The 70549-nt window shown below is 45.9% G+C and overlaps 3 protein-coding genes and 2 long non-coding RNA genes across 8 annotated transcripts in view; 2 read left to right on the top strand and 3 right to left on the bottom strand.

The window, feature by feature from the left end:
• Positions 1 to 7844, top strand: part of zfand4 (zinc finger, AN1-type domain 4) — a 21887-nt gene extending 14043 nt beyond the window's left edge. For both annotated transcript variants that reach the window (XM_042337080.1, XM_007899328.2), the window contains 4 exons: positions 1 to 518; positions 3793 to 3847; positions 5136 to 5253; positions 6652 to 7844. The exon at positions 1 to 518 is cut by the window's left edge and continues 670 nt beyond it. In XM_042337080.1, coding sequence (XP_042193014.1) covers positions 1 to 518; positions 3793 to 3847; positions 5136 to 5253; positions 6652 to 6787 — 827 coding nt within the window. In that variant the 3' untranslated portion in view covers positions 6788 to 7844. The remainder of the gene's footprint in view (positions 519 to 3792; positions 3848 to 5135; positions 5254 to 6651) is intronic.
• Positions 7845 to 15806: 7962 nt separating this feature from the next.
• On the top strand, positions 15807 to 54813 carry march8 (membrane-associated ring finger (C3HC4) 8). Of its 3 annotated transcripts, none has more exons than XM_042336986.1 (7): positions 15807 to 16156; positions 22640 to 22793; positions 44911 to 44961; positions 49250 to 49329; positions 53210 to 53390; positions 53700 to 53847; positions 54206 to 54813. In XM_042336986.1, the coding sequence occupies exons 2-7, from the start codon at positions 22725 to 22727 to the stop codon at positions 54508 to 54510; spliced, it is 834 nt and encodes a 277-aa protein (XP_042192920.1). In that variant the 5' UTR covers positions 15807 to 16156; positions 22640 to 22724; the 3' UTR covers positions 54511 to 54813. The 3 variants fall into 3 exon arrangements, with proteins under 3 accessions (XP_042192920.1, XP_007897547.1, XP_007897555.1); XM_007899356.2 differs by lacking the exon at positions 15807 to 16156 and adding an exon at positions 18755 to 18861; XM_007899364.2 differs by lacking the exons at positions 15807 to 16156; positions 22640 to 22793 and adding an exon at positions 38325 to 38467.
• LOC103182351 lies at positions 48535 to 52176 on the bottom strand. Its single transcript, XR_006085239.1, has 2 exons — positions 51889 to 52176; positions 48535 to 49467 (listed from the first exon to the last, which is right to left on the bottom strand). It is a non-coding gene; the product is annotated as an uncharacterized LOC103182351 (long non-coding RNA).
• A 3749-nt stretch (positions 54814 to 58562) lies between the features above and the next one.
• Positions 58563 to 66828, bottom strand: LOC103182372. The gene is made up of 10 exons (XM_007899375.2): positions 66804 to 66828; positions 66026 to 66099; positions 64419 to 64437; positions 63528 to 63595; positions 62984 to 63112; positions 61878 to 62066; positions 61389 to 61501; positions 60104 to 60197; positions 59485 to 59624; positions 58563 to 59073 (listed from the first exon to the last, which is right to left on the bottom strand). The coding sequence occupies exons 1-10, from the start codon at positions 66826 to 66828 to the stop codon at positions 58656 to 58658; spliced, it is 1269 nt and encodes a 422-aa protein (XP_007897566.2). The 3' UTR covers positions 58563 to 58655.
• A 3022-nt stretch (positions 66829 to 69850) lies between these two features.
• LOC103182383 overlaps positions 69851 to 70549 on the bottom strand; it is a 1020-nt gene continuing 321 nt past the window's right edge. The window contains exons 2-3 of the long non-coding RNA XR_488315.1: positions 70365 to 70503; positions 69851 to 69908 (exon numbers count right to left, since the gene is read on the bottom strand). This is a non-coding gene — a long non-coding RNA (uncharacterized LOC103182383). The remainder of the gene's footprint in view (positions 69909 to 70364; positions 70504 to 70549) is intronic.

Here is a 70549-nt window from a genome sequence, read left to right as displayed (position 1 = left end):
AATCTAACATCGCTCAGCTAACTCCTAAAGAGAATGTGGTGTCCCCCACATGGTATCCTGCGCAGAACTCTCCAAATTCTTTAATCAGCCTTGCCCCATCACAAAGACCCTCAAAGACCTTTGATATGAATAGCCTCAGACCTCACGCTTCACAGCATTTGCTGCACACAGCACTGGATATCAATGGCTTCCCTGACAACACGATGTCCAAGACCTCTCGGTTTCGAGGGGTCAAGGTCGAATCTCCTGGGAAGAAACCAGACATTATTTCCAAGATGGAGGCGCGGGAAGTGACCGAGATGGCAAACAAATCAACCAAAGAGCCTTTGGGCTCTTCAAAAGACATTGGAATGTTTGCTTCGCTGGCACGAAGCACGTCTCGGGACGGAATGCAGAACGGCTGCGGAGGTGGGAGGCGGAGGACAGGGGGCGTGGCTCTGGCAGCCGGTGTTCAGAATTTTCACGATGAAATCTTCAGAACCATCCCCTCGCCAGACCGAGTTCCCAATACATTTGTTGTAAGTAGCCTTCAAGTTCATCGTTTTCTTTATTCGTTTTTTGAGGCACAAATGCGCGGCAAATGTGGACTTGAACTTTACCCTTTGACAGGTGCCTGTCTCAAAACCCTGTCCAAAGTCACTCCCACAGGCTGGCAGGTCACAGAGTGATCCTGGTGTACGTAGGACATGAACACCTGGAGTTTCTGTGGTCTCCTTTGAACAGAGCACCAAGGAACTCGTGTTTGGAATGCATAGGGCTTTTTGAGAGCCACCTGGATGGTCCAGTTAGAGAAACAAAAATAAATTTTAAATAAAAATAATTCTAATTGCTTGTATCTCTCTCATACCCTTACATGTACTTTTTCTATTTAATTCCCTCTGCCTTCACGACCACCACCTCAGGGTAGTCTGTTCCACTTATTTGTTGCTCTTTGTGCAAAGGTAAATTGTATCCCAACTATGCAGCTAACCTCATTTTAACATTTCCACGATAAATGATGAATGACATTTTCTTCTGCGGACAGAGTAAAATTCAAATGAAATTCAGGGGGGACGTTTTTTCCTGTTAGGATGAAATTGGAATGGATAATGGCCAATACAACGTGATGCTGTGTAGGTCTAAATGTTGGATGTTACAGGGTCCCATTCACAAGCTTCCAGTTCATAGAGTCGCAATCTTTAATAATAATAACAATAACCCTTGCATTTGATATAGCGCTTTTCACGTCTTCTAGACGTCTCAAAGCACTTCACAGAATATATTGTAAAGTGAATTGACTGCATATTTGTGGGCAAAATTAAAGTTTGATGGGCGGTTTAATGTTTGATTGGCAGATCACTTTTCTGGAGATAATAATCCCTTTTTAAAAAAAATAATAAATCTCAACAACGTGATAAGGCAAGGATATTATTATTTTGTAACCTGCTTGTCAGTAAACGTTACAGCAAAATGTTACAAGGCATTTGGACCATCCAACTGTATTGGTGTTTTTTCAGTCAAAATCCCCTAGTCAAAACCCACTCTCCCATTCAATCCTTCAACATCTATTTCAAGCATCTAAAATAATCCTGTTGCAAAATATATGGACTCTGCTTCACAATGGTTTGTGGTGAAGAATTCCTCTTTCTAACCAAACTCTTTGAAGTTTTTTTTAATCTCCCCTTAAATTTCTTTTGCGATTCTCCAGGTTAAGTTGCATTGTTTGCAACTTAATAATAACAACAGTAATGCTTGCATTCGATATAGCGCCTTATCGTGGCATTGAGACATCTCAAAGAGCTTCACAGAATATGTTGTAAAGGCGAAATACAAAAACTTTTTTGAAGAAAGAATAAGAAAAACAAAGACTTGGTTGCTAGTAGGTTGGAGTAGCCTGGAAATGATCCTGTGCAGCATTGGTGTATCAAATGCTGGCACTGTATAGAGATTCAGTTTTCACAGCTACTGCTTACCCAGCTAATTATCAATAATAATAATCCTTACAGTTGATGTGGTGCCTTTCCCCCGTGGGGGGAGCGAGGGTTGGTCAGGACACCAGGAGAGAGAAACTTCTCTTTTTGAATAGTGCCATGTATTTGAATACACATATTAAATACAGTTAAATATATCTGAACCCATCTCTTTCCATTGTGAGTTCTTAACCGTTGTTCAATACCCGTATCACACACCTGCAACGGCTGGCTGAATAGCCAAATTAAATGACCTATTTCTCATGCTTTAATGGATAATTTAAACGGTCTGCAGGCAGCAGGCTGACCTAACTTGTGGTCTCCTGAGCTCTGGGTAACTGGAAACGTGCTGTGTGTGAAGTCTACGTGACTGTATTCTGAATTAGCTTTTCATTCCCCAGCCCCATAATACACATCATTCATTGGTGAACCCTGCGATTTACTATCATTGCGCTTGTAGACCAAGGCTTCACTTTACTCTGCCTATTACTTTGATAAATGTTTCACTGATGCTAGCTAGCCTGCCACTATCCACAAAATCCAGTTAATCCAGAACTCCGCTGCCCACATACTCACCCACACTAAACGCCATACCCCGCAACACACCAGTTCTAGCCTGGCTCCTTATCACCGAACAGATTGATTTCAAGATGCTCACACTCAGATTCAAATCCCTTCATGCCCTGGCACCTCCCTGCCTCCCCAATCACTAGATATCCCTGGATTCATTTAAGAAATGGCTTGATGCTGTAATGGGTTTGATATACAGGAATGATGAGATCAATTGGGCTGAAGAGCCTTCTTCATCTGAACCCTCTTGTGATCTTTTGACCAGGCTCCTGGAAGATCTTTTTCACAATAATCTAGTGGGATCTTTAACATCCCACCTGAACCACTGGAACAGGCAGATGGGACCTGCACCAGAGTCTCAGCCTAGATTATGAGCTCAAGTCCTGGCGTGTGGGGCTTGAGCCCAAAACCTTCTGATTCAATTGAGCCAAGCTAACACTGAGCCAAGCTAACACTATCCATAGTAAAACATCTGCAGGGATGGATTTACATGTCATAAAATGCCATGAAAAACAATTTCTCTGCAGCCTAAACAAGTGGACATATTATTTGATTCTAAGCACAAATGGGAATTGCTCCTTTCTGAGTTTAGAAACTTGTTTCATTGATCTCACTGCTAATCATCTTAGCTCTAATTTTAAGGCTTGCTTTGAATCCCTGTACCAGAAGGAAGGTTTGCCTCCTGTTTAAGCTTGTTAATTCTTTATTTTAAACACTGATTTCCCCAATGGCAACTGAATGAAAGAAAGGGAATCAGAGAAAAAATCAACGTTGAATGATTCTGTGTGTGTGATGGGCAGAAAGAGGAGCAAATTGTTTCAAACATAAAGTCGTGAAAAATATTAAGAGTAATCTTGGGTCACTGATTGACCCATCACCAGTTAATTCACTTAGTTTGCCCTTTGCTCTTTTGTTGAATATCTCGTTGAATTTTTCATTGTTTTTTTTGAGTGCCCTATCACAACAAAATGTGATATTGTTTCTCAGGAATTTGCTCTAGAGAGAACTTAGCGACTTTTTTTGTAAACATATACGGCAGCTATTTATGCTAGCAAGTTACCACACAGAGCCATAATAATATAATAATCCTTGCATTTGATATAGCGACTCATCACGTTATTGAGACGCCTCAAAGCGTCTCACAGGACATGCTGTAATGTGGAGTGACTGGGTATTTTGTGGACGAAACACAGCGGCCAATTGCGCACAGCAGTGTCCCACAAACTGCTACAGAATGAGTGACCAATGTTCCTCTTCTTTACCCCACTTCTAGTCTTCCCACGCACTTTGTACAACTGGCAGATCGACTACTATGGGCAGAAGAATAGGTAAGCTGTCAACCGTGCGAAACGTGGGACCTTTATAGAGTGTTTTTTCCTTATTTTGTACTTTCTTCCCTCCGTTCTCACCTTTTTCCCCTCTATCCCTGGGATAACTAACTCCATTATTCTTCAGTGGAGCATCCCTGGCCCTTCCTTCCTCAAGTATACATACTGCTAGTGCCTTCTTTATGTCAGACATATCAAGAGGTATGCTTTAATACGCCTGCCATTTAATACAGCACTTTATCACGTCGTTGAGATGTCTCAAAGTACTTCACATGGTTTGCATATTAGTTTGAAGGAGATTTGCTCAAGGTGCTCATGTTCAGCTGGCAAAGTCATTGTCTAAGGGGAGTGAGAGTGGTGGGAACCTCCATTTAGCCCGACTGGACTATTACCCTTCCTGGTCCTGAAGCCAAGCCTGGCACATTAACACAACAAAACACAAGCTTCAAGTGTCTAGGTTGGCATCAATTGCAGTCCCTGTTGAACTCAACAGTTGCTGTCCGCTCCCTCTGCCCTGCTATAAGTCCCACGCCCTATCCACCCCACTATCGGCGATCGGGCTGTCAGCCTCTCTACCCGCACCCTTTGGAACTCCATCCCACAGTCCCTTCGCTTAACTCACTCACTTGCCTCCCTCAAGTCCCATCTCAAGACCCTCCTCTTCAACTGGTCTTCCTTTGGTAACCCTCCTACCCCTACTCTCCCTGCCCTCTACCCCTCCTGATCCCAACCCCAGCTCAGGTCCAAATCCTTTATTGTCCAGCGCCTTGGGATGTCCTCCCGACGTGAAAGGTGCTATACAAATGTATTGTTGTTGTAAAGTACATTCTTTAAGTGCATCAGCCAATTGGACACTAAAGTGGCTGCTTTTTGACTGGAGCAAATGGGGATGTCTTATTGGGGGAGGAGTTGTGTTAAACTTTCTTCAAGCACTCTCTTTCTCACTGGAAGAAAACTTTACATCATACTGCATTCTGCTTCAAGATTATAAATGGGGCTTAATAGGAATCACTTCTTACGGGTTCTCACACTCAATGGTTTCTGACCAAAGCTGGATCTAGAAGTTGATCAATCTTCCACAGAAGGAGACCAAATGGCCTGCTCCTGTGCTGTAAGATTCTATAGTCGGATTCCTCTCTCTTCCCCTCCCCCTGCAATATCAGTAGTATTGCATCTGCTCACCCTCCCCATGATATCTGCTCTTGTTCTCTAAGTTATAAAGTTATTAAAAAGTCTAATATTTTGTTATTCAAAATGTCATTTGATGTCTGCTCATTGTGTGTCCCAGGCACCCCTTCACATCATTTTCCACCAGTCAAGGCTTCAACCCAAACTAAAAAGAAAAATGCCAAACACTGCTTTCTTTGTGGGAAGAAAACTGGATTGGCTACCAGCTATGAATGCAGGCAAGTAATGGGGTCCGTCACTCACCCAGTCAGCCCTTAAGCCCAGAGGAGGAACCTTCCTCGTACACTTTTCTTACTGCAGTGCCAAATGCATCTCGGAGTGCCGAGAGTTACCACCTGTGTGTGTGCCCACTGCCTCCGCATTACCACCGGGAGTGGAGTGCTTCTGTGTGGAAACACGTTCACTCCATTCAGCTGCTGGCTGGCAAAATAAACTTTTCAAAGGTGCTTTTTTAAAAATTATATCACCATAGTTACAGGTGAAACTTGTGTACTTATGCTGGAGGGAGGGGGGGATGATCATGCCTCGTGGACGTGAAGGTTCCTTGCCTGGTTATTAGAACGTAGAAGAGTGAACAGGCAGCAACCGGGGCAACTATCGTTGTTTGCAAAAGGATCTAAACATACCTTCAGAGCAGACAGCCTTAGTATTTTATTCGGGTGTCTTGACACATGCGGAAACTCATCGCTATGCTTAAGAGTATCCAAACCAAGCTAAGAATTCCATGCATCCCACCTACACATGGAAATCCCCAAAATAGATTGTTGGAATGGAATAAGCACTCTCTCCCTGGAGGGATGCATCTTGGTTACCTAATTCTGGAAAGTATTAGGTGCAGGTTTGGAAGAGCCAAGGCTTGGGGACCCCAGAGTTGGGGTGACTACTGGAGTCCAACCAACTAAAACTGCACAACTTGCCATTGATCGCACTGTCTGGCAAACTTTCCCACTACTTGTCCAGCTAGGACCACCTTACCCGACAGGGCTTTGGCTCGTAGCCTTGGGGCACAGGGAGAATTGATTCCACAGCGGCATCTGCAGATCACGCAGTCTCTGCCAGTATCTGTGCCCTGTGCTCAGCGTTCCCTGGGCAGTGAACCAACTGTGTCTGTAATGCTCCGCATTTTCAGTCTTTGACACGCTTACGTCGGTCTCCCGAAACGGGAATCATTTTCAATTATCAACACTAGAATCCCTTAAATAAAAATCACAGCAAAATAAGATGAAGCAGTTGGACTGAGGCCAGTTGCTTGTGGTTCCTGTTGGTCTTTAGCGGTTTTGTAACTTTCTGAATGGGATAACGGAGTCGTACCCCCACCCCTTCCTCCCCACTTCCCCTAGGTACTTAGTTGTAGCTCAGTTTGATTTGTAATTTGCTCGCGTCTCAGAACTCGCTTTAATCACAATCCAATTTGAGATCAGTGTCCAAGCAGAGTTCTGGCAGGTGAACAATGATGTGCAGGATTCCATAGACCCAGATTATTTTCCTTATCTAAATTCCACTTTCCCACATCCCCCCGAACCCTCTCCTATTGCCGTTTCACAGTGAGAATGCATCGAACACTAAATAATTATAAGACATCCCAAGGCGCTGAAATATTCTGTCTCAAATTCCAGGTGTGGAAACAACTTCTGTGCGACCCATCGCTACGCGGAGACTCACGAGTGCACTTACGACTACAAGAGCGCCGGCAGGCGGTACTTACAGGAAACCAACCCGGTTGTCAGCGCACCCAAGCTTCCGAAGATCTGACTTGTTCAGTGCTACCCGTCGCTTTTCTTTATCAGCCTGTGCTAAAAGAACAATAATGAGTATTTTAACCAGTTTGCTTAATTGGACCGTGGTCTGGAAAAAGGAAATTGCCAATCAGAAGCACACAACTGTTGCTCCGTATTTATGTAAACACTATCGTGGGTTTTTAAGTTTGCCTCTTAATTCTTTTAGTAAATTGTCAGTGTGTAAAAATGAATGAATTTCTGGAAGAGGATTTATACTGTTAGCAATTTAATTTCTGATGAACACAGATGTGTTTTTGTTATTTTGTATGTAATGCAGACAGTGCTTCACTTGGCAAATCATTCTCAAGAAATGCACTTTAAGACTTGTCATTGCTGTTTGACTAAAACTGAGTGTGTGTGTGTCTGTATGTGTCTGTGTGTGTGCAGGGAGTGGGGAGTTTTTTTTTAAAAGGAGGGCATGTGTATTAATTAGATTTTTGTGATAACATTTTAAGTGCTGTCTGTCCTAACATTGCAGGTTTTTCTTAAGCATATTTATTTCATGGTGAAACGTTTGCCTCTGCTGCTGTTACAGAATTAACATCACTGATTGATGAGTCAGTGTTAACTCTTAGCTCCCACACTGGTTGGTTGTGCAATATATCTGTAGTATTTTGTTTTCTTTTTCTTTTCAGTTTTATGCACTGTATAAAGTTCATTAAACACTCCCTCACTGGAAACACTCGTGAGACGTTCCAAAACTGTTCCTCCATCTACGACGAACCATCAGGAATTATTGATTAAACGAATCTCACAATTTTTGATTTCCATTGCCATATCAAACCGATTTTGGCAAAGTGAATCCTGTTTTTTATTCCCACAGTTTTTTAAACTTCAGATTCTACACAGTGTTGATTTTTTTTGCTATATATATATATATAAAAAAAACTTGGAGTGCTGTTAATACGATTCCAATAAAAATTGAATTTAGTACTTTGCTGGTACAAGTTTTTGTATACAACACACTGGTGATCCTAAATGTGCAGGTAACATCTATTAAAAAGAAACGTTTGATTGTTTAAATTATTGTATGTCAGAGTCTGTGCTTCACTTATTCGTTATTTATTTTTGAACGGATTATTACCCCCGGGAAAGCAAAAGCAATCAACTGACAACCAGGTTTCTACTTACTGCTAGATGGTTTACAAAAATTTGCCTAAGGTTTACCTAATGCAAGTTGTTTTGTTAAATACATTATACTATATAAATACACTATATAATTCTCAGGTGGCCTGGTTTGCATACTGTGCACTTTTCCATTATTCTTGTATCCACTGCTGTCTACTTTGCAAGTAGCCGAAATCTAGCTCTACCGGTTTCTGCTAGTGCTCAGCACATCTGCACCACTTAATAATTCCACTGATTAAATAGATGTACAGGCTTTATAGAAATCCTACAAATTGCAGCACAGAAGGATGCCATGCTGTCCATCAAACATATGTTAGTGCTAGCAAACCTCTTTAATCCCAATTTCCTCTTTCCCTGCACTTTTTCTTCACATTCTTCCTCATCGGATGTTTATCTGATACCCTTTCACACATGACGTTCAATAATTTCAGATACGTTTTTCGTTTGACTTCTGTCGGTCCCTGCAGTGTAGTTTTCTCCTCGGTGCTGCCATAGGGTCTGCTGGCTTGTACCCAGCAGCCTCTCCTTATGTATTGCTGCATTCACCCTGCAAATCTGGATTGCATCTAGATGTGGAGTCCTGTAGTTTAGTGGTTAGAGCACTTGCCTCGCAAACGAGAGGACTCTGGATCAATTTCCAGGCAGAGTGAAACCTTAGGCAACTTTCCTTACTCCACACGCCTGTTTACCTAGCAGTAAGTATAAACCCAGTAGTTAGCTGATTGGCAGATTGCATATTGTGGGTAATAATCCCTTCAAACATAATGAAATAAAATAATAATTTGGTCACTCAATCCACAACGGTTTGTGGTACACTGTTGTGCGCAATTGACTGCCGTGTTTCGCCCACAAAATCTACAGACAATTCACTTTACAGTATATTCTGTGAAGTGCCTTGAGATGTCTCAACGACATGATAAGGCGCTGTATCAAATGTAATTTGTTGATGCCAGATGAGGAGAGAATTTGGGGTCGGCTGTCAAAGACACTATTGATGACTAGAATGCCTCAAGTTTATTGTTTAGGCTCACTCTCGGGCAATAGAGCACTTCAGACCAGGCAGAGAAAATTGCTAAAAGGACCAGAGAGCAATTGTAAGACACGGTTAACACCAAGCATAACATAAAACTCTGAAAGGCTTTGAAGTGAATAAAATAGACTGTTCCTGATACTCAGTGAATCAACAACAAGGAAGACATCTGATCGGGTTAAGAGTTGAACAGAAGGTTGTTAAGCATCCCTTTCACCCAGAAGGTGATTATACCATGGGAACGCTTTGCTACAGATGGCTTTTTAAGGTAAGGCCAAAATATTTAAAAGAGATATTTGAAGAGAAACCATATGGTTAGGATGAGAGTAGTTAGTTCCAGTGGATGGATGGGCAATCACCAATATAGCCTTGATGGATCAAAGGCCCTCCGTATAAGGGTGTATAAAATTTTACAGGGATTGAAAAAGTAAACCCAGAACTATACTTTCAGATGCATCAAGAGCAGTAGAACAAGAGGACCTAGGTTTAGAATTATTCAGGACTGGCATCAGGAAGGTTTTCTTTACCCAGGGGGTAATTAACAACTGGTACAGGGTTGCTAGGAAGGGTGGTTGTGACCAGGGCACTCAACCTCATTTAAAAAACAGCTTCATGCTGTGCTGGTGGTGGTGGGTAGGTAGACAATGAGCCAAAGGACCTTCTTCCTCCAATCCATAATCTAAGGTTCCCAAAGCTTTCCACTCTGTTGTAAACTAATCCACATAGAATTAATTGCTATTGACATCCCCATTATTGTAACATGTGACTATCATGATGGTAGAAGGCAAACTAGATCTTGGTCTTTTTCTGTCTAGCAATTCCTATATTCCTTCCGCTATTTTTCACCCTCTTTCCCCCACCTTTCCCCTCCCCCCCCACCTATACTGTCATCAGCTGTTTCGTTTCACCAGCTGCGTGAAATTCTGTTTGTCTTTATAGATCTCTGGTGAGAGCGCAGCTTATTTGGTTCCATCAGCTATCAGACTGAACAGGTCCATTCACTGTAATCTCTGATGTGCAGGGAAAGAGGAGGAAATTGGGATGAGAGAAGTTAGCTGCCAGGAGCTCGCACTACTAGATGTTTGATGGGCTGCGTGACTTCGCAAGTTCACCACCATTGCTCGATACTCAGTCAACTAACTATATTGGGTTGACTTGGCCCTGGAGTGCTCAAAAGCTTTGTTAATTGCTTTGTGTGAACATTGCCCTGTTTTCCAAATCTCCGAGATGCTACCCTGCATGAAGGGCGCTATATAAATGTCGGTTGCTGTTGTTGTTTCTCTCGGAAATTAGGTTTGAATCTAGCTTTGACCGATTGGAAGAGAGTCCTTCTTTCTGACAGCTGCGAAAGTCCTACATACTAATAATAATCCTTGCATTTGATATATTACCTTATCACATCATTGAGATGTCTCAAAGCGCTTCACAGAATATATCTTAAAGTGAATTCGCTTTATATTTTGTGGGTGAAATGGGGCAGCCAATTGCTCACAGCAGTGTCCACAAACAGTCGTGGATTGAGTGAACACATTTTTTTTACGGATTATTACGATCTAATTATAACCTTTTAAGGGGGATTTGAAAGACAGATGGACAGAGCTAGTGGAAGGGAGTTCCAAAGGCTTTGTAGATCAAAGCTCAGGTACCGATGGTGACACGAAGAGAGGGGGTGAGGGATGCACAGCAAGCCTGAGTTAGTTGAGAGGGGAGCGGGCGAGCAGAGGAGTGGAGAGGTGGTAGGAAGTGAAGGGATTTATTAGTGAGAGGAGGCCTTTGAAGTCAGGCATTTGGGAGACTGCAGTTTGGTGTGAGTGTAGAGTCAAGCGCTCTGGGACGCTATACTGTGTAAGGGGCGCTTAGTTCCAAGTTGTTGGCGGGTGGCAGAGTCTCTGCCAAGGTGGATCCCCAGTGTGTGAAGGATGAGGAACCACTGTACAGGGTGACTCAAAAGTGCTCACTCTTAGGTCTATATGAGATATTCAAACTGCCCATGCTGTGTAGACGTTTACACATATCAGATCGGTGACAAAAACTTTCACGAATGCGTTGAAAGGCTCTCCTGGAATAATAGTAATAATCCTTGCATTTGATATAACGCCTCATCAAGTCTTCGAATCATCTCAAAGTGTTGCACAGCATATACTGTAAAGTGAATTGACTTTATATTTTGTGGGAGAAATGCTGCAGCCAATTGTGCACAGCAGTGCCCCACAAACAGTCGTGGATTGAATTGACCAATTTATTATGATTATTATTTTTTTTGAAGAAATTATTACCCACAGAAAAGCAATCCACCAATCGACCAACAACCAGATTCCTACTTACTGCTAGGTAAACAGAGGCATGTGGAGTAAGGAAATTTGCCCAATATTTCACCTTGTTGGGATTCAAACCCAGGTCTCTTGCTTGCGAGGCGAGCGCTCTAACCACTGAGCTACATGACTGCACACTAAGAATTCAAAAAAATAATAATTAAAAACCCTATGAGTAAGGACTTTGCCTGGATAAATAACTCGGACATTTATACTCGGGGGAGCTGAGATTGAAGTGTTGAGGAAGAGCACAGAAGGGCCTTATGATACAATCTTATCACAGCACAGAAGGAGGCCATTCAGCCCATCGTGCCTGAGCCAAAATAAAACTTTGCGAAACACTACTGTGTCGTAGGTAATTGTGAGCATTTTTTTAAAACACGTCTAGAATTGTGCTTATATTCATTGATGTCTTTGTTTTGTGATGATAGATGGTGTCCAGATGTTAGCAGACATTCTCTACTGTATTTCGGAGCAACAAAGTAACAGTTGTCAAAGTGAGGGTTTGTATCCTTGGAAAGCATGTTGCTGTCACGCGCACAGAAGAAATTGGCACCGAGGTAATCGAGCAAAAGGAACCGAATATTGTTCCCTTATGTTGGAGGCCCGTAGTGTAGTGGTTAGCGCGCTCGCCTCGCAAGCGAGAGGATCCAGGTTCGATTCCCAGGGGTGGGGCAAAACCTTAGACAAGCTTCCTTACTCAACACGCCACTGTTGACTTAGCAGTAAGTAGGAACCCGGTTGTTGGTCGATCGCCGGATCGCTTTGCGGGGGTAATAATCCCTTCAAAAATAAATAACAATAATAATAATTTGGTCACTCAATCCACGACTGTTTGTGGGACACTGCTATGTGCAATTGGCTGCCGCATTTCGCCCACAAAATACACAGTCAATTCACTTCACAGAATGCAGTGCATCAGCATGTTTCTAGACAATACTGAGATAGGCGGCTATTTGGCCCATCGTGTCTGTGCCGCTAAATACAGTGCTGTTTGTCGGGATTGTGCCATAGCCCAGAGGTATCTGCCCTTTCTGCTGAAACTGCGAGTAACAAAAAATGTGGTTACTCACTCCATGGCTATTTGTGGGACACTGCTGTGTGCCATTGGCTTCCACATTTCTTTCACAAAATACAATCAATCCACTTTACAGTATATTCTGTGAAGCGCTTTCAGATGCCTCACCGATGTGATAAGGCGCTATATCAAACCAAGGATTATTATTATTATTAGCTCTGCGGCTCTCTGCGAAGATATCTGCCTTTTCTGTTGTAGCTGCCTTGCTCAGCTTGCTGAGGTTTCTAGAGCATGAATGAAACTGGAGACCAGCCGTAAGCACCTAAGCATAATGTCTCCTGAGTTTCCTCCGAGCACTGTGAGCTCTTGGGACTGTCAGCCATTCTCTTCTCCAGGAGACCTCTGCCCACTTGCACCCAGTGACCACGAATGATAAGACTTTGAAGCACCGCAAAAAGCCTTGAAAAGCTTACTTTTTCTTCCCCAACCAAAATGTTGTCGAGCCCCGTAGTGTAATGGTTAGTGCGTTCGTTTTGCACGTGAGAGGTCCGCATTCAATACCTGGGGGTAGGGGAACCTTAGGCAGGTTTCCATACTCCATACTCCATAATCCACACTCCTCTGTTTACCTAGCAGTACACAGGAACCCGATAGTTAGTCAATTGGCAGATCGCTTTCTGGGGTTAGTAATCCCTCAAAAAAATGTGGTCGCTTAATCCATGACTGTTTGTGAACATTGCTGTGGGAAATTTGCTGCTGTATTTCACCCACAAAATACACAGTCAATCCACAATATATTCTGTGAAGTGCTTTGAGATGTCTCAATGACATGATAAGGCGCTATATCAAATGCAAGGTTATGTTTGCGAGTAAGGTTGTTTTTTTATTGAGAAAAAAAACAGTGCTGATTTGTGGCATCTCCCAAACGGCTATGTAATTCAAAGTGACATGTGCTAATATAGTTCCAGAGAAAACCATCTGCTTTATAAAATCGCAGCCAGCTAACTGGGAAGGTAATCTCTCTTTGTTAGGAAAATCCATTGAGGAGTGTATTAATCGTGCAGTATTTATTAATTCCCAATCGAGTAATAATAATAATCCTTGCATTTGATATAGTGCCTTATCAGATCATTGAGATGCTTTGAAAGCATTTCACATAATATATATACAACAGAATATATTGTAAAGTGAATTGACTGTATATTGTGGGAGAAATAGGTAGTCAATTGCACACAGCAATGTCTCACAAACAGTTGTGGATTGAGTGACCAAAATATTGTTATTATTATTTATTTTTGAAGGGATTATCACCCCTAAAGCAATCTGCCAATCGACCAACAACCGGGCTCTTACTTACTGCTGGGTAAACAGAGGCATGTGGAGTAAGGAAATTTGCCTAAGCTTTCGCCCCGCCTGGGAATTGAACCCGGGTCCTCTCGCTTGTGAGGCGAGCGTGCTAACCACTACATAACAGGAATCCACAATTTCATATGAAGTCAGACCTTCTATGAAATCTGCTGTGGCTCCTGTGCTGCTGAGCCCAAAGGAAAGTTGGCAACGTTTAATAGTTTGGACCTTGATATAATGTTGGTATAATCGTCACTAGAGGTTTTGAGTAATTGTGCTTTGGAGTTAGGGAGAAGTTTCACAAAGGGAGAGAGAATAATTACATTCCTATAGTGCCTTACCTCATCAAAGCATCTCAAAGAGGTTTATTGTCCCACAAGCAGTCAATCCACGACTGTTTGTGGGACATTGCTGTGTGCAATTGGCTGCCGCATTTCGCCCACAAAATATACAGTCAATTCACTTTACAGTATATTCTGTGAAACGCTTTGAGATGTCTAGAAGACATGAAAAGAGCTATATTAAATGCAAGGATTATTATTATGTTATTATTATTGTTGTTATTCAGTGTAATGCAATGTGGTAGCCTTTTTCACCAGTAAGGTAAGGTTCCAGAAATAGCCATGGGGTAAGTGACCAGTTTACATGGAGGATTATTTCCAATCCTGGCCATATGATCATCTGAACAGACACCTCAGTCGAAACCTGAAGGACAGCACCTCCGACAATGCAACACTCCCCCCGGTATTGCACTGCAGTGACAGCCTAGACTGTGACCTTAGCTCCTCATGTGGGACTCGAAACCCCAACCTTCTGATCCAAAGGCCAGAGTGCTACCGACTGAGCTAAACTTCAGCTTTGGTTATGTTAGTTTGTGGAAGGAGTGAGTGAATATTTTTTTGTGTTTCTTATACTCTTCAGAGCTTGGGGGTGGGTTTTTTCGCAAGTCGAGTGAAGCTAACAGGTAATGGTAAGTGGGTAGGAGAGGTAGGGAGGTCCAGTGTCATTATCAACGGTGCTTGACACATCACCTTGGAGCTAACTTAGGGTGGAGGTACGTGGGTTCTCCTTGGAGCTGAACTGGCTCCAAGGTGACGTGTATGGCAACAGAATGTCGGAATCGAGCCAGCTCTCTGTTGCCATTTGCATTTCCCACCTCAGCCTCCCCGACACAGAGTGAGATTTTCTATCCAGTGATAATTTCGGAGCAGTATTTTGCTATTATCAACACACTGAGACCATTTGGATACTGATTGTTTGTGACGTCTCTAGTCCAGTTCTTGAGCCAGACAGGTCCACAGCACTCTAGGGCACTGCTGATGACAGCACAGCCAGCCTGGCGCATCGGCTGGACTTGAAAGTGCAGACCAGTCACTGGGGGCAGGGAATCTTCCCACTCAGCTCATGTTAATCCTGCAAGCCAAAGCCCTAACGGGTAGGGTGGCCCCTCGCTGGGCAAGCAGCCGGAAAGCTTGCCAGACATAGATCCCACTCAACCCTAGGAACTATGCTTAGCTCCCCATTCCTTCCCCTTTCTCAGCCCTCAGTAAGATAGTCACCGGCTGGTCTTTAGAAATCCAGCAAACTGCATGTTACCTCTCCCTTCTCCTGTGCTCAGCTACTACTGTGAAGCGTTCAGAAATTTCTCTATGTGAAGAGCGCTGTGTAAATGAAAGTTGTTTAAGCTCTCGCTAGGTGGATAGCAGGAATTCCTCAAGAGCAGCACAATTATAATAATAATTCTTGCATGTGATACAGCACCTTATCACATCATTGAGATGTCTCAAAGCGTTTCACAGAATATAGTGTACAGTATAGTGCCTGTGTATTTTGTGGGCGAAACACATGGCAGCAGTGTTCGTGGATTGAGTTGCCAATTTATTATTTCTTTGGAGGGATTATTATCCCCGAAAAGCAATCCGCCAATCGACTAAGAACTGGGTTCCTATTTATTGCTGGGTAAACAGAGGCGTGCAGTAAGGAAACTTGCCTAACATTTCGTCCTGCCTGAAAATCGAACCCGCTTGCAACTCAATGTAATGTGGAAGCTCAGAAGCCGTGTGAGAGCAGGCTGTATTGGGCAAGGCGGGGTTAACACTGAGGCTTCAGTACCAAGGGAAATGCTTTAATCCATTTGTCACATGATTGCTCTGGGACCAGAAAGCGAAGGAGCAAAAGGCTGGTGAGAGCTGAGGTTCAGTGCAGGTCGGAGAGGCTCGGGGAAGCGGATCACGGGGAGGAAGAGGTACATAGAGAATCCTGACCAGCACGAGACGTCTGGACACAAGGAATGAACGCCATCAGTCAGGTATCACTTTAAGGCCAATCTTCTCTATACCGGAGCCGGGAATCGAATGCACACTACTACGCTGGGCTTGTTGCTCACTGTCCCTGAATCAACATTTGATGTGGTTTCAGCTTGGCGGGCTTCAAGCCACCGGCATTTCAAAGGTAGCGGCACAGCCTTTGTCTGACGACTGAGACACCAGAGCCTTTGTTCTCATTCAGGTGAGCTCGCACACACACACACACACACACACACACACATAGCGAGTGCACAGCCCATGCACAGCACCTGCTTCACATGGACTGAACCCAGCCCAGCCCCACAGACGTCAGAGGGCACAGTTAGATGGCAATTGCATCCTGTGTGCTCATCTCTTTCTCGTGCAGTCCTGTCCCTTGGTTAGAGCACTTGCCTCGCAAACGAGAGGTCCGGGGTTCAATACCTGGGCGGTGTGAAATCTTAGGCAAGTTCCCTTACTCCACACGCCTCTATTTGCCTACCAGTAAGTCGGAACCCGGTTGTTAGTCGATTGGCAGATCACTTTCTTGAGAGAAATAAACCTTTCAAAAAAATAAATTAATGAAAATGTGGTCACTCAACCCATGACTGTTTGTGGGACACTGCTGTATGCAATTAGTATGTTTGGCCCACAAAATACAGTCAATTCCCTTTCTCAATAAGTGATAAGGCGCCATGTGAAATGCAAGGATTATTATTATTGTGAGTTTATACAGGTTAAAGGGGAATGGAGGAGAGGTGAAAGGGCGAGCATTGTAGGATATTTGTTTCCAGCCTGTCCTTGGTATTCTGTGCCTAAAATGCTCTTCTTGTGTTTTTTTTGGTCAGCCTGGGTGTCCCATAGAAATGGAAGACCGTCACAGTGCTTAAGACAGAGTTTCACACGCACGGAAACTTTCCCTGTATCTGGAATGCGCAGGTTGGCAAGAGCCGAGGCTTGGGGACCACAGTGTGCATTGGGGTAACTGCTGGAGTCTAACCAGCAAAAACGTCCTTTGGATGAGACGTTAACAACAACTACAACAAGATTACATTTGTATTGCGCCTTTCAGGTCGGGAGGACGTCCCAAGGCGCTGGACAGAGTACAGCATTTCAGACCCGAGCTGGGGTCGGGGGGAGGGGGTGGGGGGGAGGGGAGGGGAAGGGGGGTAGCCGATGGCATGGTCGAAGAGGAGGGTCTTGAGGTAGGACTTGAAGGAGGCTAAGGAGGTGGTGAGGCGGAGTAACTGGGAGAGGGAATTCCAAAGGTTGGGGCAGAGTGGCTGTTGGGGGCAGAGTTGCCAATGATGGGTCGGGTGGGTTGGGGGATGTGGAGCAGGCCAGAGGGAACGAGCACATTGGTAGGGGGTTAGGAGGTCGCAGAGGTAGGGTGGGGCGAAGCAATGGAGGGCTTTGTATGTGAGGACCAGGATCTTGAACTGGATCCTCTGAAGGATGGGAAACCAATGGAGTCGAGCGTGAGTGGGGGAGATGGGGTCACGGAGTTTGGTGCGGGAAAGGACACGGGCTGCAGAGTTCTGGATTATCTGCAGCCTGTGAAGGGAGGAATTGGGAAGGTCAACAAGCAGGGCGTTTGTGTAGTCGAGCCTGGAGGTGATGAAGGCATGAACAAGAGTTTCAGCGGCCTGAGGGGTGAGGTAGTGACGGAGTCGGGCGACGATACAGAGGTGAGGGAAGCAGAGCAGGTCATGGCTTGAATGTGGGGGAGAAAAGACAGTTGAGGATCAAACGAGACACCTCGGTTCCTGAGTGGCTTGGTGAATTGTATTGTGCAACCATGGAGGTTGATGCTGCCAGAGCCTGAGGTGCTGAGGCGTTGGCGTGAGCCAATCAGAAGGGCCTCAATCTTGTTCACATTCAACTGTAGGAAATTTGCCCTCAACCAGGACTTGATGTCCGACAGCAGTCTGTCAGGACAGCAGTGGTCCTGACAGTATCAGAAAGATAGAGTTGGGTGTCACCCGCATACATGTGGAAGTTGACCCCATGTCTGCGGATGATGTCACCAAGGGGGAGCATGTAGATATTAAAGAGGAGAGGGCCAAGGACAGAGCCCTGGGGGACGCCAGATAAACTGAGGTCCTACCTGCGTGTTCAGGTGGACTTTAAAGTTCCCATGGTGCTATTCAAAAATAGGAGAGAGTTTCTCTCTCCTGGTTTCCTGGCCAACAAACCCCCCCCAAATAAAATTGGTTACTCATTTCATGGCTGTTTGTGAGACACTACTCTGTGCAATTGGCTGCTGCTCTTTGCCCACAAAATACACATATCAATTCACTTTACAACATATCCTGTGAAGCACTTTGAGACCCTCGACAACATGATAAGGCGCTCTATTAAATACAAGTATTATTATCATTGTTGTTATTAAAATCGCATAGCTCATCATTGAGAGCCCTGTCTGGCAAGCTTTTTCGAAGCTTGTCCAGCAAGGACCACTAGGGCTTTGACTTGCAGGGGTAACAGGATCTGAGTGGGAGGATTCCCTGCCCCCAGTGACTGTTCTGCCCTTCCAAGTCCTGCCAATGAGCCAATGCCCTAGAGTACATGTTGAGTTCCTGCAGTGGACCTGCCTGGTTCAACTTAATTGGGATCTTATAATAATCAGACATTAAACTGAAATTCCGTTTAAGTGGATATTTTGAAGAGAAACGATTAATAATCCTTACGTTTTCATTTGATGTTGTGCCTTTCAGGACAGGGATACTTCCCAATAATCTGTGTCTGGATTTTCCATGTATAGGTGGACTGCACGGAATTCTTAGTTTGCCATCTTGCCAGACTGCACTCTCAATGGCAAGCTATGCGGGTTTAGCTGGCTGAATTCCCGCAGTTACCACAATGCATACTCTGGTGTCACCAATCCTAGCCTCATGTCAACCTGCTCCTAGTACTCTCCGGAATTAGGTAAGCAGCATGCAACACTCAAGAGAGATTGCACGTTCCATTCTATACATGAAACTTTCCATGTGTATGTGGGATGCATGGAACTCTCAGCTTGGTTTGAATACTCTTACGCACGGTGATGGGTTGCCGCATGTGTCAGACACCCGCTGACCAGAAAAAACACTGCCGCAGGTCTCAAAATCGCTTTATGTAGGTGAAAGTCTGAATCACAGCTATTACACCACAGTAAAATCTTGCAAGGCACTATGAGAACATTTTAATGGCGTAATAAGGCATTGTATCCAATGCAAGGATTATCATCATTTTATTATTATTGTTATTATATCATCATGAGCGAGTACTTTCCAGCAGGGGGCATCTGTATAGCTTTCAGGAGCATGCAATCCTGTCTGCTCTTTTTATTAAACTCCTTCCTTCTCTGAGCTGTGTGTGTGGGTGGGTGGGTGGGGGGTTTATAAACAATGTGCTCACACTATCTAAGAAAACTTTCTGATTGCAGCTGGGATGGAGGCAAGCAAATTCTTACACAAATTCTCTCTGATACTGCACCACATGATGAGCATTTAGCTAGTTCTATCAATAAATAATAATAATCCTTGCTTTTAATAGAGCATTTTATCATGTCTTTGAGAAGTCTCAAAGTGCTTTACAGAATATACTGTAAAGTAATTTGACTGTATATTTTGTGGGAGAAATGCAGCAGTCAGTAGATTGAGTGACCAAAATTATTAATTTTTTTAAAAATGTATTACCGCCAGGAAAATGATCCACCAACAACCTATTTACTGCTGGGTAAACAAAGGTGTGTGGAGTAAGGAAACTTGCCTAAGGTTTCACCCCGCCCAGGATCGAACCTGGGTCCTCTAGCTTGCAAGGCGAGAGCTCTAACCACTACACTACAGCCCTCCATTTGGGTGTTTATTAGACATACGCAACCCACCACTCCGGCTAGCTCATCACTGAGCCCTTTTCCCCTTAGAGTGACGAATTATCAGGATTCGTTTACTGTATTACTCAGTCACTTTGCTCGGCAAGAAGGGTTACACCCATCCGATTGAATTTGGTTCTTCTTTTTATTCTCTCTCTTTTTCCCAAATGAATCCCAGATAGTTCATGAAGATCTGCTCCCCCTTTTCCCCACACTAGAGCAAGCAACTCCCAACAGGTTCTGATAAAGAATCTCCCTGCTTTACTTAGGGAGAGATCTGGGAGGAAAGTGGGTACGATTAAAAACACAGAACCAAAGCCTCGACCTGGCTTGGCTCCCTTGAGTACAGGAAATTGTGTGTGTGTGTGTATGAGACAGCACATGTGGTTTACATTATCTGAGCATCATCTCTGGGCGTGGATGAAGAGAGAGAGAGAGAGACGGGGAGAGGGAATGGAGAGAGAAGCAGGGACTGACTGAGAATGTGAGGGGAATGGCGACAGCAAACTCTGTGGAGAGAAAGAGAACGACTGTGCTTCCAGTCTAGCCATATATTTTGGTCAGCCGGGTGTCTGACACATGCAGAAACCCAACACCGTGTTTAAGAATATCCAAACTAAACTGCACATCCCACCTACACATGGAAATTCCAGAAATAGATTATTGGAATGGAATGTGCACTCTCTCCCCGGAGGGATGCATCGTGCTTACCTAATTCCGGAGAGTATTAGGCGCAGGTTGGCAAGAACCAAGGCTTGGGGAACCCAGAGTGTGCGTTGGGGTAAGTGTTAGATTCTAACCAGCTAAAACTGCATAGCTTGCTATTGATAGCAAGCTTTCCCGCTGCTTGTCCAGCTAGGATCACCCTACCCATTAGAGCTTTGGCTTGCAAGGTTAAGAAGAGCGGAGTGGAAGGATTCCCTGCCCCTAGTGACTCGTCTGGTGTTCCAGGTCCTGCTGATGAGCTGTGCTGTCATTAATCATCAGCAGTGCCCTGGAGCACTGCAGTCCCACCTGGCGAAGCATTTAGCAAACCTTTTGCCCCTCCCCCCAGGAGCCACTGTCTGGCTAGACTGGGCGGACAAACCTTCTTCCTCTCTGTCCAGTCTAGCCAGAGACTGTAGCTGTGGCGGAGGCTGGGGGGAGGGGAGATGGATTGCTAAATGCTTCCTCTGTGGGAAGGGAATACAGCTTTAACAGATGTGGCTTCGAGTTTTAAATCCATTTCTCTTGCTGTTGTAGCTAAGATACACCCAGCTTACTGAACTCCCAGTAAACAGATTCCTGCTGTACATTCCTCGTATTGAGAACGCCTCAGTGTTAGAGGAACGAGCTATGTGCTACCGTTAGACAGGCTGGGGCTCTTCAGGCTTAAGAGAAGATGGCTCAGAGAGGACCTTATAGAGGTGTGTAAAATATTAAATGGGAATGAAAAAGTAAACTCAGATCAATACTGCACCAAGGAAGTATATGTACTCAACGCTCCGAGAAACCAAGTTGTTGTGGTATAATAAAAATCATCCTTCATATACCGCTTTATCACATTGTTAAGGCGTCTCAAAGTGCTTCACAAAATATATGGTAAAGTGAATTGACTATATTTTGTGAGCACAGCAGTGTCCCACAAACAGTTGTGGATTGAGTAACCGTAACTGTTTTTTGAAGGGATTATTACCCCCAGAAAGTGATTCGCCAATGAACTAACAACTGGGTTCCTTCTTACTGCTGGGTAAAAAGAGGCATGTAGAGTAAGGAAACCTGCCTAAGGTTTTGCCCTGCCCAGGAATCGAACCCAAGTCCTCTCGCTTGTGAGGCGATCGCGCTAACCATACTATGCTACGGGACTTTTGTATAACAAGAGGTCACAGGTTTAGAGTTGTAAAAGGCACTAGTAAGTTTTTCTTTACCAAGAGGATAATTAACAAATAGAACAGGATTGCTGGGAAGGATGGTTGAGGCCAGGATACGAGGATCACATTTTCAACACACGTCTGGTGTCAACCTGGCTCAGTTGGTAGCGCTCTCGCCTCTGAGTCAGACTGTTCAAGACCCACGTGTGGACTGTGAATTCGCAACATCTAGGCTGATGTTCCAGTGCAGCGCTACTCAGTTCAGGAGGGCAAGTCAAAGAGCTTCACAGGATTTCCTGTAAAGTGTAAAGACTATTGCAGGCAAATCTGTAACCAATTTGCACAAAGCAATGTCCCATGAGAGCCATGAAGTGAGCATTCGGTTTTATTTGGAGGAGTTGTTGGCCAGGCCAGAAACTCCCCTCTCTTTTGGAATAGTGCTGCGAGGTCTTTAACCAACGACTGAACAGGCAGACGGGACCTCCAGCTCAGAATCCCAGTCAGCTCTCGGAAATGATTTGAGACAAAACTGTATAATGTGAGACTGTAGTTAGTGTATCATCTAAAGGAATAGCATCTCTGACGATCCAGAACCCCATTTAATGATAAAAATCCTTACATTTGAAATAGCGCTTTACCATGTTGTTGAGATGTCTCAAAGCGCTTCACAGGGTATATTTTAAAGTGTAGTGACTGTATATTTGTGGGCGAAATGGGATGCCAGCTGCACACAGCAGTGTCCTGCAAGCAACCAAGGAGTGAGAGACCAATTTTATTTAGAGAACGAGTGAGAGAGACACTCCGCTTTTAAATAGTACCATGAGATCTTCTAACATCCACCTGATCAGGCAGGTGGGACCTTGGTTTAACGCCCCATCTGAAGGACGGCACCTCCAGCAATGTAACACTGCCCCAGCGCTGCATTGGAGTGTCACCTTAGACTCTAATTGAAAAGCAATTGCTTACACTGATCACTGAATAGTACCTGTCTGCTCCGCAGGTTGTTAAAAAGGATGATATTTTCTGGAAGGCGGTGGCCCTGAGAGAGACCTCAGCTGGCGAACACTTACTTGGAAGATTGCGAGATGCCCATACATCATATCTCTGTTACCCCAGCTCAGGACTCGCACTGTGCCAAGGCTAAAGAGAAGCAGGTAGCAATTGTTGTCTTCTGTCCAATCTGATTTGCAAACTCCTTTCTCCACTGTGGACACTAACAAGAAAATGCTGATATTTAAAGTCCAGGTAAAACAATCCATCCCCAGCCCTGGTTACTGAGTGCATGAGTACCATAATGTTCAGTTATGGTGCGCAATTGACTGTCCTTCTTGGGGTTGGGGGGTGGGTGGGTCTGGGCCTTTGTGATAATCTCTAGTCTGGTTCCTGAGCCAGGCGAGTCTGCAGTATTTCAGGGCTCTGCTGATGACAGCACAGCACAGCCAGCTTGGCTCATTGGCAGGACCTGGAAGGGCAGACCTGTCACTGGGGAAGGCAGGGAATCCTCCCACTCAGCTTCTGTTAACCCTGCAAGGAATTTCCATGTATAGGTGGGAAGCATGGAAGCATTCTCAGTTTGGTTTAGTTCAAGTCCCACATTGAGACTCAGAATCACATATTTTAAGCTGACACTCCAATGCAGAGCTGGGGTTTGTTGCATTGTTGGAGGTGCCGCCCTTCGGATGAGGTGTCAAACCAAGGTCCCATCTGCCTGTTCAGGTGGATGTTAAAGATCTGCTATTCAAAAATAGAAGGGTGTTTCTCTCTCCCAGTGTCCTGGCCAACAATTCCCCAAGTAAAATTGGCCACTCACTGCATGGCTGTTTATGGACATTGCAGTGCGTAACTGGCTGCTGCGTTTTGCCCACAAAATACAGCGTCACTATATTTCACAGTATATCCTGCGAAGCTCTTTGAGACATCTCAATGACGTGATAATTCACTCTATCAAATGCAAGGATTATTATTATTATTAAGTGGGGAACAGGAGATCGATGGAGTCAAAGACACACGGATTCCCGTGAGGGGAGAGAGTGAACACTACCCATACAGCTAGTATTAGCTAGTACAGCTAATAATCCTTGCCTTTGATAACCGCCTCTCTTCATATCTTCAAGACTGCTCTTCACAGGATTTGACTATAAATGCAGTGTATTCTGTAGGCGAATGTGGCAGCCAGTTTGCTCATAGCAACGGAATGAGTGACTGATCTTGGAGAATCTCTTTTCCAGTAGTGCCATGAGATCTTTAATGTCCACCCGGAGACAACCTCTCGATATAACGAGGATCTTGAACCCTAATGGTGGATGGGGAATCAATGGAGAAAGGCGAGAATGGGGATGATAGGCTCGCAGAGCCTCGTGTGGGAGAGGACAAGAGCTGCAGAGTTCTGGATAGTTACTTGTTAATCCTTGCATTTGATATAGCGCCTTATCACATCATCCAGAAGCCTCACAGTGCTTCATAGGATATGCTGTGAGGTGAAGTGACTGTGTGACATTGCTGAGATATAATTCAACATGAGATTAACTTCAATGCTGCAGTTTCTTTGACTGTGCGTAGGATCGCCTTTTCCCTCCCACCCACCGGGCTCAGCATCAGGCTCCACCACTGTTAAGCTCTCCAAGATAAGCACTGTATAAATCCAAGTTGTTGTTGTTTATGGCTTAATACAGCTGAATCCTTTTCCTAATGAACAGCACTATAATGTACCACACATGCTCCCTGTTACTTGTTGCAATGTGCATTACCTTGCATTTATCTGCATTAAAACACAATCTGTCACTGCTTGACCCATCTGCTGAAGTAGTCCAAACCTTCTCAAATGCCGTTTCTCCTATAATCTTATAAATTATAGCATCAACGAGACTTTTCAGCCTTTGCTGGTGCTCTGCTAACTCCTCCAGTTTTCCATAGCATATTGGTTAGCTTGCTTGCTTCGTTAGCGAGAGGACCCGGGTTTGATTCCTGGGTGGGATGAAACCATAGGCAAGTTTTCTTATTCTACACACTTCTGTTTACCTAACAGTAAGTGGCACTTGGTTTTTAATTGATTGGTGGATCGCTTTCCGGGGTTAATAATCCCTTCAAAAGAATTTGGTCTCTCAATCCACGACTGTTTGTGGGCTACTGCTGTGCGCAATTGCTTGCCTAGTTTCGCCCACGAAACACAGGCAATCCACTTTACAATATATTCTGCGATGAAGCTTTTTGAGATGTCTCAACAATGTGATAAAGTTCTATTATTATTATAATTCTAATGAAAAAATATAAACCAGAAAGGATTCTTACAGATCTCTGCACTCTGTACGTTGTGATGACGCAGAGGAACTGGGCTGTGCACCTCTCTGTGTTAGAGTGGTTTGAATTATGAATGAAGCACTGGGTTTTGTCTTTAGCCGGTGCTGCTTCCCCTGACTGTGGTTCACGCTCCACGTGCGGTCAGGGAGGTTGAGTGCTCCCTGGTTTCCGGGTCTGCGATGCGCTCCCATTCCAGGAAACCCAGAAAACCCATTCCCCTCACTTAACAGGCTCTTAAACCTGACGCCTGATGTGCAACCAGGGTGTGGAAATTTCCCGTTGTCTGGCGTGGAGTGAGCACTCTCTCTCTCCCCCGGAGACAAGCATGTTGTTGTTGTTGTTAATGTGCAGGTAGCAAGGCTCTGGGGCTTGGGGCTCCCCCAGACTGTGTTTTGGGATACAGCTGAATTTTAACATTGTGGAGATTGTCGCTTGTCACTGCTTGTTCAGCCACTCAATCCAATAGTTCATCTCCCTTGCATGGATAAATGCAATATGGCTAATATCAGGCTGAATAGAGGTTACTGCTTAATATTGGACTATAAAGTGGTGTCACTGTTAATAGACTATATAGAGATGTCACTGTTAATATCAGACTATAGAGGCGCTCACTGCTGATATCAAACTATATAAGGATGTCACTGGTAATATTGCACTGTACTAATAGACTATATAGAGATGTTACTGTCAATACAAGGGAACTAAGATTGCTGTAATGTACTACACAGTGTATCACAGTGCTATACTCTGTTACAGAGTGCATCATTGTGCTGCGCTCCAGAATGCGTCATAGTGCTGTAGATGTTTAGGGAGAGAGCTGAGATTGTGTTAGCAGGCTGACCAGGGGAGGATTGATTGGGAAGGTTAAGCCAGCGAGTGTATCTGATTATGCATGGTTTGGCTGTGAGTTATGTTTGACAGATGGAGCTTAAAAACACGACTTGCATGAAAATAGCTGGAAAGGGATCATCTTATGACCAGATGGAGCGGGGGAGGGGGTGGGGTGGTGGGGGGTTGGTGGGAGAACATCTATCAGTGCTCCTAATACCTCACTATGCCATCTCTGGCGGCTGACTCGCCAATCCGTCCTCTCAACCGGATAATCATTTGCCGAATAAGGAACAAGCCTACTTTTTTATAGCTCCTCAAAACATTCCACAGCGTTCTCAGTATATCCAAGACCCGGGGAGAAACTCCCTTCTCTTTAGATGGTGTCGTGGGATCTTTAACGTCCACCCGAGGAATAGCGACCAGTAAATGTAACTCCGGCACACTCAACCTCTGCCTGTACCCTTTCATCACTGTGTCTCCTGTGTGTCAGTCTGGCTCAGTCAGTAACACTCTAGCCTTTGAGTCAGAAGGTTGTGGGTTCAAGACCTACGTCGGGACTTGGAATCACATTGTCTAAACTGACCCCCCATTGCAGTGCTGGGGGTGGGGGGAGTGAGGGTTGCATTGTCAGAGGTGTCGACCATCCAATGAGCTGTTAAACTGAGGTCTTGTCTGCCTATTCACGTGGCTGTCAAAGAACCATGGCATTATTTGAAAAGAGAAGGGAGTTTCTCTCCCGCGGTGTCCTGGCCAACAATCCCCCAGAGAGAATTGGTCATTCACTCCATGGCTGCTTGTTGGACACTGCTGGTGCACAAACTGGCTGCTGCGATTTGCCCTGAGCTGTGTCTCTAACACAATGCTGTGCTCTGTCTCTAATGCTAAACACTGCACTGAGCTGCCAGTGTAATAGTAATAATAATCCTTGCATTTGATATAGCACCTAAATGCTTTGTTGAGGTGCCCCAAAGTGCTGCACAGAATATATATTGATAAGTGGATTAATTGTATACATTGTGGCTGAAATGCTGCAGCCAATTGCGCACAGCAGTGTCCCACAAACAGTCATGGATTGAGTCATTTTTTTTATCTTGGAGGGATTATTATCCCAGAAAAGCAATCCGCCAATCGACTAACAACCAAGTTCCTACTTACTGCTAGATAAATAGAGGCGTGTGGAGTGAGGAAACTTGCCTAAGGTTTTGCCCCGCCCGGAAATCAAACCAGGGTCCTCTCGCTTGTGAGGAGAGCACGCTAACCACTATGCTACAATACTCCATGTAAACTACGTAAACCCAGTTGCTGGGATGGATTTGCACATGAAGCCTGTATTCGTCTTGGTTGCGTTGTGAAGAGATTCGGCAATGCCATCAGCTGTTGCTCGCCTCTCAGCAGACATCAGGTGAGCAGATGGTAGTGAGACTGAATTCCTGAAAATGACACTCACCAGTTCCGGTGTCCTTATGAAATCAGGAAGCACTCTTTCACATGCAGGAAAGTGGAAATCTGGAACTCTCCCCAAAAAGGCTATGGATGCAGGATCCATTCAACTTTTCAAGGTTGCGGTGGATAGATATTTGTTAGGTAGGGGTATCAAGGGATATGGGGCAAGCACTGATATTTGTAGTTGAGGTACAGATCAGCCATGATCTATTAGAATGGCGGAACAGGCTCAAGGGGCTGAATGACCTAGTCCTGTTCCTCTATTGCCATGTTGTATTTCTGTCCATCCATCCACGCTGATCCTTGTCAGCCTCCAATGCTATTCTCAAGCAGATAACTGCCCAGTTCTGTTATTGTCAGAAGTAATTGACACAGCTTTGGGGAAAGCAAGGCTCGCTGTCACTTTCACAGCTTTGAATGATTTTAACAGCAGTGAAGTCCATTCCCGCTTCACTCTGGGGTTAAGTGTCTTCACCCTTTCAACCTGTTTCATTTTAGATCCTTTTTTTGATCAGCTGGGTTGCTGACGTGTACGGAAACCCGTCGCCGTGTTTCAGAGTTTCTAAACCAGTCCATGCATTACCACCTCCACCTGGAAATTCCTATATTGGAATGGAACACACAGGTTCTTACTCTGGAGGGATGCACTCTGCTCACCTAATTCGGGAAAGTATTTGGCACAGGTTGTATTTGGTAAGGCGAGTGCTCTAGCCAGTACCTTACAGGACTCCCCTAAAGCTTACCATTGACAGCACTGTCTGGCAAACATTCCCTTTGATTGTCCAGCTAGGACCACCCCAGGATCCATTTAACTAGGGCTTTGGCTTCCAGGGTTATCAGGAGCTGAGTGGGAGGATTCCGGGCCCTCAATGACTGGTCTGCCCTTCCAAGTCCTACTGCTGACTGGCTGTGCTGTCGTCAGCAATGTCCTGGAGTACTGCAGACCCGCCTGGCTTAGGGAGTGCACTAGAGACTGACACAGAGGATTGGCTTGATTCTGATATTCTGTGGCCAAACCTGTCACCTTGGAGCCAGTTCAGCTCCATGGAGACCTCACTTACACCTCCCCATCATAAATCATGTTTTCAAATAGTGCTCTCTGGGTCTGCTCTCACTGACTAACTCCAGACGCCTACAAAATACACAGTTATTACGTTCTACAGTAAGTCCTAAAATGTTATAACGTGAGGAGGAGGGAGAAATCCAACGTGTGTTGGATTACAAGAATGTAATCTCACGCGTTGTAGAGAGGGGCGTGCCATATTGTGTAGGCACCGTCATTTGGATGAGACGTTAAACTGAGGTCCCATCTGTGCCTATTCAGGTGGACGTTAAAGATCCTGTGACACTATTCGAAAAGAGCAGGGAGCTTCTCTCCCCTAGTGTCCTAACCAACAATGCCCCAGATAAAATTGGTCACTCACTCCATGGCTATTAATGGGACATTGCTATGCGCAAATTAGCTGCCACAATCACTACACTTCATAGTAAATCCTTTGAAGTGTTTTGAGAAGTATCGAATGACACGATAAGGCACTATATCAAATGGAAGGATTTTCATTTAGACGTGATAAGGTGCTGTAAATTCGTTCTACCCAACATCCCGTCCTTAGTGAGTAAAAGCCCCATGTCCTTGTCAGCTCTGCCTCCATATACTTAATAAATTAGCAAGTGGTTTAGATTGAACTCTCTCGCTTGCACACTGAGTGGTGCACTTTGGGATTACAGTGATCAAATCATACTGTCAGGATTTACCTCATCAAGTTCCATCTCCCTGCAATCTTTTTCCAATCTCCAGCACTATTGAAGGTTTTTTTTTATTTGAAATCATGCTCTCTGGATCTTACTTCACTGTCTAACCCAAAATAACCTCAAATGGGCTCAGGTAGTACCAATCAACCCACACGTCGGACCTTCAGCAATACAATCACCAGCTCTTTGTTAGTAATAGTTATGATGTAACATTAAACCTTATACACTGGATGTATGTGTATGCATCCCAGCCTTTGAATAACAATTAATAATAATAATCCTTGCATTTGATTTAGCCCTTATATAATTGAGACATCTCAAAGCGCTTCACAGAATATATTGTATAGTGGATTCACTCTGTATTTTGTGGGTGAAATGCGGAAGCCAATTGCGCACAGCAATGTCCCACAAAGAGTCATGAATTGAGTGACCACATTTTTGGGGGGAGGGATTATCACCCCTGGAAAGCAATCTGCCATACAACTAACAACCGGGTTCCTACAGAGGTAAACAGAGGTGTGTGGAGTAAGGAAAGTAGCCTAAGGTTTCGCCCTGCCGGGGAATCGAACCCTGGTCCTCAGGCTTGCGGGGTGAGCGTGCTAACCACTAGGCTACAGGACTCCATCACCACATGGGGCACCTGAGCTGACAGTAGGGAGTGGGGGCTCTAAGATTCGATGTTCTTGGTTCACTGGTGTGTCTGTCAGTGGAGCTCACAGGGAGATAAGCAGGGAAATGGTGGGGAGGGAGAGAGAGGGAATTAAATAGGAGCTGATGTAATAGGAAGGTGTATCTCGATCGCTCTCTCTCTCTGTGCTGAACTCCCTCTGCTTGCTCATGCTCCCAGGATTTTATAAATAAACCTGAAGACTGGGCCAAGGATTTAAAACGTGCTTGCATTCCATCTGGTTAACCACGACCCAATTTACTGTTTAAGTACATTGCACCGTACTCTAAACAGCCATTGCCTCTCCGCTCTGCGATGTCTTTATTTCCCGTGTTCCCCTGGCTTTCCTCCCTGCATTCTGTGTACTCTCTTCTCGCCCCCTTTCCTCACTCCCCACCACTTCCCCCCTCATAGCTCCACAGGTGGGGAAATGCTGGTCCCTCCAATGGAGGGGAGGAGAGACATGAAGGATTTCTGGTGCTGGCTGTGAAGGGGTGGGTGGCATCAGGAGAGAGGCCTAGTGTTGTTTTGCCCACATAATAAAGTCAATTAATTTACAGTATATTCTGTGAAGCATTTTGAGACGCAATAATCCGCCGTATCAAATGACAGGATTATTATTATTATCATTATCATAGTTGTACCAGCTGTGAGCCGGTACTGTACTAACATAGTACTGGCTATCTGTGTGGTTAGATTTCTGTGGGAGTTTGTCTGTGATTTTGTGTGTGTGTCTGTGAATCTGTGATTCATGCACATGTATGTAGGTGGGTTACATGGAATTTGGTTTGGATACTCTTATCTAAGCATAGTCATGGGTTTACGCATGTGTCAGACAACTGGCTGAGCAAAACAAAATGCGTGTATATCTGTGATTCATGTATATGTCTCTGGCTGTGCTTATCTGTGACTAACTGTGTGTGAATCTGTGTGTGTGTATGTATAAGTGTCTGTTACATGTATTTGTATATTACTGTAATTTGGTGTGTGCATATTTGTTTGTGTGATTCTGTGTATTACTATGATTGTGTGTGTGCATGTGTGTTTTTGGTGATTCTATGAATTACTGTGACTGTGTGTGTGTGTATTACTATGTCTGGGTGCAGCCAGCCTCACCCACTGTTTGTTTAATTCTCTGCCTGGTTTTCCTGACATCCCAGTGAATGGAGACGTTATCTCATTCCAAAGACAGAGTCTTTGTTATCGTTTTGATTTGTTCAGCGTGGGAGAAAGGCAGCCTTCAATTAAGTGTACTGTTTTCAACATCTCCTGTCCTCATTAATTATTTTCCCTTGGGATTCATAATTATTTAACTGCTTTTATTCCTAGGATTTGCTTGTAGATTAAGCGCGTGTGTACTGTGCAATATTATAGCTACAATATATGAGCGTTGTCTGGGACCTTTCAACAACCACAACTTGCACTTATATAGCGCCCTCCACACAGTGCAGCGTCTCAGAGCGCTTAATGCTCAAAGCGTTCAATGCCTTCAGCTTGAAAACGTTAAACCGAGGTCCCTGTTCAGGTGGACATTAAAGTTCCCGTGACACAATCGCAAAAGAGAAGGGAGTTTTTCCTGTATCCTGGCTGATAATCCCCGAATAAAATAGTTTTTTCCCTTCACTGAGTCATCTTGGCTCAGTGGTAGCGCTCTTGCCTCTGAGTTGGAAGGCTGTGGGTTCAAGCTCCACGTTGAGACTTGAACTCACAAAGTCTAAGCTGACACTCCAGTCCAGTGATGGGGGGGTGTTGCATTGTCGGAGGTGCCATCCTTCGAATGAAATATTAAACCGAGGTCATGGATCGGTCACTCAATCCATGGCTGTTTGTGACACTGCTGTGTGGAATTGCCTGCTGCGTTTCGCCCACAAAATACACAGTCACTCCACTTTCCAGTATATTCTGTGAAGTGCTTTGAGACTTCTCAGCGACGTGATGAGGCACTATATCAAATGCAAGGATTATTATGATATAAATGCAATTTGTTGCTGTTGTAGTTGCATAGGCCAGGGCCCTGGTTAGATTAGGAGAGGTTCTGCCTCAACACTCTGTCGCTGAAGCTCAATTTCATTTTTTTCTGCAGCTCTGGGGCTGGTTGCTGAATGGGAGCTGATACATACTAAATGAGGAAGTGCAGATTAAAAGTGATATTAGATAGGATGTTCTCTGTGCAAATGCACGCCTGGTCTGGAGCTCTTCAATAATAAATGGCCTCAAAACATCAGGCAAATGCTAATGGAATCCCTGCTCCACTGTGAATCTTCCAGAGGGAAACGGAAGATAGTGGGCGGGTGTGCACAGCCAGAGACATATGCACGAATCACAGATATGCACAGCCAGAGACATACGCTGTCCAGCAGTTACCCCAATGCACACTCTGGGTCGCCCAAGCTTTTGCTCTTACCAACCTGCGCCTAATACTTACTGGAATTAGGTAAGCAGGATCTGTCCCTCCAGAGAGAGTGCGCATTCCTTTCCAACCAACTGTCTCTGGGATTTCCACATGTAGGTGGGATGCATGGAACTCTCAGTTTGGGTGGGATCTTCTTAAGCACGGTGATGGGTGTACTCACGTGTTAGACATCTGGCTGACCAGAAAAAAAAAGTGGTGACTTAACACATGGCAATTTTCAGACAGCAAAACTTAAACCACACACAATGGGCGCTGGTTGCTGCTCAACAACAGCAAATTGTAATTATATAGCGCTTTTCATGTCGAGAGGACGTCTGAAGGCGCAGGACAGTGAGGGGTTTGCACTCGAGCTGCGGGTTGGGATCAGAGAGGAGTGGAAGCCGAGGGCAATGGAGGAGGGAAGATTACCGAAGGCACAGTCAAAAAGGAAAGTGTTGAGATTGGAAAACACAATTAACTGTAAAGTTTAGTGACTGTGTAGTTGTGGGCGAACTTATGGAGTGAGTGACCAATTTTATTTGAGTGATTGTTGGCCAGGCTACCGGGAGAGAGAAACTCCCTTCTCTTTTCGAATAATGCCGAGGAATCTTTAACGTCCACCAGAACAGGCAGACAGGACATCGGGTTAATGTCTCATCCAAAGGCAAAGTACATCTGCTAATGCAACACCTCCCAGCACTGCATTGGAGTATCAGCCTAGACTGTGCGAGTCTTGATGTGGGGCTTGAACCCACTATCTTCTGACCCCAAGGCGAGAGTGCTACCACTGTGCCAGGCTAACACTCTCTATGGAATTTCAGGAGATTAGGGCAGAGAATTGGCAGGAAAATAAAGTGACTGGAATGACATGGGGCTATGGGGGAGATTAAAATAATTTTTTTCAATGATATTTACCTTTTCTGCAGCTGATAACGTTGCTATGAGTGTGAGGTCGGGAGACAGACCACAATAAAAGTCTCCACTACTAAGAGTAACCAACATTTTATAGCATGTTTGACTTCATGATAATCCTTGTATATAATAATAATAATAATCCTTGCAATTGATATAGCACCTTATCACATTGTCGAGCCGTCTCAAAGCGCTTCACAGGATTTACTGTAAATAACAACTAATTACTATAGTAACTGTGTATTTTGTAGCCAAACGCAGCAGCCAATTGCGCACAGCAATGTCCCATGGAGTGAGTGACCAATTTTATTTGGGGAATTGTTGATAAGGACCCCGGGGGAGAGAAACTCCCTTTTCTTTTCGAATAATGCCGTGAGATCTTTAACGTCAGGCACAGGCGGGACCTCGGTTTAACATCTCATCTCTGAAGGACGAGAAAGACTAAAAAACAAATGTTGCAAAGCGCTTTACAAAGTAGGATTGATTGAAAATCAAGTAAATATTGTTGTGTAGGCAAATGTGGCAGCTCATTCTGCACCAGCGAAATCCCATTAATAGGGTCCATCCTTGTGAATTAAATCAATAACTCAACTCCTTAACAATGTTTTGAGCAAATGTATTAACACATTCTGCCTGTTCAGGTGGATGTTAAAGATCCCGTGGCACTATTCGAAAAGAGAAGGGAGTTTCTCTCTCCCAGTGTCCTGGTCAACAATCTCTGTGGCTGTTTGTGGGTCATTGCTGTGCACATATTGATTACCACGTTTCACACACAAAATACATTCTCTACACTCTATAAACTGCTCAAATGAGCTAAGATGAAAAGTAAGAGTCAGCCCGGCTCAAGACAGTCGCACTCTCACCTCTGAGTCAGAAGGTTATGGGGTCGAGCCCCACATCAGCATTTTGAACTCACACAAGTCTAGGCTGACCCTCCAGTGTCAGAGGTGCCATCCTTTGGAAGAGACATTAAACCGAGGTGCCATCTGCCTTGTTTGGCCTTGTTTTTTTTGGTCAGCCTGGTGTCTGACATGTAGAAACCCATCACTATGCTTAAGAGTATCCAAATCAAGCTGAGAGCTCCATGCATCCCACCTACACATGGGAATCCCAGAGATAGATTGTTGGAATGGAATGCGCACTCTCTTGCTGGATGGATGCATCCTACTTACCTAATTCCGGAAAGTATTAGGCGCAGGTTGGCAAGAGCCAAGGCTTGGGGGATCCCAGAGTGCGTGTTGGGGTAACTGATGGAGTCTAACCAGCTAAAAGAGCTTGCTTTTGAGAGCACTGTCTGGTTGCTTTCTCGCTGCTTGTCCAGCTAGGACCACCGCACCCATTAGGGCTTTCACTTGCAGGGTTAACAGGAACTGAGTAGGAGCATTTCTAATCCCCGAAAACATTATGGCTTGTTTAAAATACACAGTCACTACACCTGTGAAGTGCTTTGAGACATTTTGACGGTGTGATAAGGTACCATAATCAAATTTAAAGATTATAATTTTGTGTGGTACTGTTGTCTTAAATGTTAAGTCAAAATTTTCTTGCAGGCTAAGACTAGGTGCAATTCTGGACCTGGTAGATTGTGAGGTAAAGAGTTTCTTGCCGAATACTTTGTTAGTGTCACAAACAGCGGCAAACTATGTGGTTACTGTTGAGTTAGACTTTTTCATAGAAACATAGCAACAGGAGTAGGCCATTCAGCCCCTTGAGTCTGTTCGACCATTCTATTAGACCTGCCTGATCTGTACATCAACTCCATTTACCTGGAGGGGGACATTGATCCTGAACTCTGTTTTGTTCCTACCCCTTTCCTGCACTCCAAAGTCTACTCATTTCCACCATCCAACAGGAGTCACAGGATTTTGGCTGATATTCCCCTGCAAGTCCAATTGTAGCAGTGTGGTTCAAAGCAACTCACTCAGCACGGCTGGGATTGGAACCCGGAGCCTTTAGGTCCATATGGTTCAGTCAGAGTTTCGGACCTCCTCCCGCCGTAAGCTGCAGATCATCCAGAACTGTGCAGCCCATGACCTCTCCTGCACCAGGCTCTGTGACCCTATCACCCCCATCCTCACCCGACTCCACTGGCTTCCCATCACACGGTTCAAAATCCTGGTCCTCATCTTCAAAGCCCTCCATGGTCTTGCTCCCCACTACCAGTGTGATCTCCTAAACCCCTACCATCCTGCTCGCTCACTCCGTTCAGCGGGCTCCGATCTGCTTCACGTCCTCCCGCCTCGCTCGCCCCACTATTGGCGGGCGGGCCTTCTGCCACTCTGCCCCTCCCTCTGGAACTCTATCCCACAGTCCCTCCGCCTCGCCCCCTCCCTTGTCTCCTTAAGACCTATCTCAAGACCCTCCTTTTCAACCGTGATTTTGATCACCCTACTTTTCCCATTGTCCTCCACCCTCCTCCATCCCAACCCCAGCTTGGGTCCGAAACTATTACTGTCCAGCATCTTGGGACGTCCTCCCGAAGTGAAAGGCGCTATACAAATGTAATTTTGTGGTTGTTGTTGCCTGACTTTGCTTCAGATCCCTTACCTAACAAAAATCTATCTACCTCAGTCTTGAACATTTCAATTGATCCAGCATTCACAGGAAGAGAGTTGCAGAATTCCACTACCCTTTGTGTGAAAGATTGCTCCCTGATTTCACTCTTTTTCCCCTCTTTCTGTGTTGAATAAGTCTGACTCCCCATTACTCCTTCTGTTACCATCAAGGCTGACTGTATTGAACCTGACTGGGTGCTTCCACTCCCGAGCTGCTGTCACAATAACCTCTGTCTGACGTCATATCTAAAAATATATCTGCAGCTGATACAGCGTCTTATCATGTGGGATTGCTTCAAAGCCCTACAGACAGGGAGTTACTCTGAGATTTGTGCCCTGCGTAAACACCGCAGCTTATCTTTGAGAGTGTACGGGCGAGACTCTGTGTGTGTGTCTGTATATGAAAATGTGTGTGTGTGCAAGTGTGTCTGTGTGGGCAGAATGCGAGAGAGAGAGTGTGTGTGTGTGTGTATGTTGAGTGTCTGTGTGTGTGAGCGTGAGTCTATGGAGCGTGGAGTGTTTGTGGGGGAGAGCAAGAGAATGTGTGTTTGTCTGTGTGAACGTGGGAGTGTGGAGTGTGTGTGTGAGTGTGAATCAGTATGTGTGAACGTAAAAGAGTATGCCCGCGCGCGTGTGTGTGTGCACAAGTGTATCTGTGTGACTGTAAGATTATCTGTGTGAGCGTAGGTGTGTGAAAGCACAAGAAACGGTGCATGTATGTGGGTTTGTCTAAGTGTGTGAGAGTGTGCATATCTGTGAGTGAGCGCGCGAGTCTGTGTGTGTGCACGTTTGAGAGTGTGCAGGTGTGTAAGCATGCACACAAGAGTGTTTTTCAGCAGCCTGGGGCAGGACACTGAGAGGAAGACAGATACGGAAATGAGCCATTCAACCGGTGAAGCCTGGTTTCTGTTGTTTCTATAGCAACATGTGTCAGAGATAAAACTACAGGAAGAAATATGTTCTCATGTCTGAGTCTCCGAGTCAACCAAACTCTGCTCTCACTCTTGTTCCTTCCCCTCCTTCTGTCATCTGGGTCTTCATTCATCACTCCCATGCTCTCAGCGACTCTTCCAAAAGCCCTGGGTCTTACCTCTATCTCTCCCTTCCTTCAAAAACTGTTTAGGTGTCAGCCTGGCTCAGCTGGTAGCACTCTTACTCTGAGTTCAAGCCCTTCCACGTCAGGGACTTTGAACCGTCAGTCTAGGCTGACGTTCCACTGCAGTGCTATGGTGGGAGTGCCGCATTATCGGAGTGTTTCTCCCAGATAATCTCCCAGATAAAATAGAAATTTGGTCAATCACTCCATGGCTGTTTGTGGGACATTGCTGTGCGCAAACTGGCTGCCACGTTTCGCCCACAAAATACAGTCAATACAGTAACTTTACAATGTATTCTGTGAAGCACTTTGAGATGTCTTGATGACGTGATAAGGCACTGTATCAAATGGAAGGATGATTATTATTATAAAATTGTCTGTTTGTTCGTGAGGTGTTACTAGGTGCAAATTGGTTGCCTCGCTCTCCCATAAAATACACAGGCACTGCGCTTATATAATAGACATTGAGACATCTCAAAGCACTTCACAGAATATATTGTAGAGTGACTGTGTATTTTGTGGGGGAAACACAGCAGCCAACCTGCAGAGGAGCGCTCCACAAACTGTCAGTGATTGAGGAAGCACTTTTTTTTGGATTATTAACCCCGGAAAGCGATCCGTCAATCGACTAACAATCAGGTTCCTACTAACTGCTGGGTAAACAGAGGCGTGTGGAGTAAAGAGACTTGCCCAACGCTTCGCACTGCCTGAGAATCAAACCCAGATCCTCTCCCTTGCGAGGCGAGTGCATTAACCACTAATTATTATATCAAATGCAAGGATTATTATCATTATAAACTATACATTTGTATTGCATTATATCGCAACTCTTGCCCCCAAATTCCCCTTTTGCCTCTTCTTTCAAAACACTCCGGGGAGGGGGGGAGGGGGGCGAAAAAAATCTTCTCCCTCCCTCTCGCCCCTGCAAATGCTCGAGAACTCTCCAAAATTGATTCAGACTGTGTTGTGCCTCTGATTCGGTCTGTGCCTATCCCTTAGCTGTATTGACCGCGCAAAACAGGTCTATAATGGGAGGGAGAGTGTGTGTGTCTGTGTCTCTGTGTGTGTGTGTGTGTCTGTGTGTCTGTGTGTGTCTGTCTGTGTGTCTGTGTGTGTGTCTGTCTGTGTCTGTGTGTCTGTGTGTGTCTGTGTGTCTGTGTCTGTGTGTCTGTCTGTGTGTGTCTGTGTGTCTGTCTGTGTGTGTCTGTGTGTGTGTGTCTGTGTGTGCTGTGTGTGTGTGTCTGTGTGTGTGTGTCTGTGTGTGTGTGTGTGTGTCTGTGTGTGTCTGTGTGTGTGTGTGTGTGTGTCTGTCTGTGTGTGTGTGTCTGTGTCTGTGTCTGTGTGTGCATAGCTTTCTCTGTGTCTGGGAAGTTTATATCGCAGCTCTCTGTTAACCAGATACCCAGACACAGAGCAAAAACAGGGGGGGTGGGGGGGGGGTCGACTCGGGCACATACACCAAGTGTCTGTTTAGGTCCTCATGAATTATTTATACCATCGGCGACTCCCTTCAAACCCGCGGGAGGAGGGCAGCCTCGGTTTGTCCAATGTGATTGCCTGAGAGAGGGGGAGAGGGAGAGGGAGTGCGAGCCCCGAGGAGCCGGGACTGTGCACAGGCGAATGTAGGGCAGTCTCAGGCTCAGGAGCAGGAGGGGAGGGGAGGGGAGGGGAGGGAGGAGGGAGGGAGGGGGAGGGGAGGGGAGGGAGGGGAGGGAGGGGGAGGAGGAGGGAGGGAGGGAGGGGAGGAGGGAGGGAGGGGAAGGGGCACTGACTGCTTTTTCTGCAACGCATCGAGAAGGGATGAGACAGAGGGAGAGGCAGAGATCGGGTGAAAAATACCCAGAGCCCGAGTGATGCAACCGTGTTGGGAAATGAAATTACAGGTAGATCTGTTATCTGTGTGTCTGTGTGTCTGTCTGTCTGTGTCTGTGTGTCTGTGTGTCTGTCTGTGTCTGTCTGACTGTCTCTGTCTGTGTGTCTCTGTCTGTCTGTCTGTGTGTCTGTGTCTGTCTGTCTGTGTCTGTCTGTCTGTGTCTCTGTCTGTGTGTCTGTGTCTGTCTGTCTGTGTCTGTCTGTCTGTGTCTCTGTCTGTCTGTCTGTGTCTGTCTGACTGTCTCCCTTGTTGTTTGCTCTTGTCTGCAAATGTCAATTTGACAGCTGTTTCACCAATGGTCAGTGAGATCCACCGGTGATGGTTGCGGAGTGCAATTGGGGTTTGAGGGGGAGGAAAGGGAAGGGAGAAAAAATACGATGTTTCTCCCCCCCCCCACACCCCCCCCACACACCCCCACACCCCCCCCACACACACCCCCACACCCCCCCCCACACACACCCCCACACCCCCCCCCCACACCCCCACACCCCCCCCCACACCCCCACACCCCCCCCCACACACCCCCACACCCCCCCCACACACCCCCACACCCCCCCCACACACACCCCCACACCCCCCCCCCCACACACCCCCACACCCCCCCAGACAGAATCCAGGCTGCAAAGCAAACATAGAGCTGCTGGAACCTCTCTCTCCCTCCCTCCCTCCCTCCCTCCCTCTCTCCCTCCCTCCCTCCCTCTCTCTCTCTCTCTCCCTCCCTCTCTCCCTCCCTCCCTCCCTCCCTCTCCCCAGATCACTAATTTTCATTGCATAATAACGGCGATCACCCTTTGCCTTTTGACACAGCGCCTTTCACGTCGGCAGAGTCCTTATTTGTGAAGTGGAGTGACTGTGCCTCTTGCAGCATGAGGAATGTCTGGCTGTGCGTTTGACAGCGAACTTGGTGAGCGCGGCGTTGTTGTTGTTGTTGGTGGTGGTGGTGGAGGTGGCGGTGGTGGTGTTGTCGTTGTGCGCGGAGGGTCCAAGCGTTCTTGCGTTCAAGATTCAGACAGAGAAAATTCAAAGAATGTGCGTGTGCGGGGATCAGAAACACTGAACGAAGGAGCTGATGGTTATTATTTAGCAGACGTTTCCTGCTCTTTTCTGGCCAGTGATAAATTAGACAGCAATTGCACAGCGAATCTCACACCTTGGGGAACCAGCATTGGGTACCAACTGATGATGTTTCCTCCTGGATCCTCTCAGACCCTCTGTTATTTCCTTCCCACCCCTTTTATTATTATTATTATTATTATCATCAGTAATAATGCTTGCATTTGATACAACGCCTTAACGCACCGTCGAGACGTCTCGAAGCGCCTTCCTCCCGAACGTGAAAGGAGCTGCACAAATGCAATCTTGTTGTTGTTGTTCGCCGGATGCACTGTAAAGCGGGTTAACTGTGTTTTTTGGGGGTGAATCTCGGCAGCCAATCGCGCACAACAGTGTCCCACAAACAGTCGGGGATTGAGTGACCAAATTATTATTATTTTTCTTCTCTCCTCTCTTCACACTCCCACCTCACCCCAAGATTTTAAATAGTTTTATTTCGATAATAATAATTTATGTTTGTATATGAAATAAACGCCTCACTGTGCAGTATAATATTTATAATGACTAACGTATGACTTAACTTTATAGAATTCTAATTTATCAATTTTAAATTGCAATTATTAATTATGATTAGGTGAAGCTGGATGTTACTGAGAATGGTGGGGTTTCTGGGAATTGGATACCCCCAGAGGCTGGGATTGGGGAGGTGAGGAGGGAATTCCATAAGTTTTCCCAATGTTAAAAAGGAACATTGTCAGTTTGAGACATTGATTTTTCCAGTAAGTTCCGTAAACGTTCGGAGAGCTTTCTGTCTGTCTGCTCTAGTGTTGGGAGCTCACTCGCTCCCTCTCTGTGACAGCTCTAATGTTGGGATCTCTCTGTCTGTGACAGCTCTAATGTTGGGATCTCTCTGTCCGTGACAGCTCCAATGTTGGGAGCACTCTCCCTGCACTGTTCCTGCTCTCTTCTCTGGACGGGGTACAGTGCAGATTCACGAAAATGATACCAGGGCTTAAAGGGTTGAATTTTATATGCAATTGGCTGCCGTGTTTCGCCCACACAATACACCGTCAATTCACCTTACAGTACATTCCGAGAAGCGCTTTGAGACGTCTCAATGACGTGATAAGGCTCTATATCAAATGCAAGGATTATTATTAATTTATGCAGACAGGTTGAATAAACTTGGCTTGTATTTCCTTGGGTTTAGAAGGTTGAGGGGTGATCTGATTGAAGTGTTTAAAATAATAAAGGGATTCGATACAGAGGTAGATGCATTGAAACTATTTCCTCTGGTGGGGCAATCCAGAACAAGGAGGCATCATCTTAAAATTAGAGCTAGGCCATTTAGGAGTGAAATCAGGAAGCACTTTTTCACACAAATGGTAATGCAAAACTCTAACTCTCCCCCCAAAAGGCTGTGGATTCAAGTTTTCCGAACTGAGCTGTATAGATTTTTGTTCAGTAAAAGTATCAAGGGATACGGAGCAGAGGTGGGTAAATGGAGTTGAGGTACAGATCAGCCATGACCCAATAGAATGGTGGAACAGGTACGAGGGGCTGAATGGTCTACTCCTGTTCCTATGTTCCTTACCGAGGTGACTCTGAGCTGTTATCCACAATATAATCAGCTTTCGGCTTACACTGGAGAGCGATTGGAGTAAATCCCTCGCTAATGCGGGAGAGTCCGGGTCGGAGACCAGAAAACATGGACCAGGCCCTGGCAATTTCTACCGTTTCCCAAATAAAATTCCCGGTCTCTTTCCCGAGTTCCCTCCCCATTCCAGGGAGTGGTTGGGACTGTGGGAAAGTATTTTGCTTCTGTGTTTACTTGCTGGAATCACTTTTCCTTGTCTTTCTACTCAATCTCTCCACCCCCCCCTCCTTTGGCAGATTATTCCCACGTGATGTACGGAGTCTTAATCCGAAGGGGGTTACTTACTGAGATCACTGTGACTGGCCACAGACTGGGAACCTGGTGATGAGCTGTTAACCTGTTAGTGCCCAGCACCGACCAAGACCTTGTCCCCAATGGTTAACAACAAAAAAATTACATTTTTATAGCGCCTTTCACGTTTGTAGGACGTCCCGAGGTGTTGGACAGTCAGTGTTCGGACCTGAACTGGGGGTCGGGATCGGGGAGGTTGGAAGGCAGGGGAAAAGGAGGGTGACTGAAGGCACGGTCTAAGAGGAGGGTCTTGAGACTGGTCTTAACGCCCCTAGGCTGATCACTGTTACTGAAGGGACTGTGGAGCCAGGAAGCAAATCCACGAGGTGATCCTATGATCATGCTTACGGTCACCTCCCCTCTCCCCCTGGCTTGGGATCAGACTCCGCCACTGTCAAGCGCTCCAGGACGCTACCCCGCATGAAGGGAGCTACATAAATGCAAGTTGTTGTTACTAAAACACCAGAGTCAGCTCAACTCTGCCTCTCATTCCTGCTAGTATAGATCTAACGACTATTACCCACCTGCATTGTCGTTCTGTGGATACTATCTAATGTGTAGTATTGTTACTAGAGTAATATTAATACTGAACCTAACTTGTCTGTAGATCATTAACTTATCTGTGGTTAGCAGTGTCATCCAAACTGTCCAGCACTGAGCTGGAGGGGTTGAGCTCGAGAGCAGTGACTGTGTGGGACACCCTCGACAACTGATCACACTGAGGTGCTCAGTTAGTCTCCATATGTGATTTGTCAGCCGGGCGTCTGACACACGTGGAAACCCATCACCATGCTTAAGAGTATCCAAAACCAACTGAGAGTTCCATACATGCCACCAACACATGGAAGTTCAACAACAGCAACAGTTTGCATTTATAAAGCGCCCTTCACATAGGGCAGTGTCTCGGAGTGCTTAACAGTGGCACAGAGGCTGACACTGAGCTGGGGGGAGGAAGGTGACCGCAAGCATGGTAAAAGAGGAAGATCTTCAATTGTGATCTAAAAGAGGGAAAGGAGGGGACAAGATGGAGGGATTGAGGGAGAGATTTACAGAGATATTTATTGGAACGGAATGTGCACTCTCTCACTGTTTACTGAATTTCGGAAAGTATTAGGTGCAGGTTGGCAAGAGCCAAGGCTTGAGGGATCCCAGAGTGTGTGTTGGGGTAACTGCTGGGGTCTAACCAGCTAAAACAGCATAGCTTGCTGTTGAGAGCACTGTCTGGCAAGCTTTCCTGCTGCTGTCCAGCTTGGACCACCCTCATGATTAAGTCTCCATATGTCACCCACAGTCTAAGACAGACTGTGCAGGTCAGTTTATTTAATTGGACACGATTTACTCTTTTAATGAACTGTGCTGAGAATCAACACACTGCGGTGTTGTGGGTAGGTGGGGAGATGGGCTTAGGGGAGATGACAGGAATATAGCCTCCTATTTCTGCAGCTACATAGTGCCCGGTGAGAAACAGGACCTCAGAAAATAAGCTCTGCATCTTCAGAGTCAATCAAAGCTGAGCAGCGCTCCACATTAATTGGTTGTTCATATAAACCCTGCTGATAGGGCTTGCAATAATTAATAATAATAATAAAAATAATAATCCTTTTATCTGTTCAGGTGGAAGTTAACAATTCCACCTTCCAACTGTTTGAAAAGAGAAGGGAGTTTCTCTCTACTGGTGTCCTGGTCAACAGATAAAATTGATCATTCACTTGATGCCGAGTTTTTGTGGGACACTGTTGTACGCAACCTGGCAGATGTGTTTCGGCCACAAAATACATAGTTACTGCACTTTACAGTGTATACTGTGAAGCTCGTTGAGATAATAATAATAATAATAATCCTTGCATTTGATATAGCGCTTTTCACGTCGGGAGGACGTCCCAAAGCGCTTCACAGAACACACTGTAAAGTGAATTGACTGTATATTTGTGGGCGAACGCGGCAGCCAATTGCGCACAGCAATGTCCCACAAACAGTCATGGATTGAAAATGACCAATTTATTATTGTGTTGTTATTTTGGAGGGATTATTATTAGGCGTATGGAGTAAGGAAACTTGCCCAAGGTTTCGCCCTGCCTGGAATTGAACTCAGGTCTCTCGCTTGCAATGCGAGTGCTCTAACCACTCAATGATGTGATAAAATGCTTTATCAAATGCAAGGATTAGTATTATTATTGCTCTGCATGAATTAGCTGCCACATTCATCTACAAAATATACTTTACAGTAAATCCTGTGACGTCCTCCTGACGTGATAAAATGCAAGAATTATTATTATTAATAACAATATAGGAAACTCCTGATAACTTGACCCCGCCTTAACTTGTCATGAACCCTTAAGTCATCATGCAGTCAATCCCAGCCACAGAATATACTGTAAAGTGGATCAACTTTGTATTTTGTGGGCGAAACAAAATGCGCACAGCAGTGTCTCACAAACGGTTGTGGATTGAGTGACCAAATTATTATTCGTTTTTTTAAGGGATTATTATCCCGGAAAGCGACCTGCCAATCGACTAACAACTCTCTATTGGAAAGTGGATTACTGTATATTTTATGGGTGAAAGTATTAATATTAATAATCCCATCAACCTGCCTGCGTAATGCTAGGATCTGGACTCTGAGAGAGATGCAGAGTACGGGTATTTTCGTTATTCACTGTGAGAGAGAGAAGGACGTGGGTATCAGATGTATCTCTGAGCTCAAATTCCATGTTGCGAAGTTCGGTATCTGATCACCCAGCAGAGGCCTTGTCCAGAGAAAGATAGAGAGGGAGGGAGAGACTTGTGACCTCGTTAAACAAGGCTTTCTGTTTGTCTCTCCTTCCAATCAGTCTGCCTTTACTCTTCAGTAATCATTGACTTTATACAAAGTGATCAACAAACCTCTATATTGGGGGAGTCAGACTTGTGACTGTGTTGTTTCTGTGTTAGTGAAATTAGTCACTTTACAACAGCAACGACAACTTGCATTTAAAACAATAATAATTCTTGAAATCCTTGCATAGCGCCTCATCACGTTGTTGAGACGTCCCAAAGCGCTTCACAGAATGCATTGTAAAGTGGATTGACTGTATTTTGTGGGTGAAAAGCAGGAGGCAATTGCACACAACAGTGTCCCACAAACCGGGCAGGGAGGGGAAAGTGGGGCAGGGCAGTGCCTGCAGAGCAGAGGGAGCTGGCGCGTTGGTGAAGGTTTAATAGGTCACAGAGGTGGGCAGGAGCAAGACCGTGGAGGGCTTTGACTGGGATCATTGTGAACAGCTTGGATTCAGAACAGCTTCAGGAGATACACTTATCATGGAGATGATGTCCCGTACAGAAACCTCTGCTATAACTTCCCTTTCCGTTCTTTTCTGTGTCTTGAATTTGTGCAGGGGTCCTGAGTTTCGCGACTCACATTTTATAGTTGTTTTCAGTCGGGGTCAATAATGCTTTTTGTCCTTTTGTTGCAGAATGAAAAACCTCTGGGCCATTCGTCAAGCCGATCCAGCAACATATCAAAGGTACGTCCTGAATTTCCAACGCAGTCAGGTCGTGATTCTCCAGCGCAGTGCTGAGGGAGCCCTGCATTGTCGGAGGTGCCATCCTTTGGGTTGAAACTTTAAACTGAGGTCCTGTCTGCCTGTTCAGGAGGACATTAATGATATTGTGGCACTGTTCGAAATGAGAAGTGAGTTGCTCTCTCTCTCTCTCTTTCTCTGTGTCCGGGCCAACAATCTCCCAGGTAAAATTGATCATTCACTCCATGGTTGTTTGTAGTATGTCACTGTGTGCAAATTTGCTGCCTCTTTTGCCTACCAATACAGTCACTCCACTTTACAGCAATTATCCAGAAGAGCTATGAGACGTTTCAGAATTATAGGTGCCGTAACAAATGTGAGGGTTATTATTAAAATGGTGCTGCACCATGATGTAAACATACGAGTTCTTTGAGCCTTCGAAGTACTGGTCGAAATGACAGCTTGTGAGAGAAGTTACAATGAGTAACTTGACTGTGTGTGTGTGAGGGTGGTCCTCCTGATGCAAAAGACGTGATACAAATGTAATTTGTTGTTTAGTGGGAGATCCCATCACTTCCTCTTAATGAGATCAAACATACTGTGCTGGGGGAGCACTGCGCTGTCGGAGATGTCGTCTTTCGGATGAACCGTTAAACTGAGGTCCAGTCTGCACAATTGGAAAAGAGAAAGGAGTTTCTCCCGGTATCCTGGCCACAAATCCACCAGATAAAATCGGATATTCAATTCATGGCTGTTTGAGGGACGTTGCTGTGTGCAAATTGGCTGCAGATTTCATATACAAATACACAGTTGCTACACTTTCCAGGAAATCCTGTGAAGCAATCTGAGTCGTCCTCCTGACATGAAAGGCGCTGTATCAAATGCAAATTATATATCCCTGGGTAGGATTCGGGTGGAAGTGAGGTGTGGTTAATCACCGCAGTCAAATCTGACCCTGTCCACAATTCAGTGGAGAGACACCAGGAATAAGAGAGAAAACAGCAACTTCTCTTTGACCGTCTTCACGTCGCACTTGAAGACTGGCTGATATGGGTTTATGAGATCGGAGAGGTAGGGGAGAGCAGGACCGTGGAGTGCCTTGAAGGTAAAAACGAGGATTTTATACTCGATTCCCTGAGGAATGGGGAGCCAATGAAGTCGGGCAAGAACAGTGGTGATAGGTGTGGGAGAGAACACAAGCTGCAAAGTTCGGAGTTCTACGCATGCAAGGCCTTGAGACTGAGATCAGTGTGACGCTGAGCAATGGTATTAACCACCAGGCCACCGAAGGGAGCTATTGCAATGAGAATGGGCACTCAGCTTAAACACTTGAAATAAAATCAGAAGTTGCCAGGAACGCACAGCAGGTCAGGCAGCATCTAAAGATCAAAGAGAAGATCCTCTCTTCATAGATGCTTCCTGAAGTGTTCCCAGCGACTTCTGGTTTTATTTAGGATTTCCAGCATCGGCAGTATTTTGCCTTCAACTTATACTTGATACTTTCACATCAAGAGGATGTCTTTAAAACGTTTTGCAGTATTTACTGACAAATGTGGTGACTGTGATTTTTTTTAGCCGATTTGCACGCAGCAATGCCCCACAAACAGCCATGATGCGAATGACTGATTTTTCTCCAGGGATTTTTAGCCAAGATACCGGAGAGAGAAACTCCCTTCTCTTTTCGAATGGGATCTTTAAAGTCCACCTAAACAGGCACAGCCACAACCTCGGTTTAACGTCTATTTGAAGAACGGCACCTCCGACAATGAGAGGCCTAGACACAGGGTGGTTTTAGGCTGACATTCCAGGTGTAAGCTTTCTAGGACACTGCCCTGGGTGAGGGGCGCTATATAAGTGTAAGTTGTTGTCCATATGCAGCCTCTTTCTGTGCTGACATTCCAATACCACATCCAGGCAGTCATATATGAGGTACAACACATACCGCCCGCTTCACCCCTGTTCCTGTTACTCTACGTGCTGCCTCGTACAACCTCATGAGCGAGAGGAAGGGAGGCACTGAGCAGTATTTTAAAATGGTATTGGTGCATATTTTGCAATTCAAAAACTACAGAACTCTTGTGTCTCAGTAAGAATCGCAGGGTAGCTGTGGAAAATAGAGGATTTCAGTGTCAGCGGGAAGTGGATTACTTGTTCGTGGAAAGTAATGGAAAACCCATTGTCCCTTTGTTAGTTTTGCAATCATGGATTAATCTGTTTTGGTTTTGTTGAGCACTTTCTCTGTAGGGGCCTCTGTATGCTGAGTTGATATCTTGGGTTTTGGTAATAGATAAATGGTAATAGATATCTTGGTTTTTAATAGATAAAAATTAACTTGATGTGTCCACATTTGCATTGTAACTAAAATACAGTGGAATCTGCTGTAGCCGGATGCATCGAGTCAGGGAGTTTTGTCCGATGTACCCAGCGTCCGATAACCAAAGTTCTCCCGTCCCATATCAATAAGGTTACAACAACAAAAATAAAATTACATTTGTATAGCGCCTATAGGAGGATGTCCCAAGGCGCTGGACAGTCAGTGTTTCGGACCGAGCTGGGGCGGGATTGGGGAGGGTGGAGGGCAGGGGGGAAGCAGGGTGATTGAAAGCATGATTGAAGAGGAGGGTCTTGAGATGGGTCTTGAAGGAGGCAAGCGAGGGGGCAAGGCAGAGGGACTACGGGATAGTGTTCCTGAAGGTAGGGGCAGAGTGACAGAAGGCCCACCCGCCAATGGTGGGGCAGGCAAGGCGTGGGACATGAAGCAGGCTGGAGCCAGCTGAGCAGAGGGAGCGGGCAGGATGGTAGGGGGTTAAGAGGTCGCAGAGATATGGGGTGGAGCAAGGCCATGGAGGGCTTTGAAGGTGAAGACCAGGATCTTGAACTGTATCCTCTGAGTGATGGGAAGCCAGTGAAGTCGGGCGAGGATGGGGTTGATAGGATTACGGAGCCTGGTGCGGGAGACGGGCTGCAGAGTCCTGGGGAGGCCAACAACCAAGGAGTTTGCATAGTCGAGGCTTGAATACGTGTATGAGAGTTTTGGCGGCCTGCGCTGTGAAAGAGTGGCGGAGCTGGGTGATGTTGTGGAGGTGGGGGATGGCAGAGCGGGTCAAGGCATAGAACGCCACATGAGACGGTATGGGGGCTAGAGAAGAATCCATTTGTGGAGATGAAGTGGAAATGTTGAGAGGTACAACCTGAATCATTCAAGGACAGATCCGTGAAGGTTGAGGTGAGAGGAGAGGCGGTGGATGAGGATAGAGTGGTCAACGGTGTTGAAGGCAACAGAGGTCAAGGAGGACGAGGAGGCAGAGGGAGCCCTGGTCACAGATGGACAGAATGTCATTTATCACTTTGACCAGGGCTATTTCTGCGTGTGAGAGGATTGGAAGGGTTCATGAAAGGAGTGGCGGGACAGGAAGAAGCGAAGCTGGCAAGCAATGACTCTCGGTCCAGGAATTTGGAGAGGAAAGAGAGGTTGGAGGTGGGGTGGTAGTTTGAGAGCAGGAAGGGTCCACTGGTGATTCTCTCTTTATAAACAACTATTCACAGTAAAGTGGAAAAACTGATTATACAAAATCCTAAGTTACACAAATTTAAACCTTTTATTTTAAAAAAATCTTATATCAGACTGCACAAGATTAGCATAACGTATCTTTCTAATGCTCGCAACAATTTCTGGAAATGTGTTACACTTTTCATGAAGTCCGTTTAACAAAAAGCGTTCTGCACCTCGTGGACCAGACAGTGCTGTGCTCGCTGTTAAGGCCGGGGCATCATTGTCATCGGAGGCTGTCTTGCGGGCACTCGGAGGCCACAGCTTCAATGACACTGCCTTTGTTATCCTCTGGAGCATGGCAGAGCAGATCAATGTTGACGTCCAGGAACTCGTCAGTGATCTGGCTCTCACCATCGACCTCCGTGCTTGGCGTCTCATCAGCCTCAGTGCAGGGAGCAGCCTTGCGGAAACAGTTGGATATCGTCGCAGCTTCAGGCTCTCCCAGCCCCTGGCAACCTTGCCAATGACATCAAGCAGAGTGATGTGGTGCCAGTGTCACTTGGGTGCTGATGATGTTGGTGTCCATGAGGCACTTTCGTAGTTCCTTGCTGTAGTGCTTCAGGTTTCGGATCCATAAACTGGATCAAAGTGGTGCTCGGCGGAATCAATTCGAGGCAGATGTTCTTGAGTGTCGAAATAGGCGGGTGAGACGGTGCTCCTGGTTTTTGCTGGACAGGGTTGCCCCGGTTGAATGTTCTTGCGGTAGTTTACTAATGTGACTTCTTTGGTTGTCGGCAGCTGGGCAGCCCGACATCGGTGACAGCGCCTCGCACCTTCTCACGGATATCGGTCAGCCCTTCAAACCAGGACATCTGCAGGTAACTCCATCCTTCACTCAAAAACACCTCCTGGTCTGAGGTAATGGTTGAGTTGGGCACTGAAATTGATGAAGGTTTGGGTCATGCCTCGTGGAGTGAGCTCGCCTCACAGTGTGGATCTGAGAATACAGAAAAGGTCTGATGTTGGGTTAGCAGATCTCAGTAAAAGGCTCTCATTAGGTGGTGGGTGGTGGGGGCTACAATGGATCTCAACCAGCGCCTCTTGGTTGTAGAGAGGCTAGAATTGTCCAAGATTCCTGCTCATGATCAGTGACCCTCACTCCCATTCTCACCCCAATGCACACATTTATGGGGTGACCATATTTTGCAAAACAAATCCAGGGACACACAAAAAAAAAGCTATTGAACTCACGACAATAGCTGATGCTGGCAGTACAATACTGGAGAAGTGTGTCGGATTAATGGCTGTGACTCTCTTACGAGTGTGTCTGTTTTAGAATGTTATTGTTGTTGCTCGGTTTGTTGCTGAACTCCAACACAGGGCAAATTTAGCCCCAGGGAATTAATACCTCATCCGAGGATTGTCCCCAGAAATCAAGGACGTATGGTCACCCTATGTTGTAGGGGCAAGATCTGGTTCAACCAATGATGTGGTTCATGGTTGAAGAGTCCCAGCACTCACTGTCTCGGCTCACACACGATGACTAGCCAATAGACTACGGGTTGACAGGTTGCGGCAGAGCCTTACCCCAGTGTGGTTTGGAGTGTCCTGGAGAAGGAGGAAGGTGAGAGAGAGAATGGGCCATGGTTTCTGAGTTGTCCAATCCTTCCTACTTGCTCAACATCTAACCATGCGGTGTCCCATTCACATATTACAATAAATATATATTAATAATCCTTGCTTTTGATATAGCGCCTAACCACGTCGTCGAAACGTCTCAAAGCGCTTCACAGGATACACTGTAAAGTGGAGTGACTGTATTTTGTGGGCGAACCGCGGCAGCCAGTTTGTGCACAGCAAAGCCCCACAAACAGTCATGGAGCGAGTGACCTGTTTCATTTTGGGGGAATTGTTGGCCAAGACACCGGGGAGAGAGAGAGAGAGAGAGAGAGAGAGAAACACCCTACTCTTTCCAAATAGTGACACGGGATCTTTAACGTCCACCGGAACAGACAGACGGGGCTACGACTTAACGTCTCATCTGAAGGACGGCAACTCTTTTGGCAATTCAACGCACCCCCCCCCGGCACCGCATCGAGTGCCATCTCAGACGATGCGACGACAAGTCCCAATGTGGCACTTGAACCCACAACCTTCCGACTCCTGAGCGAGCGTGAAACCGGCTGCGCCCGTGCCAGCGACCGGCTGCCGGGCTGAGAGTGCCGCGCTACCAGAGTTTTGTTTTACGTTTTCTTTTTTTTCTCTCTCTCTCTCCATTTCTCTCCTACATTTCCTTTTAATTTGTCTCCTCCCTCTCCTTTTTTTCCTCTCTCTCTCTCACTCGCTCTCTGTCCTCTTTCCTTCTCTCTTATCTCCTGGTCCCGTCCCTTTTCTCTCTTCTTTATTCCTTTCCCTCTTCTCCCTCTGTCCTCTTCCCTCTTTTCCCTCTGTCCTCTTCTCCCTCTGTCCTCTTCCCTCTTCTCCCTCTGTCCTCTTCCCCTCTGTCCTCTTCCCTCTTCTCCTTTGTCCTCTTCCCTCTTCTCCCTCTGTCCTCTTCCCTCTTCTCCCTCTGTCCTCTTCCCCCTCTGTCCTATTCCCTCTTCTCCCTCTGTCCTCTTCCCTCTTTTCCCTCTGTCCTCTTCCCTCTGTCCTTTCCCTCTTCTCCCTCTGTCCTCTTCCCTCTTCTTCCCTCTGTCCTTTCCCTCTTTCCTCTTCTCCTCTGTCCTCTTCCCTCTTCTCCCTCTGTCCTTTCCCTCTTCTCCCTCTTTTCCCTCTGTCCTCTTCCCTCTGTCCTTTCCCTCTTCTCCCTCTGTCCTCTTCCCTCTTCTCCCTCTGTCCTTTCCCTCTTCTCCCTCTTCTCCCTCTGTCCTCTTCCCTCTTCTCCCTCTGTCCTTTCCCTCTTCTCCCTCTGTCCTTTCCCTCTTCCCCCTCTGTCCTCTTCCCCACTCTCTCCGGGATGCAGTTCTACCGCGGTCCTTCCCGAGTGCGCGGTGCCGGGGCCTCCGCCCGGTCGGGTGCAGCGCCCGGTTGCCGCCTCGCAGCAGACCTCCGGGAGCAGACCCCAGGCCCAGCCTCGGGCCCTGCGCGTGACCCTCGCCGCTCAGCAGAGATCGACGACGCCCCCGGGCCGGGGGCTGGCGGCCGTCCTGCGGCCCGGGAGCCGAGGCGGGATGGTGACGCACTCGGTGTCCCTGAACGACATGGGGGCGAAGACGACGGGACGGCCCCGCGGCTCGGGCCCGGGCCTGGGCCTGGGTCTGGGCGGCGGAGGCTACGTCGACCGGACCTGCTCGGAGGGGCGGTTGGAGCAGAGCAGCAGCAGTAACAGACCGCCTCAGCCGCCGCCGCCGCAGCAGCGCGACAAACGCAGAGAGCAGCGAGGCCTCAGGGCTCCGGGCTGCGCCGAGGGAGGCGGGGAGCGAGCGCCGTGTCTGTACCGTCTCTTCCTCTCGTCGTCGTCCACGACGGCGACCTTCTCCTCTTCCCGCCATTTGAGCTACGGGGCGCTGCAGAGGATCTCGGAGCGCGCTGCCCGCCCGCCACAGCGACCCCGCCAGGCCGCCCGCGGCTCCAGCAGTCCGCTGCTGCAACTGCGTCACAGCGCCTCCTACTGCTCCGAGGGCCTGGGCGACGGCGGTGACGTGTACGACGACGACGTAGGTGACGACGACGTCTTCGAGGAAGATGTCCCCCCCGAGGCTGAGCGCGGGCCGGGCCCCGGGCCTGGGGCTGGGGTGGGGCCTGGGCCTGGGGTGGGGCCTGGGCCGGGCCCGGGCAGCCGGCGAGCGCCCCTCTGCTCCTTCGAAAGGGACAGTGATCTGAGGAGCCCTTCGCCGGTGTCTGAGAAATGCTCGTATTCCCCTCAGTCTCCGTCCTGGGATGTGTGCAGGTCGGTTCAGAGAGTGGCACTCACTCACTCACTCACTCACTCTCACTTTCACTCACTCACTCACTCATTCACTCTCATTCACTCACTCACTCATTCTCTCATTCATTCACTCACTCTCTCATTCACTCACTCACTCTCTCACTCACTCTCTTACTCTCTCACTCACTTTCACTCACTCACTCTCATTCATTCACTCTCTCTCATTCACTCACTCTCTCTCTCATTCACTCACTCACTCTCATTCACTCTCTCAGTCACTCTCTTACACTCACTCACTCTCTCACTCACTCACACTCACTCTCATTCACTCACTCACACACACACACTCTCACTCTCTCATTCACTCACTCTCACTCTCTCTCAGTGTTTGTGTTAGTGGCCTCTTTGGAATCAATCCCACCCTCTTTCTCCAGCCTCTCCAATGCCCGCCTGATCCCTCCCAGCTGTAGTGACTGTCAGACAGACAGACTAGACAGAGAGCCAAGTACAGCTCGTTACTGTGGTGCAGTTACTGTGACATTGCCAGGCACTGTTTGTGCTTGTTGTGGCTATGTGTGTAGTTGCTTGGCACTGTGTTTGTGTGTGTCTGTGTGTGTGTGTGTAGTTATTGGGCACTATCTGTGTGTGTGTGTGTGTTGTTTCGAGGCATTGAGAGCGCTCTGAGACGCCGTCCAGCGTGGAGGGCGCTATATAAATCCAAGTTGTTGTGTTGTTGCCGGGAGCTGTGTGTGTGTATTGTTGCTGGGCGCTGTGTGTGGTTGCCGCGTGCTGTGTGTGTCTGGTTGCCAGGCACTGTGTGTATGTGTGTCTGTTTGTGTAAGTGTGGTTGCCAGGCATTTCCTGCTGACCTGCTCTTCTCTGTGCCCAAGGATCTGCCACTGCGAGGGTGATGAAGAGGGTCCGCTCATCACTCCGTGTCACTGCACGGGGAGCCTGCGCTTCGTCCACCAAGCCTGCCTCCAACAGTGGATCAAGAGCTCAGACACCCGGTGCTGCGAGCTCTGCAAGTATGAGTTCATCATGGAGACCAAACTAAAACCCCTGCGGAAAGTACGTACCTGAACCCAGGGGAGGGGTGGGGGTGATGGGGGGGGCTCGCCAGGCTACGCCTGAGCTGGCAAATTTGTGCGACTGTTTACCTGAGGTCCCACCTGCATGTTTTGACCATTCTCCTCAGACTACCCTTGAATGGGAGGGTTAAGTAAGTGGGGTCTCCTTAGAGCTGAGCTGGTGTCGTACTTGGCAATGGGCTATCGGAATCATCTTTCTTCCAGTTCCTGAGCCAAGCGGGTTTGGGAAGCTGGGGCAGCTGTGGTTGTGACAGGGTGAGACGTGACTCTGGCTCTCTTATGTCCTCAGTGGGAGAAGTTACAAATGACGGCGAGCGAGAGGAGGAAGATCATGTGCTCAGTGACGTTCCACATTATCGCCATCACCTGTGTGGTGTGGTCCCTGTACGTTCTGATCGACAGGACAGCCGAGGAGGTGAAACAAGGCCAAACCAGCGGTGGGTGCAGTTGCATTAAAAGTACAAATAATCCTCACATCCGATACAGCCAAGTACATCGAAACCCCTGCATGTGGGACAACAATAACAACTTGCATTTGTATTGTTATAATAATAATAATAATCATTGCATTTGATATAGTTATTTATACTTATAGTTATTTATATTTATAGTTTGATATACTTATCATGTAGTTGAGATGTCTCAAAGAGCTTCACAGGATATATTGAAAAATAAATTGACTGTGTATTTTGTGGGTGAAACGTGGCAGCCAAATGCAAGGATTATTATTATTACAGTCTTATTAACATAATAATTATTTTATTATTGTTTATTATTATTAATCTCTCTGTGCAGGTATCCTGGAATGGCCTTTCTGGACCAAGCTGATAGTGGTGGCTATTGGCTTCACAGGTGGAGTTGTCTTCATGTATGTGCAGTGTAAGGTTTATGTGCAGCTGTGGAAGAGACTGAAGGCTTATAACAGAGTCATTTACGTCCAGAACTGCCCAGAAACCAGCAAAAAGAATATATTGGAAAAACCTGCACTGATCGAACAGACCTTTGAGAACAAGGAGGTTATAGCGGTCAACCACTCGGAGACTAACTCTCTGTACTGCACGGAGCCTGAGGATTGTGACTTGGAAATTCTGAGCGTCTAAAAAGTTTACAGAGTCTCTGCAGGGACTCCACACTTGCCGACTTTGTGCCGGAGGCTGGATCGCAGCCCGCTATCAAGGGGGGAGCAGGCCCAGAGTGCTGAATGTTTTGGAGATTTTAAGGCACGGTGGGCTTCGGGACCCGACGCAGACACTAACTTACCCCCCACTTCCCCGCCCGCGCTCATCACGCTTCACGTGGCTCCAGCTCCAGAACTAAAAGTAATGCAAAACCCAGTGAGCTGTCCCAATCCCCCTCCCCACACACTCACATCCACACATAAGCTGCTGGATGGATTCTGAGAGTGACAAAGAAAGGAAGACTGAGAGAAAGAGAGAGATGCACCCAGAGCGAGAGAGAATCACAGAGAGAAAGGGAGGGAGAGAGAGAAAAAGAAAGATAGAAAGGGAGAGAGAGAGCCTGAGAGAGATGCACATGGTGAGAGAGAGAGACACTTAAGAGAAGGAGAGCCACACAAAGCCACACACAGTGTGTGTAAAAAAAATTGAAAACACGCCATTTTAGTAGGAAATTTTAAAATAAGCTGTTTTTTTTCCTGTTTGGGGGATTTTGTTCAAGTCTGTGTTCCATGATGTAGATCTCTTAAAATACAAACAAATGAAAGACTGGGAATCTTCCCGCTTCCCAGAAAGTGCGATTGTTTTTGCGAATCGCTGTTTTTTTATATATAAATATATATATATGAAAAAATCCTTCTTTTCCGTTCTTGAAGAAAGGAAGGAAAGACGGAAGGAAGGAGGAAAAAAAATAAGACTTTGAAATGAGATGGGCGACATCCGTCAAATAAGTTGGGAGCAAACCACAAAACAGACGGGTTTTTCTAGTCTTATAAAACTATTATTTTCTGGGAGCTGTTTTAATAATAATATTAAAAATAATAATCCTTACCTTTGATATAGCGCCTTTCACGTCGGGAGGATGGCCCCAAAAGCGCTTCACGGGATTTATTGTAAAGTGTAGTGACTGTGTGTTTTGTGGGCGAACAGCAACATTCCGCTGAAGGTTATCAGAAGGTCTCGGATCGTGAACGAGCTCGCCCGCCACGTCTTGTGTAGAGAGAGAGAGAATGAAACCTTTGTTAAACTTGGTTGCGCCCAGTACTTGGCAGTTGTGTTTCTGTGCACACGTTTGTTTTTCTTTGATGGATTTATTTATTAGAGGGAAATGTGTAGGGGCCTGTTCTATGCTGCCTGTTTAGATGGTACAGAAGGGCACAATTGCCACCAGTGGAATAAATTGTGAATTAAATTGAAGCCGCCACCTATTCCTATTCCTTTTTTTTGCACCCGTGTTGTTTCTGGAGTTTGTATGCAATTGATATTTGAACTTAAGCAAGTTTTCAACCATTAACCTTTCAACCTAACACTGACAAATGTCTCTCCCCGACCTGGTTACCGGGGGAAAGGGAAGGGTTGGGTGCGTGAGAGTTTCTCCTTTGTTATCAGGGAGACCCAAACTCTATATATTCAATTTGAACAAGTGGTTATAATACATAAATCATAATAATCCTTGCATTTATAGTGCCTTATATCACGTCATTGAGAGGTCTCAAAGTGCTTCACAGAATATATTGTAAAGTGAATTGACTATATATTTTGTGGGTGAAATTGTAAATAGGCAGCCAATTGTGCACATCAGTGGCCCACAAACAGTCATGGTTTGAATGAGCAGTGAGAGAGAGAGACACTAAAGAATTTACTGCTTGATAAACGGAGGTGTGTGGAGTTAGAAAACTCGCCTAAGGTTTCACCCCTCCCGGGAATCGAAGCCGGGTCCTCTCGCCTGCTAACCACTACACTACGGGACTCCACGACGTGATTTGAATTGCTGCAGAAATAGTAAATCTATCTTGGGAAAAATTTCCATTTTTATTAAAGCTGTTTAGACCAGACAGAAACCAGCAACACAACATTTTGAGTCAGTAACTCCGTAGGCAGATACATATACAGGTACACAGATGTGTGTGTGCACACATATACACACAGAGGTATATATACACACAGGCACATACAGCTACAGAGACACAAATGCAGATATATACACTTAAACTCAGATACACACAAAAACATGCAGGTACACACAAACAGAAAAAGAAAATATATTTTGTATTTTAAATCAGATGAATTAAACTCAAAATGTGTGCTTATTTGTTGAAATTTTGAATCAGGTTAGTCAGTGATTTTTGTTTAAATGCATTTAAAGTTCAAAGTCCCTTGGGACATATTTTGCCAACGTTCAAGGTTTTGTTCCTGAGTTCATTCCTGTTTGATTCTGATGAAACACTTGAAGCATTGAAACGTACTGTATTTAACAAATGTCTAGTTTGTATTTTATTGCACCCCCCACACAAACACATTAAATACATACATACACACACAACACACACACGTGCATACTTACACGTATATACATAGGCTACATTTCTATACATGCATATTTATGTACTGTATATGACACATACAAATCCAATCATTCATAAACAACATATCCACTCGCATACATATATAGACACACTCATCCGTACACACGTACTCTCTAAGTACTATATATATAAATACAGTATTAATGTTTATCCAGCCTCTGAAAGTGTTTCACGGTTTCCCAATAATCTTTGACTTTATTTTACAGCTCTGGTGCACAGGAATCAATGGTAAGTTACCCAGGATTGGCTTTATCCCCTGTGTGCTGAGTGAGACAGAGGCAAAGGTTGGGGCTATGATAGGTCATAGTGCATCTGAGATACGGGGTGAAAATCAGCCAGGGTTCCTCATTATCAACCGGCCTTCCAGATCCTGAACGATCTAGACTCCAGCAAAGGTATTGTATACAGTAAGTGTTCAGGTGATGCTCACCAATGTGCCGAACTCTCACTCTGAAGTGGGAGGGAGAGGAGACGGGGTTAGAGTGAAATGCTTAACCTTCACTTCTGAGTCAAAGGTTGTGGGTTCAAGCCCCACGTCGGGGACTTTGAGCTCACAGTCTAGGGCAAGGGTCCCATTGCTGCTAATTGGGTGTCTTACACACGTTCAATCAGAACAAGAGGAAGAAGTGATATTTACCGCAGTTTAAATACTAAAGCTTATATTTTTGTTTAGAGATGTATGAAATACTTTGTACATTTGGCTTTGTTTTCAATTTGACTCAATAATAATGCGCTGTTGTATCGCTCCTTCCTCTTGTCTTTTGGATCATATACAACAGCACCGCCTAGTGTTGATTGACTGGTTGGTGACCAACCTCATCTAAGCTGACATTCAGTGCATTGCTGGGTGGGGGGGGGGGGGGGGGGGGGGGGTGTTGAACTCTCGGAGGTGTTGTCCTTCTAATGAGACATTAAACCAAGGTTTGTGCCTGACAGTTCAGGTGGACGTTAAAAGATTTGGTGATATTGGAAAAGAGAATCGAGTTTCTCCCGGTGTCCTGGCCGACATTCCACCAGATAAAATTAGCTGCTGTTAGCATACAAAATACAGTCAATACACTTCACAGTAAATCATGCGAAGTGCTTTAAGCTGCCAAATGCAAAGATTATTATTAGTATCTTGACTTGATTAGTAGGTTGACTTGCGGGACAGTTTGCGCGGGCAGGCAGTGGATCCAAATAATGCAGGCAGTTTCGAAAAGGAACTGTATGGATTTTTGTTGGTGAACGGGAGTGAGAAAGATCTGGGTGGGGGATGGTTGAGTGTGTTGGATGAGATTTAAAATGACACCAGTGAGTGACGGACGCACACTCCTACATTCCTGAGACCCTCAACAACAACAATAATATAATAATTATGGTTAATAATAATAATCCTTGCATTTGATATAGCACCATATTACATTGTGAGACATCTCAAAACCCTTCACAGTTCACCCTGTAAAGGAGTAACTGTGTCTTTTGTGGGCAAAATGCAGCAGCCAATTGTGCACAGCAATGTCCCACAAACAGTTGTGGATTGAGTGACCAATAACCGATTGATTAACAACCAGGTTCCTACTTACTGTTGGGTGAACAGAAGCATGTGGAGTAAGGAAACTTGCCTAAGTTTTTGCCCTGCCTGGGAAACGAACATGGGTCCTCTCGAGGCAAGCGCATTAACATCTAAGCTATAGGACTCAACACGGATACAGCGAGGACCATCTATTTTGGCCTGTTCTTTCTATCAATACCCACATCCTGGTAACCGCAGAGCGGTGTGAATGAGGGTGGCTGAGAGTCAGAGTCGGGGGAAATTAACCTGTTCTCGTTCCGATATTCTGTCACCACTTTCTCCCACCTGCAGTTGATATCCTCATAGATATCCTCGCTGTACGGCTGGTGACATTGATACACAGACTCATCACCCACCTGGGGTTGCACTGAGTCATTCATATAGTCCGGGTTATAGGCAATGCTATAATAAAGGTCTTCTTCCTCCTCAGAGTCATGCATGATGCTCATGTAGTGCGAGTTGGAGGGTGGAAGGAACTGGTCGACCTCTCCCTCCACGTAAGTTTTGTCGCTTGTAGAGTGTAGTTGAACAGGTATCGGGAAAGGTAAATCACATTTCATCAGCGACCTGGTCAACAGAGGTACAAATTATTCCTTTCAAATATCTTATCGAACCAGTGGAGCATTTTCCCACCCACAATTGAGGACTTTTGGCCCATTATCGTAATAATAATGATTAGAATCCGGCTCAGAACCTAATCCCATTTCCCTGCTTTCCCCCTCCCTGCCCCACCTCATGTTGGTGCTCACTCCCCACTGGAGCTCTCTATTCTAATTCCATTCTCCTACTCTTTCCCTATCATGTCTGTGCTAGTGCTCACTCCCCACTGGAGCTATCTACGCTAATCCCATTCCCCAGCTCACAAAGAACTGCTTGTTGGCTGATATACCAGAGGGAGCAGAACAAATGCAACTTTACCAGACAAGAGAGGAAGAAGGGGAAAAAAAAGAAACAATGACAATTCAGACATGAACCTACCTTATCTTGAAATCCTGCAATGCAGTGAGGATGGAGTCAATTTTCAATCTTCTTGATGGGTTCTGGCTTCTGCACTTCTCCAAGCAATCAAGCAACTGTTGATCTATTTGAAGAGGACTGATTGCTCCATGGACCCATTTCTGAAAAATAACCATAAAGAGAAACCTCACAAAGGTGCAACAACCACCACCCTTTGCACAGGACAGCGTCTCGGAGCACTGTACAGAGTTGGAGAGGAGGTACTCATAGGCACAGTTGAAGAGGTAGGTCTTCAGGTGGGATTTGAAAGGTCGCGATCAAAAGGTCCAGTTATTGTCACCTGCATACAAGACAAATGTCCGCCTGGCTCAGCCGGTCGGTCAGTCGCATTCTCGTCTCTGAGTCAAAAGGTTCCGGGTTCAAGCCCAAGTGAACTGCACCAAGGCCATTCTCGGGGCAAATTTGCGACGTTGTTTAACAAATTCCTCGTGTGAGTTAACATACACCAATGTCTGTGTTGTGAGTGCTGACCTCAGCTGGGGCAACAGGTCTGAGGTACAGATGATCTACCAGCGGGCAGGGATAAGCCACTGATGCTGGTGTCAGGGCCAATGGCACTCGCACTGCTGTTCGATCTTACCTCAGGGATCAGGGCATCTGAGATCAAATCTGCTAACATGAAAATGTCAGAGGCTCTCGAATATTTTCCCAGTTGTTCAACCTCGGGGGGACATCTGTAACAATAATGACATCTGTTTCACTTGGATGGCAATAGAAACAGCCCAGTGTAATGGGCAAGGGGTATGGGGAAATGGCGGGTAAGTGGGACTCAAAGAATTGCTCTTTAAAGAACCAGCACAGATATGATGGACCAAATGGCCTTCTCCTGTGTGCAAATTTGTAGAGCCTTGCTCCTCCCTACCTCTGTGAACTGCTAACTCCATACAGACCTCTCTGCTCAGATGCTCCGGGTTCTCCAGGTCCCCCACCCGATTCGCTCCACCTTCAGCGGTTGAGCCTTCAGCCTCTCTACACCCATTCCATCTCACAGTCCCTTTGCTTGCTCCCTCCCTTGCCTCCTTAAAGACCTATCTCAAGACCCTCCTCTTCGACCGTGCCTTTGGTCACCATCCTACTCTTACCTTCCCTTTGCTGATCAAACTCCCAGTTCAGGTTTAAATCCCTGACTGTTCAAGCCTTGGGACATACTCCTGATGTGAAAGGCGCTATAAAATGTAATTTGTTGTTGTTCTACTGCAGATAAGAGGTGAGCAGGCTGGTCAGATTGAAATCTCTGCACAGAGGACGATGAACATGATGAACGAATGGCCCAAGGAGGCGGGGAAAAAAATTACGGTCAGACAATGTGGGTATCCTGGTCAAATACACAGGGACATCCCCCTGTCCTGAATTGAATGCACACTTCTCTGCCTGGAGGGACGCACTCTGTTTATAGTGTAATGGTTATTGCACACGCCCTGCAAGCGAGAGGACCCAGGTTAGATACCCGGGCAGAGTGAAACCTCAGGCAGGTTTCCTTACTCAACACGCCACTGTTTTACCTAGCAGTAGATAGGAACCTTGTTGTTAGTTGATTGGCAGATTGCTTTCCGGGGTAATAATCCCTCCAAATAAAATGTGGTAACTCAATCCAAGACTGTTTGTGGGACTGCTGTACGCAATTGGCTGCCACGTTTCGCCCACAAAATATACAGTCAATTCACTTTACAGATATTATATGTGCTTTGAGAAGTCTCAACGACATGATAAGGCACTACAACAAATGCCAGAATTATTATTATTAATATTACCTGATTCCGGAGAGTGAGACACCATAGTGCGTGTGAGGAGTGGAGGCTTCACCCCTGCGTCACTGAGAACAAAATGTTGGTTCTAGGGTGTTGGTTTGGAAACTTTACACTCACCGTTGTAGTGAATTCTTCGGCGCCACTTTGTAAACATGTGGATTGAACATGTTGTCTGATATTGTGCCCTGCAGGTAAGCAGCTCGGCCAAACCGTCCCAGCTTCACTCGGTTCTGGAAGAACATGGCAGCTATTTAGCAGGCAGCTCCTGCACTGCCTTGTGTGGCAAACCCAGTGGGGGAGCGAGTACCAGAATGGGTACATTTGGGTAATCGAAGGGAATGGGATTAGAGTAGAGAGCACCAGTGGGGGAGCGAGCACCAGCACAGACATGATGGGGAGAGAGCAGGGAATGGGGTTTGAGTAGAGAGATCCATTAGGGGAACAAGCGTCAGTACAGACACAATGGGGAGAAAGCAGGAAATGGGATTAGAGTTCAGACACAATGATTGAACGGTCACCGATATAGTTTTGCTAATAAGACTGTTATAGCTCTCAAAGCCGCCCATTATTTGTCGCCCTCTGAACATAACACAGGGGTCAACGTACCGTGACAATATTGACAAAGACGTAGCTGCAGTGAAGGTCACAGTGGATGATCCTCAACGAGTGTAGGTACTGAAGTGCAAGTGTCACCTGTTGTAAATAGTTTATCAGCTGTTGTTTGTACTCTCTGCCTTCGGCTTGCCTGGGATTGGACTGCAAAGTCCATCCATAGTCCCGAAAGGGCTCCGATATCTGGGGGAATGAAGTATGAGTTGTCATTAAAACATTGGTTCACTTTTCTATTTTTTTTATCTGGTCAGCCGGGTGTCTGACACATGCGGAAACCCATCACCTTGCTTAAGAGTATCCAAACCAAACTGAGAATTCCATGCATCCCACCTTCACATGGAAATTCTAGAGATAGATTGTGGAGTCCTGTAGCTCAGTGGTTAGAGCACTCGCTTTGCAAGTGAGAGACCTGAGTTCGATTCTAGGCAGAGCGAAACCTTGGGCAAGTTTCCTTACTCCACACAGAGGCTAATAATAATCCCTCCAAAAAAANCAATAATAAATTGGTCATTTTCAATCTACGACTGTTTGTGGGACATTGCTGTGCGCAATTGGCTGCTGCGTTCGCCCACAAATATACAGTCAATTCACTTTACAGTGTGTTCTGTGAAGCGCTTTGGGACGTCCTCCCGACGTGAAAAGTGCTATATCAAATCCAAGGATTATTATTATTATTATTATTGTTAGAAATGGAATGAAACCCTCGACTGTCCAGTGGCTTGGGACATCCTCCTGATGTGAAAGGTACTGTGTAAATGCAATTTGTTGTAGTTGGTGGATGCTTGAAGAGGAATATTGGAGCAGGGGAGTGGGGTTAGACTGGATTAGACCCACAGGAGACAAACAGGAGTGAAGTTTAATGGGCTTGGTTGGAATACTAAAATCAGTCGTTCACTTCATAGCTGTTTCTGGGACATTTTGTGCGCAAAATTGGCTGCCGCATTCGCCCACAAAATATTCATTTTACAGTGTATCTTGCAAAGTGCTTTGAGATGTCCTCCCGACGCGAAAGGCTCATTGATCACTCAGTGAATGAATGAAAATATTAATTGCAAGAATTATATTAATATTATAACATAGTCAATGATTTGGAATCTTACCAATTGTGTGGTCAGGTTGTGACATATGATAGTTTGCACCTGTAATATTGAATCGTTCCTTAGTTCCTGCAGTGTCTGTTTTGTCCACTCGTTCATTCTCACACAAGCCAACTCAAAGAGCTGAGCGCCCTAAAGACAGCAACAATCTGTTTCAGTGATGGCATGAATCCAATCAAGAATCAATATGATTTAACAAGACACACATTAAAATCCAGTAAAAGACAGTGAGGAGAGACAGAACCAGAGACGAGTCAGTTCATGGCTGTCTGAGTATTGATCACTCAATAAGTGTCAAAGCATTGATCAGTTAGTAACTGAGTATTGATCACTCAGTCTGTGTATCTGATTATTGATCACCATTGTCTCAGTATTGATCACTCATTGTCTCAGTATTGATCACCCAGGCAGTCTCTGAGTATTGATCACTCAATAAGCATCAGAGCATTGATCAGTCAGAAACTCAATGAATAGGTGACTGTGTGGCGAGGACTGATTAGAGAATGAATTGAAAGTGTTATCTGCATGTACACGTTTGAAAGTTTACCTGTATGATGGAATCCTTCACTATGTCTTGACTGACCTCCGACATGGTCTCCTGTAGGGCTACTTGCCCTAAAGAGATAAGAAATTGTGAGTCGTGATTGAAATGCAAGCCAGTCCTTTATAACACAGTTACATTTCCTATAACTACCTTCACCATTGGACACTTGGGGCGTGGGGGAGGGGGAATCCACAAGCCCACACTGCCATATTGATCTCAAATTAAAACTCAACTTCAGAATTTATCAATTGGTTAATGTGACAGTCTTAAAGCTGTGACCTTGGGAACGTTTGGATCTCTGACTCTTTCACATACCAGCCGGGGCCTCTGAACAGCGAACAAAGGCCCCCAAATTCTTCTAGGCTTAGGCTCAAGACTATTTCTGATGCCCCCCGCACTATCTGTCCCACCATTGACAGGTGTGCTTTTAGCCATTCTGCTACCTGGAACTCAATCCCAACTTGCCCCTCCCTCCTCAATTTCAAAGCATTTTGGTTATCCTCCCCTTCCCCCCGCACACCCTCTTCGGCTCCCTTCCCCCAGCTTGACCGCCAATGGTGGGACGGGCAGGGCGGGGGAAATGGAGCCGGCTGGAGCCCGCTGAGTGGTGGTAACGGACAGGTTGGAATGGAGTTAGCAAGTCACAGAAGTAGGAAGGAGTAAGGCCGTGGAGGGATTTGAAAGCAAGGAAGAAGATTTTGAACTCTATCCTCTGGGGGATGGGAGCCAGGGGAGCTGGGCGAGGATGGGCGTGATAAGGTCAGTCTCGGACTGGGATGTGGTTTAACTAATCAGCCACAGGGAGCGTCTCAGTATTAGGTGATTCTGCTAAACCATTCACAATGCACCAGACAATAAAATTAATAGTGAAACCTGGAAGCAAGATCTAATTACCTTCATTGTTCAGAAATCCCTGTGGGCGAGAGGTAACACAAGAATTAAGATTAATTAGATTTGTTACGTAATTAAATTAAATTAATTAGGTACAGTTCAGCCATGAACTAATAGAATGGCGGAACAGGCTCGAGGGGCTGAATGGCCTGCTCCTGTTCCTATGTTCCTAATTATTGCTAAACAGTAGCTTACATTGTAATAGAATAACTGTCACTACATTGAGAACATGTCAATAATTTATGTACATTTCAGTGAAATAACCTACAGACTTGTTGGGTCGATGTCGCTGGACGGCGATTAAGTAGGTTCCTACTTACTGTTAGGTAAACAAAGGTGTGTTGAGTAAATAAACTTGTTAGATAAAAGGGGCTCCAGATACAAGGAGGCTCTATATAAAGATACATTATAATAATAATCCTTGCATTTGATACAGCGTCTTATCAACATCAATGAGACGTCTCAAAGTGATTCACAAAATGCATTGTAACGTGACTTGACTGTATTTTGTGGGCGAAATATTCAATGTGAGGGGCACTATATTAATGCAAGTTGTTGTTGTCTGCAATACAGCTGAGCCAGAATTTGGCAAATTTTTAATTTTGAAGCCAGTTTTCTGTACATTCTTTTTTAAGAACTGCAGAAAACTGGCTTCAAAATTAAGGCCGAATTTAACGATTTGCCCAGTGACCTTATCAGGGAGTAGAACCTACTCGACTCTTACAGCTGATACTGTATGTCAGCCTGGCTCAGTCGGTCACACTTTCACCTCTAAGGTGCAAGGTTGTGGATTCACACCCCATGTTGATATTTGGAACTCATACAGTCTACGATGACACTCCAATGCAGTGCTGAGGGGGGAGCTCTGCATTGTTGGATGTGCCGCCCTTCGGATGAGATGTTTAACCAAGGTCCCATCTGCCTGTTCAGGTGGACGTTAAAAATCCATGGCACTATTCGAAAAGAGAATGGAGTTTCTTCTGATGTCCTGGACAACAATGCCCTGGATAAAATTGGTCTCTCACATCATGTGGAGTTCTGTAGCTCAGTGGTTAGAGCACTTGGGTCACAAACGAGAGACCTGGGTTTGATTCCTGGCAGGGTGAAATATTGGGCAAGTTTCCTTACTCCACATTCCTCTGTTTCCCTAGCAGTAAGTAGGAACCCGGTTGTTATTCGATTGGTGGATCGCTTTTCCAGGGGTAATAATTCCTTAAAAAAAAGAATAATCATTAGGTTCCTTAATCCACGACTCTTTGCGACACTACTGGAGCAATTGGCTGCCGCATTTCGCCCACAAAATATACAATTAATTCACTTTATAGAAGTCTCGAAGACATAATAAGGAGCTATATCAAATGCAAGGATTCATACTATTATTATCATCATGGCTGTTGGGACATTGGGACATTGCTGATCCTAAACTGGCTGTTGTATTTACCTAAAAATACCATCACTACACTTTACAGTATATCTTGTGAAGCGCTTTGAGACATAGTCTCAATGTGAAAGGAGCTCTACAAAATATAAGGATTGTTGTTATTTTTATGAGATAAAGAAACTCAATGTAACGAGAGAGGGGAAGATAGACAGGGAAACCGTAACATTACCCATTCAATGTCCTCATCGGCCGTTGGAAGAGACCTGCAATCTACTTGGTACACACTCTTGTCTATTCTCATAACTGAAACATTGGAAACACAAGATTGTAGAATTAATTTCCAGTTCTTAGAGATACACAGAACATTACAGCATGCTCCACTTACTTCTGAAACTTATTCATAGAATCTCACATTAAACCCATTGTGGGTTCAAGCCCCAAATTGGGACTCATAAATCTAGGCTGGCACTCCAATGCAATGCTGGGGGAGTGTTGCATTGTTGGAGATGTTAAACCGAGGTCCAATCTGCCTGTTCAGGTGGACGTTAAAGATCCAATGCTACTGTTCGAAAAGAGAAGGGAGTTTCTCCACATGCGGAGTAAGAAAACTTTGGTAGGGCAGGACAAAGCCTCAGGCAAGTTTCCTTACTCCGCACGCCTCTGTTTACCTAGCCGTAAGTAGGAACCTGGTTGTTAGTCCATTGGTGGATCTCTTTCCAGAGGTAATAATCCCTCCCCCCTAAAAATAATTTGGTCCCTCAATCCATGATTATTTGTAGGACACTGCTGTGTGCAAATGTTTCTCCCACAAAATATGCAGTCAATCGACTTTACAGTCTATTCTGTGAAGAGCTTTGAGACGTCTCAACAATATGATAAGGTGCTATATCAAATGCTATTATTATTATCATTATTATATGGTGCCCTTAATGCAGGATGCTGTCTCAGAGCCCATGTCAAATGCAAGGATTATTATTAGTTTACGTAGCAGAGATTAGGCACCGTACCTAATAGATCTCTAAAATCTAGCATCTTTTGTTGCACATCCTCTGCACTTGAGCGGCGGTCTGGCTCCAGCTGGAGATTGCTAGAGACGGCAGAATAGAGCTCTGCGGGCAGGAGGTGGGTTCTATTGGTGTGTGACCATGTAGAACCTGCAAGAAACACAATACAAATTTATATCTTCAATATTAAAAAAAAAGTTTAAAGACCAGAATTCATTTTCGGCTATTTGGAGAAAATGGGGAAAATAATGCCAAATATGGATATTTATTGATATTAATATCAGAAACAGGAAAGCTTAAATTAAACACTGTGCAAAATTATAGCAATGGTTACATTTTTAATGGGGGGGTTTAACGGGGCCAGTTCGCCACAGTTCTTCATAATATAAAGACCAAATGTGAAAATTTTCCAAAGATGATCTAACGGCAGTGATCTAAAGGCTAGGGCTTGACGATCCCAGAATTGGGGTAACAACTGGAGTTTAACCATCTAAAATCACATAGAGCACTGTCCGGCAGGTTTCTCACTTCATGTCTCACTCGAGCTCAGACCACCTTACTCGTTATGGCTTTGGATTGCAGGGTTAACAAGAGCTGAATGGGATAACTCCCTGTCCCCAGTTACTGGTCTGCCTCTTCCAAGTTCTGCTGGTGAGCCAGGCTGGGCTGTGCTGCCATCAGTGGTGCCCTGGAATACTCCGGACCCGCCTGGCTCAGGAACTGGACAAGAGACCGTCACGGAGAATGGACTCAATTCTTGATATTCCATTGCCAACTATGTCACCTTGGAGCCAGTTCAGCTCCATGAAGACCCTGATTATCTCCCCGGTAGAATAACACAGTGAACCTCAATAAATCGTATCAATTGGGACCATATATTTAATATGATTTATGCAAAGTACGAGTTATGTCAAACTTGCATAGAATATAAACCCATGAGCAGACTTAAGCAATTGTACGATTTATACCGATCAGACTTATGCAAGTTTTACTGTACTACCAAATGGCAATCAGTGATGCAACAGTGTGGAAGGTACCTCTTGGATTATGGAGTCTATGTCCATGTGGTTTAACTCCCAGTATGGCTGCCGCCCGTACAGCAGAATGGAGTAGAAGGTGCAGGACAGCATCCAGGTATCTGAGTACGGGGAGAAGGTACGTGATGCCAAGGACTCCGGGGCGCTGAATCGCAAGGCCACATGTTCACCGTACGGACCTGCCGAGAACAAAACCCACCAAGAGTGCACTGAGTAGAGACTCTGTATGTTTCTGTCATGTGGTTCATTGACACCAGTGATAAGTCAGTCACTAAAGACCGGCCACAGCGTAGCCTCTTTCTGTGCTATATCACTCTATGTATCTGTGTGTACACATGATGACCGCTTTACCTTCCAAAACAGTCCTGTTTAAGTTACTGACCATCTGCCCGATGGACGTAAAGTATAGAGGGAGCTTTACTCTCAGTTAGGTGATCTACATTGTTTGGGGCAGTATAGCTTTAAACTTTAGCTGGTTGACAGGGGAAGATTTTGACATTGAGAAGCATAGAGCTGCGAACCTTCGTGAAGGCTGGCGACCTTTGGCTCAGTGATTTCTAAGTTTGTTGTGACTGTAGAAAGATAGCAGAAAACAATGAGTCCCTTTCATTAAACACATAATAATAATGCTTGCATTTGATACAGCACCTTATCAAGTTGCCGAGATGTCTCAAAACGCTTCAGAGGATATACTGTAAAGTGCAGTGACTGTGTATTTTGTGGGGGAATTATGGCAGCCAGTTTGCACACAGCAATGCCCCACAAACAGCAATGAAGTGAGTGACTGCAATGTGATTCCAAGTCCCGACATGGGGCTTGAACGCACAATCTTCTGACTCAGATGCGAGACTGTGACCAACTGAGCCAGGCTGATATACACAAAAAGGACATGGAGTAGAACAAATTGGTGTGGATATAGTTAGTGGGTTGGAGGCTTTGAGGTTTTGGGGGGTGGGGGTGGGCGGTCAGCTGGGTGTCAGACACCTGCGGAAACCCGTTACCAAGCTTAAGAGTATCAAGACCAAGCTGAGAATTCCATGCACCCCATCTACACATGGAAATTCCAGAAATAGATTGTTAAAATGGAAAGTGCACTCTCTCCCTGGATGGACGCATCCTGCTTACCTAGGCTTTGAGTCGATAATAAAGTAACTTACAAGCTGGGGGCTGGTGCCAGTGAACGTGATGAGTGATAGTTATGAGCGGAAAGATGAATTGAGTGCATTACCTTGCTCTGAGTGTGTGATGGCGTTCTCCACGGTACAATATCTCTCACTGGGTTTGGTAGTGAGCTTCCTGGCCATCAGGAAGCTGGCTAGCTTCACCTGGGCACTGTGTGGAACGTTGTGATTTGTGCTGACAATGTGGGTGATGAAGCTTGCTGGGGTGATGTCCCGGTGGACGATATTCTGAGCGTGGCAGTACTTGATGGCGTCAGCTATGCAGATCAGGAGCTGGGTGATGGTGTGCAAGGAGAGGCGGTTCTCCCAGTGATGGAGAAAGTCTAGAAGTTTCTCCCCGTCCTCCAGGGTGTAGAACTGCAGTGGCCCATATGGGTTGGCATCCCAAATCCTGGCCATGCACTGGCTCAGCCCCGGGCGGCACAGCAAGATGGTAATTTCTGCCACCGCTTCGAAATCGTGGGAATGGGCATCGGTGGAATCAGTCGCCAACATGTCGTTTAGGGTCTCCTGCCGGCGAACGTGGACCGCCACAGCCCCTGGGGGCCTGGACAATGACCCCCGCAGCACCCAAGTGTGTGTGGTGGCCCCTGGGGCATCCGGGACGAGTGGCCCGGTGAAGCGGCCTCCCAGGTGTAGGCGGACACAACGAAGCACCCGTTCAGCGCTCACCGGCAGAGTGGAGCCCCCCAGGTCTGGCAGCTCAGTGCCGAGGCCAGATAGCAGCCTGATGGTGGCCAGACTCCGCAGGTGTGGGTGCCGGTGGTAAACCAGATGCTCGAAGTGGTGCTGGAGCAGCGGGCAGATCTGCTGGGCTCCCTTCCCCCCATCTTGCTCTGTTCCAAGCTCCCACAGCAGCTTGAGGAAATCCAAGCATTCCCTCAGCACAGCTTAGCCAACAACAAGAAGCAACAGATTTATATGTAAGAGATGTTTGTTTTACGGGCAGATAATAGCTCCCCCCACTTTCCTCCCTCCCCTCAAGTGAGGGGATCCGGTTTGATTCCTTGGTGAGCGAAACCTTTGACAAGTTTCCTTACTCCACATGCATCTGTTTATCTAACAGTAATTAGGAACCCGGTTGTTAGTTGATTGGCGGATTGTTATCTGGGGGTAATAATCCCTCCCCCAAAAAATGTGGTCATTTTTGCAGGCACAATTGGCTGCTGCATTTCATCCACAAAATACAGTCAATCACTTTACACTCCTGTGCAGTGCTTTGAGACGTCTCAATGACGTGATAAGGCACTGTATCAAATGCAAGGATTATTGTTATTTATAGTCGTAGTAGTAGCTCATGTATTGTTACATGAAAAGACAATATGTGTGAGTAATGGCTAGTCTACCTTTGCTGGGATTCTCTAGTGAAATCTCTGTAACCCGCTCAGCCACAGTAAAGTAAATGGTCCAGTCCTTCTTTCCCAGCTTTGTGCAGATCCTAATGAGAACCTTGTGAGTGTTCGGAAATACCTTGCATGAGAGTATCTGGGGAAAACGTAAGGCAAATGATATGAGTAAACAATCTGTTACT

This window comes from Callorhinchus milii, unplaced genomic scaffold (genome assembly GCF_018977255.1).
Source record: "Callorhinchus milii isolate IMCB2004 unplaced genomic scaffold, IMCB_Cmil_1.0 Scaffold7, whole genome shotgun sequence".
Taxonomy (NCBI): Eukaryota; Metazoa; Chordata; class Chondrichthyes; order Chimaeriformes; family Callorhinchidae; genus Callorhinchus; species Callorhinchus milii.
Note: the sequence above shows the minus strand (reverse complement) of the source record. Positions and strands in the feature narration are given on the sequence as shown.

Excerpts from the sequence above, each read along its gene's own strand:
- march8 (XM_042336986.1), top strand. The coding sequence starts at position 22,725 with ATGCCCATACATCATATCTCTGTTACCCCAGCTCAGGACTCGCACTGT. Across the intron at positions 22,794-44,910 it reads CCAAGGCTAAAGAGAAGCAG|AATGAAAAACCTCTGGGCCA; the intron begins GTAGCAATTGTT and ends CTTTTGTTGCAG. Across the intron at positions 49,330-53,209 it reads TCAAACCAGGACATCTGCAG|GATCTGCCACTGCGAGGGTG; the intron begins GTAACTCCATCC and ends TCTGTGCCCAAG.
- LOC103182372 (XM_007899375.2), bottom strand. The coding sequence starts at position 66,828 with ATGCTAGATTTTAGAGATCTATTAG. Across the intron at positions 61,502-61,877 it reads TCTTTGTCAATATTGTCACG|AACCGAGTGAAGCTGGGACG; the intron begins GTACGTTGACCC and ends ATGTTCTTCCAG. Across the intron at positions 59,074-59,484 it reads TTGCAGGATTTCAAGATAAG|GTCGCTGATGAAATGTGATT; the intron begins GTAGGTTCATGT and ends TCTGTTGACCAG.